Source organism: Sinohyriopsis cumingii, chromosome 8, assembly GCF_028554795.1.
Source record: "Sinohyriopsis cumingii isolate HCF-2022 chromosome 8, ASM2855479v2, whole genome shotgun sequence".
Taxonomy (NCBI): Eukaryota; Metazoa; Mollusca; class Bivalvia; order Unionida; family Unionidae; genus Sinohyriopsis; species Sinohyriopsis cumingii.
In genome coordinates, this window is record NC_142968.1 from 93,577,685 (window position 1) to 93,649,773 (window position 72,089).

Here is a 72,089-nt window from a genome sequence, read left to right on the forward strand (position 1 = left end):
CAGAGTCCTCTTGAGGCAACCTTGTCTCTCTATATAGACTCTTCTTATCCACAGGCTGCTGCTGGTCCTGTGGACAACGGTCCACTTGGATCGGACATACATGAGTATGTCCGTCCTGAACATCATTGTTGACACAAGGGTTGAAGATTCAACGTCGGTCCACATGTTGAGGCTCCTACAATAGGTGAATCAATGCACTGAACTGCGCTTATTTATAGGGACAGGTAGGATTGAAACGGATTGAGTTCATTCACCAATCCGAACACGCGTTACAGAATTCAGTCAGCCCGCATCCAATCCGAAGAGAGCAGTCTGTGACGTCACGTAGTCAATATAGATCTGTTAGCGCTTGTGTGCAGTCAATCTATGCGACAGTGATTCAACATGACGGAAACTCAGAAAACGATCCAATGGGGTGCACCAGCAGCGGAGACCGCCCAAGGGAACCCGGACTTACTTTCAGAAGAGGTGAATTGGGATTTTGTCGATTTTCTCTCCTCGCAAGAATTTGTTCCGGAACCTTCGTTACCTTCTTCATTACCGCAAGTGGAGAATTTTAGACAGAGACAGAAAGAAGAATTGGAGAAATTTATGCAACGACAAAAGGAAGCGGAACAGGCTTTTCTCTTACAGCAACAGCAACAAGAAGAAGAGGTAAGAAAAAAACAACAGCAAGAAGAAGTAGCAGCAAAGAAACAAGAGGGTGAAAATCAAATGGTCACGGTACTGTTGGATATTTTAGCGGAGTTAAGAAGTCTGAAACAAATGTATCAGACTTCTTTATCACGACCGAAGAGAATACGACCTTCCCGAGCTAAACACGTCAACCCTGTGACTAAGCCTACCGTACCACCCTTAGTGATTTCAACCCAATCATTATCATCATCATCAACATTACGCAGTCCAGAAGTAGGCCTTGGCCGTGGCAAAGGCATAAGACAGTTAAAGTTGATTGCTTAAACTCACCCCTACATCGTAAAAAAGGCCCTTTTCAGGGCCACCCACATATCTCGAAAAGAAATACAATTTCAATTTGCCAATAACTCAAAAAAAAATAACCCACCCATTTTACCCTGTGTATGAGTGCGTGAGTGTAGCTTCTTATTTTAAAATCATAACTCAAAGACTCTTACCTTATATCATTCATTTATTCTTTTCTCCATTTTTTACAAGCCAATTCACAATTCACAACACAACACTTTAATAAAAAGTTCATTGACTTCTTCTTTCTCCTTGTTTAGTCTCTCTGTTTTTTTAATTTCTTCACCGTCACACTCTTTTCCTCTTCTTCCTCCTCACTTTCTTCCCTTCTTCTTTTCTTCTCCTGTTTCTTTTTCTTCACCTGTCTGCTTTCTTCCTCTGAAGAATCCCTCTCTTCTTCTGAAGAATCCTTCTTTTCTTCTGACTCCTCTTGTTTCTTTTTTGGGCAATCTGGAGACCAATGTCCTTTTTCTTTACAATAATAACAGGTATCTTGACTTTTGTCTTTTTTAGCTCCTGTTTTTTGACGGTCTGGACACTCTGAAGACCAATGCCCTTTCTTCTGACAGATATAGCAAGTATCTTGACTTTTATCTCGAAAGGAAGGAGAGTAGTCCGTAGGCTGGTCTGAAGAGAATTTTCTAATGACCCCTCGCAAAGCTCTGACGAAACGTTCCATCTGGTTAGTCTCTTCCATCGTTGTGCTCGGCTTGAGAGTGAAATGAATAGTGAAAGGACAAGACACACACCCTTTTATATACGCTGGTCTGCTATGACTATAAAGTAGCTCATGGTGTTTCAACTTGAGTCATTTGACTTTTTGCTTTCAAGATGAAACGATCCCATTCATTCGAGAAGAAAGAAGAAAAAGAAAGTAAGAGGCAGAAACGTGATCTATCGCCTCGTACCAGGGCTGAAATCTTGGCACAAATTCATGCCAGTGATTTTGAAGAGGACATGAGTGAACCAGAATCAGAACCCTCTAAACCAAGTTCACCACCCTTAGTCAACCCTGAAAAATACTATTCCATTCGAGAGACGGAAAAGCGCTCCTCTAGAAAATTTAGAACCACGGCTTACAAATACACGGTGAAGTTTAAAGATTTCAAGTCCGAAGTACCGTTAGAGAAAGCAGAAGGGTTCATCACCGGAGTGTGGGATTCTCTGCTCACTGCACTCAAGCGACAATGTCAACCCAAAGAAGACGATCGCTTGAGACTTTCCATACAACACGACGGTTTGAAATCCCCTGTTTGGATCGAGTTTAGCACCCCTGCAGAATTGACCGCTTCCAAAGTCATGGACAAGATTCAACACGTGCAACAATCTAATGACCAGTTTGACATCACCGATGGAAAAGCCACATTGGACATGACCCACGTCTCTCCTCCTCAAGGAACCGGACGCAAAAAGATGTTATTGGTGAATGACCTTCGCAGCATTAAGCGTAGCCTTGTCCAAATTCACAATCCTCATGACCAGATGTGTTTAGCCCGTGCCATCGTGGTGGGACGAACCTATGCCAACAAGAACGACACGGTAGAATGGAAAAGAACCTGGAAAACTATTCAACGATCCGATCGAGCCAAACAACGAAGTGAAGCAGAACTCCTGTTACGACAAGCTGGCATGTCCAAAGACACACCCTGTGGCATACCTGAGATGCAAAAATTGCAAGATGCCCTAGCTCCACGATACACCTTGAAAGTGTACCCTCAAGAAGTGCGCGGGTCTTTGTTGTTTCGAGGGCAAGATTTTAAGGACGGAAAATACATTCACGTTTATCATCACGATGACCATTTCGATACCATTACCAGTATCACTGGATTCCTAGGATACGGTTATTATTGTGAGAAATGTGATTATGGTTATAACAATCGAGAGCAACACAAGCATTGTGGATCGAAATGCCCAGGATGTTTGGCCTCTCCACCCTGTCTGAGCGAAGAACCAGTGCCTTGTTCAACTTGTCTGCGCACGTTTGTCAGCCCTACCTGTTACCAACAACATTTGAAAACACGAGGTTCACAGAAGAAATGTGCTTGTCAACTCCTGAGATTGTGCTCTACGTGTGGACAAGGCATACTTACCAACAATGCCAAGGCACACGTATGTCGAGGAAAGAAAAAATGTCACATTTGTCACCACATCGTGGACTTGGAACACCAATGTTACGTGCAAAAATACCAACCCCCACCAGAGAAAGAGGACGGTCACAAGAAGAAAGGCAATTTCATCTTTTTCGATTTCGAATGCATGTAAGAGACTGGCATTCACATCCCTAATTTCTGCGTGGCTCATCGAGCGTGCGAGAAGTGTATTCAAGAACCTATCTTCAGTTATTGCCCTCACTGCAGCAAAATTCCTGGAGGGCGTGAAAAAATCTTTCGAGGACCGAACACGTTAGCCGATTTTGCCCAATGGGTCTTAGACCCCGTCGACAAGACATGGAGCCAAGAGGACATCGAACGTTACCGAGATTGTCATCGTCATGCCACAGTGATGGCTCACAATTTCTCCGGATACGATGGACAGTTTCTTTTGAGGTACTATACGGAACATGGCACCGAACGTCCTAAAGTCACTTTGAACGGAGCCAAAATCATTTTCATGCAAGTGGGACAAGTGCAGTTTAAAGATTCGATGAGTTACTTGGCCATGCCTTTGAGCCGAATGCCTAAAACGTTTGGAATGACAGAAATGGCTAAAGGGTACTTTCCACACTTTTTCAATACGGAAGCCAATCAACACGCCGTTCTACCCCATTTACCTGAGGCTCACTATTACGACCCCGACAACATGCGTACCGAACAACGAGAAGCTTTCTACGCTTGGTACCAGGCTCACGCCTCGGACCCTTTCGACTTTCAGGAAGAAATGCTAAAGTATTGTCGTTCCGACGTGGACATTTTACGGCGTTGCTGTGGAAAATTTCGAGAACTGTTCATGGAACACGGAGGGGTGGATCCTTTGAAAGAAGCTTGCACCATTGCCAAAGCGTGTTCCCTAGTGTATCGACAACGATTCATGCCTGAAAACACCGTGGCTGTCATCAGCCCTCAAACGACCCACTTTGTCAAACGTCAATACTCGGTCAAAGCCCTACGTTGGTTACATTACTTGTGCGACAAGGAAGACAAGTGGATTCAGCATGCCCGCAACGGAGGGGGCGAAAAGACCATCGGAACGTATTCGGTCGATGGCTGGGACTTAGAAAACCCCAAGATCGTGTACGAGTTTAACGGTTGCTTATTTCACGGATGTCCTGTTTGTTACCCTGACCGTGGCACTAAAAATCAGTTTTTGCAACGAACCATGGAAGACTTGTACCAGGACACTTGTCAGCGACGCCTAAAGTTAGAACAGCAAGGATACCAAGTGGTGGAAATGTGGGAACACGAGTACGATCACCGTATGAAAACCGATCCCGAGTTTAAACGCCTCGTGGAAAGTTACCAGTTCATGGACTCGCTGAACCCGAGGGATAGTTTGTACGGAGGAAGGACCAATGCCACCTGTTTGCTGTACCAAGCCGACGAAGAGAAAGGAGAAGAAATCAAATACTTGGACGTGTGTTCGCTGTATCCCTACGTGTGCAAATATTGTCGCTTTCCTGTAGGGCACCCGCAATTGTTCACGGAACACATCGACCTGGTCAACATTCGACAATACGAAGGCTTGATCAAGTGTAAAGTTTTGCCTCCCACGAACCTATACCATCCCGTCTTACCTCACCATTGTCAAGGCAAACTGATGTTTCCCTTGTGCCGTACTTGTGCCGAAACGTGCAACCAAGACCAGCCTTGTCATCACAGCCAGGAAGAACGGGCCTTGACGGGAACCTGGGTCAGCGTAGAATTGTTCAAAGCTCTGGACATGGGATACCAACTGTTAGAAGTGTACGAAATTTGCCACTTTCCCAAGACACAACAATACCACAAGGGTGACCCCACTCAGAAAGGCATTTTCGCAGACTACGTGGATGCCTTTTTGAAACTGAAGCAAGAAGCCAGTGGCTATCCTTCCTGGTGTCACACTCCCGAAGACCAAATACAATTCAAAGAGAAATACTACGAACAAGAAGGCATCACTTTAGACCACATCGAGAAAAACGAAGGCAGGCGATCGTTTGCCAAAGTGATGTTAAATTGCTTGTGGGGTAAAATGGCACAACGACCGTGTTTACCCAAGACGGAATATTTGACAGAACCTTCCCGCTACTTTCAGATGATTCACGACAAAACCAAATTCATGAAACACGTGGACGTCGTTCGCGAGGATTTGATCTTGGTCAATTACGAAGAAGATCTGGACTTTGTACAAGACGACCCTTTTGGAAATGTCATCATTGCGGCTTACGTGACAGCTCATGCTCGCTTAAAATTGTACGAAGCTTTAGAACTGTTTGAAGAACGCGTCCTGTACTTTGACACGGACAGTTGCATTTACATCCATCACCCGATTCAACAGCACCCTGACATCGAAGGAGACCGTTTAGGAGCCTGGACAGACGAGCATCCCGACGACAAGATTCTAAATTTCGTTAGTGGTGGTCCCAAAAATTACGGCTACGAATACCGGGACAAACAAGGAGAAGTGCACACGACGTGCAAAGTGAAAGGACTGACTCTGAATCATCGTACCAGTCGAGTGGTCAACTTTGGGGTATTGAAAGAAGCCTTGCAATCGGGAGAGGATGGAAACTTTAAAGTGACTACCTATCAACCGAACAAGATTGTACGTTTACCCACTCACCACATCGTCAGTCGACCCTTGGAAAAAGTCTATCAAATTGTATACCAGAAGCGAGTGCGACTTCCCAATCACTTTACGTTACCGTACGGTCACGTCGGTATTGGTCTGTATATAAAAAGGAACCCTAGGCAAGATCGATAGTTCATTGTGACTACCAAGACTGAGCGAACAAGATGAATACTTTGAAAGAGACATCGTTCCAGTTTGGGGATTGTAAAAAAGTTGTATCTTCCTCTAGTGTGACTAATACTGGATGGATAAGACCCAGGCATTGCGACGGAAAATGTCCGGAAGGAAACTGCGATTGTCCATGTGGTTACCATTGTAATTGCGTAACGGAGTTTGCAGACGAGTGCGATTGTGAGCCTTGCGATGGATACGATGCTGTACCTTGTGACCTGAGCGATGCCGTAAAGCATCATGGGAACTTTAGTGCCCCTACCCCTATCATGGAAAGTGATGATGTGCGTGTCAAACCTGTCGGATGCGAAAGTGATGCCGCTCGTCCTCTTGGACATTTTACTGGGTTTCGTTTTAAAGGGGAATGTTCACCTTCACGTCTACCCCCCTACGGATGTCATCCAGCCTTGAGCAAACTCCTACCCATGTCACTCAACCCTCATCGAAACGAACCTGTGAAAAACGAATATTCGTTTCCTGTGCGTTTGTCGGAATACTGCGACTTTGAAAATCGTCTTCAATCGTTCAAAGGAAAATGGCCAAAGTATCTGGGAGGACCGACCCCCGAAGAATTAGCCAGAGCCGGATTTTTCTACTTGGGCGAAGGAGATAAAGTCAGGTGCTTCAGTTGCAATGTGACACTTCACCACTGGGAACCGCAAGATTCGGCCTACGTAGAACATGCTCGATGGTCACCGAATTGTCATTACTTACCTTTAGTGGGACCGAGACATTGAAGTAACTTCTTACCATAATAATAATCTGTTCATGGATACTTTACAAGAGAACATTCGTGCTTTGCCTGTGGAGTTGAGAGAACGCATTTACCGAGAACTGGTCAAAATACAAGTGAAACGTAAAGAACAATTGCATCCGATACGTCACCGGTGTTTGAACCACTGGTACCTGAAGGCTATACAAGGATTGATTCAATTGAAAGTGTTCCATTGGACAGACATTGATCAACGACCTCCTGGTTATAAAAAGGAATGGTTTGGTATGGACGATTCTATCTACTACATTGTAAACGTACTGCATCGAATTCCAGAGGAAGAGTTAACGAATTACCAACATCTTGAACACAATGTCAACTTGGTGAAAGAGGAAACTTCTGAACGAATTGTCATGTGTAGATTAGTGACTCAACGATTTAAATTCGACACTGAAGTGAAACCATGTTTGTGCAAAGAGTACATTTCTTGTGTCAGACCAAAGAGGATTTAGTATGACCTATTCATGGATACTTTACAAGAGAACATTCGTGCTTTGCCTGTGGAGTTGAGAGAACGCATTTACCGAGAGCTGGTGAAAATACAAGTCAAACGTAAAGAACAATTGCATCCGTTACGTCACCAGATCTTTAACCACTGGTACCTGAATGGTATAAGAGAACTGATTCGTCAGAAACTGTTTCAGTGGTCAGACCTTGTTCAACACTTTGAGTTAGTGAATGATCGAAATGTTCATGATTTTGGTTACTTCGAGATTCACCTACAGCAATACATTGAGGAAGACAAGTTAAAGGATTATCAACATATTTTACGTGGAATCCACTTAGAGGAAGAGGAAACTTCTAAACGAACTCTGAAGTTTCGGTTACAGTATGCAAGATTTAGATTCCCTACTGGAGAACGAAGATATCTGGCTAGAAAGTACGTGTATTGTTTCCGAAACAAAGAGACTATAAAAACAGGCTGCCATGCCACGACTTATGTCACATGTCATCCAACAGATTCCGTGGAAGGAACTCAATGACCATATTCAAACCGTGGATCATTACCATCGATTATTACAAGAACTGTATCCATTCAATTTGGGACGACAAGTGGTGTGTGTCTTAGTGACTTGTTTTTTGGGATTTCGTTTACCAGCCGATTCTTTGTGGACTCTTTACGATCAGTACTTACCACCTCCATGGCCTTAAATGGTCACGAAAAACTCCTTTTGCTCAAAGCCTTGCGTTTTCATCTGGATACTTCTCGACCTCTACGGGAAAAAAAGATTCGTCAACTTTTAGCTACCCAAGACGTGTATGACGATGTGTGTGTAGCTTGTGACTTACATCCCCATTGGACAGATGTCCGTGCCTGGAAAGAATGGGATTTTGAGGCTTGGACCCAAGAAGTGGCCCAGTATGCACGAGAGTTGTTCAAGGAAAAAAGTTACTTTTCAACCCGTGTTAGTGACGGTGCCAGAAGAACCCGTCACCCAGGACAGGACTGTCGTGGACAGACCTGAAAGACCCTTTCGGGAGGACACTTGTGTGACCTTACCCCCTGTTGAACTGGTTAGAACATTACCCAAAAGATGTGATTGTTGTACAGACACTTGTGTTTATTCCACGTTCATCGTTATCATGTGCCTTTTATCCTTGTACTTAAGCCTTTGGCTTTTATGTATTTTTGTCTTTCGTATTCATGTTTGATAAAAAAACATTCAATAAACGTGTTCTGAAAAAGTATATAAACTCTTGTCTTGTTCGTTTTCGTGTCACAAGTGACATTTCTGACACCATGGCTACCTCTACTGTCTCTGCTCCCTCTTCCTCTACTGTCAAAGTCATCGACGAACACTTAGATCGTGCCAGTTGGGAGGCTTTGTATCTTCGCCATCCCTTTAACATGCTCATTGCTGGACCTAGTGGTTCAGGCAAAACCGAATTCGTCAAACGTTTGATCGAACATAAACATCATTTGATCGATCGGCCCCCTCAACGGATCGTGTGGTGTTACAAAGAGTGGCAATCAGCGTACAGCCTCTTGCGAGAAAGTCAAGGTGATTCCATCGTGTTTGTGGAAGGCATTCCTAAAGAAGACGACGGCATCGTCTCTGACTCCCGTCTAACCCATTTGGTCATTTTCGACGACATGTTAGGAGAAGACGAAGAAGAAATTAAATTGTGGTTCACGCGCAAAGGGCATCACCGTAATGCCAGTGTCGTTTACATCACCCAAAATTTGTTTCAACAAAGTAAAGCCCATCGCACCATCAGTCTCAATGCGCATTACGTGGTCTTGTTTAAAAGCCCTCGAGATAAATCGCAAGTGCAAGTCTTAGCCAAACAGTTAGGAACGCCTTGGCTGACTCAGGCGTACGACGATGCCACTCAAACGCCACACGCCTATTTACTCGTCGATTTGAAACCTACGACCCCCGAGGATTTGCGATTTCGTACCCACTTGTTTCACCACTGGTGCCAAGACGGAGGGCCTGTCCTGTACACGTCTCCGTCCTCGACTTCATTTCACTCCCCATCAAAAAATCTATAAAAACCTCAGACCCTTTTTCGTCGGTCTCACACAGTGTGAACATGACGTCCCTTCAGTCGCATCTTCCCGTCAAATTGATTCGTGCCTTGTATGGCATCAGTCGAGAAAAAAATCCACAAACACGAGCCCGTGTCTTAGAAGCTAGTCTCAAAGAAGTCTTACGATGGTTCACGGTGACGGCACGTCAATTACTCCAAGGAATCATTCAGATTCCTCATCAAACCCAACGCTTTTTCGATCGAAACAAAGTCGCTTTGGTCCAATTGGCCGATCCCCGCATCGACACTCAAACCAAAAAACAAATCATTTTGAAACCTGGAGGGAGCGGTACTCTAGGAGGGGTCATCATTCGCTCACTCTTAAGATGGGATCCTAATGCCCCCAAAGTTATCCCCAAGACAAAAGTCCAACGAAGCCCCAAGAAGAAAAAGAAAAAGACCAGGTCCCCAAGAAGAATAACTTCTCCAGTGGCAGGACCCTCCTCTTACCAGACACCACCCCGGAAAAAGAAAAGAAGCCCCCAGAAAAAGAAACAGAGAAAAAGTCCCCAGAAAAAGAAAAGTCCACAGAAGAAAACTAGTCGCAAGAGAGGCACTTCGGCCAGGACGCAACCTTACACTCGCAAACCACGACCTGCCACGGTAGTGACTGCGTCTCCGGCATCCTCACGTTCATCCACTTCTCCGTTGATGACACCCAGAACTGAAGAGTACTTGGAGACGTTGATCACACCAAGAACATCTCCGTTGATGACCCCCAAAAGAACTTCCCCAGTGGCAGGACCCTCCAATTTAGTGGCAGTGGCTGCTGCTCACAAAGTACCTTCTCCCAAAATCAAAGTCCAAGAAAGATCGGGCATGTTACAAAGTTAACTGGATTTGTCCAAGCAAGAACTGGCTCGATTTAGTCCGTTGCGTACCCCTGCACGACGTGTCATGCCTGTCCTCAAACTGATAAAACGTAAAGACAATCAGTGGCGACGCGTTCCAGTATAAAAAGAGCCTGTGACCAAGTCGGGGTATCAGTGAACTTGTAAAAAAGATGTCACCTCCAAGAAGCCACAAAAGAAAGAGACAAAGGCAGACGCGTCATCCGACAAAGCGCTTAGCCAAGCATCGACATTACCCTAAGAAAAGACACAGTCGTTCCAAGAAAAAGAGGCGTCAACAAAGGGGAGGATTCCTTGGCGATTTTGGGAAAAACATTGTCACCTTTATGACAAAGCGATAGTCCCAAAAAAAAGATAAAAGGGTGTGCGTTAAGTCATCGACGTTAGTGTCTGTTCGGTGAATGTCCCGGAACCCACAAGCAAAAAATGTCACCCTCCAGAAAACCCCAAGGAAAGAAAAGGAAAGGACTGCCACCACGTTTAGCTAAACATGGGGACCTGTTATCTGTCCTGTCCAAAGCTTCTTCACCCCTACGAAAAAAACTCATTCAAACGGCCTCCAAAGAGGTCATCGATACCGTGTGCGAATGTTGTTTGAACGTTTTGAAAGGCACGATCCCTTTGTCCAAACACCAGAAACAATGCTTAGGCAAACATCGTCACGTTCTTCGCCAAATGGTTCAAAAGAAAATTCCCATTCGTCAAAAAAAGAAGATGTTGGTCCAACGTGGAGGTATTTTACCTCTCTTGTTAGGCCCCATACTGAAAGGAGTCTTGGGAACCATGTTGGGAGGACTGATGGGAGCAAGATAAAAAGGCCTCGGAAGTTCCAAGATCTCAGAATCGACCCCTGACAACCCCATGGAAGGACGAAAACTAGCTTTAGTGCCTTACAAACGATGGATGGAATACCATCGGTGGCAAGAACAACGCACCCCGCATTTACCTCCCAATCCCCATTTGAGCGAGATGTCCCAGTTACAACACGAATTGCAATCCTTGATGGATCGCCAAGATTTGTCCGAAACAGAAAAATCGCAAAAGTACGGTCAACTCTTGCAAAGACTGCAACTCTTTCACCAGAAAGCTTTAGACGAAACAGCTTTACCCACTCTAAAAGATTTTAAGACCTTGATGAAAAGTTCAGCACCATCATCATCATTACCACCACTACCATCCCCATGGGTCACCAGAGATGCTACCCCACAAAGACCTGAGGAAGAAGAGATGCGCGAAGTGTTTCAAACACCGTCAGCAGCTCCCATTTCGAGTAAGATTGCAGCATCCTTGTTGACTCCGTCCCCCACACCCCAACGAGAAGAAATGAAAGCTTGGGTTAAAAAGATGATGTCCACGCCTCCTTCGACAGAAGTGAAAAAGAAAGAAGGGAAACCAGAAGCGAAAAAAGAAAAGAAAACCAAAGCCATTCCATTGCCACCTCCACCACCACCACTACCTTCTACTTCTACTCCCGTAGCCCATCGGACACGTAAATCCGTTCCCAAACCACCCTTTCGACCCACCCAAAGTAGCATCACCGAAGAGTGGGTGACTTATTAACACAGCAAAAAAAATGGAAAAAGTCTTAGCTAGCATTTACTACGATCCCTCGCATCCTGCAGGTTACGCAGGAGTTCAAAAATTGTATCGTGCTGCCAAAACGCGACTGAAAAGTCTCCGTTTACCTCAAGTGCAACGATGGTTACAAGAACAAGCTACCTACACTTTGCACAAACCCATTCGACGCAAGTTTGCCAGAAGTCGCACCCAAGTGGAAGGCATCGATCATCAATGGCAAGCCGATTTAGCCGATGTCTCTCATTTGGCCAGCTACAATCGTGGCTACAAATATTTGTTCTGTGTCATCGACGTCTTTTCCAAATTTGCTTGGGTCGTGCCCTTGACTTCCAAATCGAGCAGCGAGTTAGTGCGAGCCCTGCAACGGGTGTTGAAACAAAGCGGTCGTCACCCTCTTCGATGGCAAACGGACAAAGGCACCGAATTTCTGAACCAAGCTTTCCAAAAAGAATTAAAGAAACGTGACATTCATTTTTTTACCACCGAGAATCCCGAAACCAAAGCCAGCATCGTGGAACGTTTTCAACGCACTTTGAAAGAACGCATGTGGAAATATTTTACGCATCACCACACTCTGAAGTACATCGACATCTTACCGCATCTGGTGCAAGCGTACAACCAATCTTACCATCGAAGCATCGGACGTGCCCCGCAAGACGTGACTCCCGACAACGAAGTGCTGGTGTTCGAGCGTCTGTTCGGTACGTCCCCGACGAGGGCTGTCCCCAAGAAAAGTGGAGAGTTGACCGTAGGAGATTGGGTGCGCATTGGCAAAACCAAACGCACTTTCGACAAAGGTTACTTACCTAACTGGACGACCGAATTGTTTCGCGTCACTGGACGAGTGCATGGCCGTCATCCTGCCGTCTATAAATTGGAAGACATGAACGGAGAAGTGCTCAAAGGAACGTTTTATTTGCCCGAGTTACAACGTGTCACCAAAAAAGAAGACGACGTGTACGACATCGAAAGCATTCTCGAACGCAGAACCCGTAAAGTGGGCAAACGACGTGTCAAAGAAGTCAAAGTACGTTGGAAAGGATATCCACCCAGTTTCGATTCTTGGATCGACGCTTCGCAAGTCATCGACTATAAAAAGAAGTGACCATCATGCCCTTTCACACAGCAGACGCAGCTACGTCGACCACTCCTCCTTCACCTAGTTCTTCTGTGCAAGATTTACAAAAACAACCCTTGTGGGTGTGGTGTGGAGAACGTGTGCCTAAAACGCAAATCGTCTTTTTCTGCCAAATCTTCGTGGTGTATTGTGTCATCGGGGCAGCCATCGCCAATTTGAGTTTGCAACAAGGAGACAAACAATTGTGGACCATTTTATTGAGCAGTTGCATCGGTTACCTGCTTCCCAATCCCTCCCTGAAATTCTCCTCGAACGGGAACGTTGTGTCCAGTGCCAGTGCCAGTCACCACTCCAACAACCACAACCAGAACCCCATTTTGGGCGGAGACACACCTCTGACGTCCAGTAATATCCCCTCGGACAGCCACAGAACTCTGGAATTATGAGTCACCAAAACCAATTTTACTTAACTTTACCCAGTGACAGTTCCATGGAGGTGTTTCCCCACAACACGTTGTGCTGTTACACGGCCAAATTACCTCAAGCCATCCCCTTAGATCACGAAGCCCATTGGGAAGTGGCTTTAGTAGAAATGATTCACCCTACACAAATCCAAAACATCACCGAAAAACAAAACTTTTTTGAGGTGGAAATCCTGAACCAACAATTACAAGAAGCCATGACTGACATCGGGTTTTCAGGGATCACAAGACCAGCCAGCAAACCAACCTTCAGTATCTACACCGTGAAAATTCCAGCAGGGTTTTATTTTAGTGGTCAACATTTGGTGGACACTATTGTGGACAGGTTCGAGTTCGCCTTTGGCAAAGCCCTGAACAAAGCCAAAAAAAGTGTCACCCTGGAGTACCATAAAGTGGCTCGTCGCTTACTGATGAAATTTCCAGATACGGACACATTGTCCTTCAGGTTCAATGGTATTTTGTTTGAAATTTTGGGTGGACATTCAACAATGGTCACAAACAATTGGAGCCCCAAGATCAACAGTAATATGGATTTTTACAAAGCTTTTGGAAAACCGGTAGAACTGAACCAAGGAATGAATTTAATGTTCGTGTACTCCGATGTGGTGGAGTATAACGTGGTGGGACACACCTCTGTGCCATTACTGCGTGTCATTCCTTTCAAAGTGGATTCTACCACGAACGTTGACGAGGAAGGTGGAAACACTTACCACGTCCACCGCGAATTTGTCCATCCTCACTATTTGCCGGTCAGCAAGTCGTATTTGGACACGGTCAACATTACTATAAAAGGAGATTTGGGACAAAATATTCCATTCACCAAAGGAAAAGTCACGGTGAAACTCCATTTTCGAAAACGGTTCTCTCACGACTCGTAAGTCATGTATCCAGTGTACCGAGGGGTGGCTCAGCAGCGAGGACACGGTTTAGGAGACATGTTAAAATCGGCCTTTCGTTCGGTGGCCCCGGTGTTGAAACCGATGGTGACACGCGGATTGCACGCCTTGAAAGATGCGGCACTGACGCAAGGCAAAGAATTTCTCCAAAATGTCATCATCGACAAACAAAACCCTAAAGAAGCCTTCATGAGGGCAGGCAAAAATGTCTTGCTGCAAACGGGCAAAGACATTTTAGGCCGACGAGACACACCTATAAATGCCCTGCACGCTACCGAGTCAAGCATTCAGCAAGGACAAGGCAGAAAGAGACGAAGAAGAAAACACCCTTTCACCAGACTTCAAGCTAGAAAGGCCAAGAAAAGAAGAACCGTTCGAGACTTAGACGTTTTCGATTATTGAGAAAAGAGACAAAAAAAATGATGCACCGAGAATCTTGCGCTTGTTCCAAGACGGAACTGGATCTGTTTGCCATGCCCCCTACCATGATAACGATGCAAGAATCCCAATGGGTGGAATTTCACCCCGTCTCCTCATTGACAGCCTCAGCTCCCATCGAGTTTGAAATCAAAGGACAGCCCGAAGATTACATCGATCTGAATAGCAGTTACTTGTACTTGAAAGTCAAAGTTGTCGATGAGGACAATTCGACCCTAGATGGCGATGAGGTAATAGCTCCCGTCAACAATTTCATGCATTCCTTGTTTAGCGGAGTGGACTTGTACTTGAACAACAAACTGGTCAGCAGCAGCATGGATACTTACCCTTATCGAGCGTACCTGGAAAATCTCTTGACGTACGGAATAGATGCCAAGAACACTCATCTCAATGCCTGTGTGCTATGGGAAGCTGACGAAGCAGGCCAGTTTGAAGAATTCGAAATTATTACAAAGGATAAAGATAAACCATACAATGAGGGATTTACAGAACGAAGAAACAGAATCAAAGATGGACAGAGTTTAGAACTGATGGATCGTTTGCATTTGGACATGTGGTTACAAGAGAAATATTTGCTAAACGGGGTGAATGTCCGCCTGAGACTGAATCGTAGCAGTACCGCTTTCCATTTGATAGGTAAAACTGCTTGCAAAACTGTCATCGAGGAAGCCAGGCTCTACGTACGACGCGTAGAAGTGTTACCTAAAGTGGGTAACGACATCAGTCAGACGTTGAGCAGAACGACCGCTAAGTATCCCATCCGACGCGTGGAAGTGAAAACCTTCACCATTCCCAAGGGACAACGATCCATGATCGAAGATCATCTGTTTCAAGGACAGCTACCCAAACGTTTGATCGTTGGTATCGTCGAAAATACAGCCTTCAACGGAGATTTGGGTAAAAATCCTTTCCACTTTCAACACTTTGGCGTGTCCAAGATCGAAGTCAGTCGCGATGGCAAGACCTTGTGTACCCGACCTTTCGAACCTGACTTTGAGAAGAAGAATTACTTGAGATCGTACTTGTCCCTGTACGAAGCCACCGGCCAGTTAGGAACCAACACCAGTCACGGTATTACGTACGAGGATTACACAGGAGGCTATGCTTTGTGGGCTTTCGATTTCACTCCTGACCAAGGCAGCGACGAGGGACATTTCCACCCTATAAAATCTGGCCAGATTCGTGTGGAAATTCAATTTGCAAACCGAATCCCTGATGAAACGGTGAACGTCATTCTGTATGCAGAATTCGACAATACCATAGAAATCAACAGTTTGAGAGAAGTCATTCTAGATTACTAGAAACCATGGAAGACTGTTATCCCTCTTTACCTAGTGGAGAAACTTTGGACATGAAATGTGAGGAGACTGTGGAAGAAGTGATCATGATGAAGTCAAGATGGCCAGAACAAGAAGCCCATTTAGTCTCCTGTTTTGCCAAACACTTGGTCGACAAAATGACGGAATTGATCAAGAAAAATTGTTATGGATGTCAAAACGATCATCCCAGTCAAATTCAACACGATAAATGCCTGATGTTGAGTCAAGAAGAAAAATTGGACGAGTATCTGGACGAAGCTTGGAGTCTCATCTCGAACAAAGACGTGTTGCACCAGTGGTATAAAGACTTGCGTGAACATTCTTGTCCACCATTAACCACTCAAGAGATCCATCGTATCGAAGCTCTCCTGAATCAGAGTGAGGAAACAGAACGAATAACCGTTTATTCGTCAGACATTTTCAAGCAAAAAGTCAGGATCGAATTGACGACTTATTATTACCTGTGAAGAAGAAAAAAACACAAATCAATGGATACCTGGGAACTTTATTACCTTTTGAACCACAGTTCGTATACGGCTTCTTGGAATCCTGTCGTCTGTGCTAAAGATGAACTCCCTCATCGCAAACCTAAAGACCATCAAGCTTACGTGATCAACACGGACGACAGTCATCTCCCAGGAACCCACTGGGTAGCCGTCTACTTTCCTCAAGAAGGATGTGTGGAATATTTCGATTCGTACGGATTGCCCCCTTTGGAAGACGATATCATCGACTTTATGAGAAGAAATGCTCAAACCACCCGATTCAATAATGTGAAATTACAAGGCACAGATTCCTTGGTGTGTGGACAGTACTGTGTGTATTTTCTGCATCATCGCAGCCTGGGCTATTCCTTAGAACATTTAGTGACTCATTTTGATCCTCGTTCTTCTGCTAGAAACGATGTGAAAGTAGATCGATGGTTTTGTGACCATTATGCTTATCTTTTGTCTCAAGCTAGGAAACGTAGTGTCCATCAATGGCCTAATGATTTCCAACAGTGGAAATCACAATTTCATTCACAACGTTGTCAGCCTTGTTTAAAGTAGATTGTATTTGAAGAAAAAAATGTTTGTGATTTGAAAAAAATTGTTTGATGTTATAGTGTTGGATTAGTGTTAAAAATGTTAGAGTTGTTGTTTAGTGTTAAGTGATTTTTGAATAAAAAATGTTGTGTTTTGAAAAAATGCTTTTGTCTTTTGTTTAGCTATAAGAATGTTGAATTGATGCTCTTTCATTTCTTACTATCCCTCTCATGACAATCACTGAACGTTGCGAATCGAAAACCGTGTGGGGGATGTTTTCCTTCACGTCCGCGCTTTCACTATAAGAACCGGGGTTGTTTCCAGTCAAACCATCCATTGTCGACTCATCCTCCTACGAAGATGTGCTCCAAACTAGCTAAGCTCAACGAAGCCTACGTGAATTTGCATAGGGTCAGACACAGTCTGATACCGAAGCCAGAAGAAATAGAGAATGTGAGAATGTTAAAAATCACTGAAGACCTGATAGAAGAGCTCTTCAGAGAAGAAGTGAACAGGGAGAAAGAAGAATGGACAGAGAAGTACAGACTTCAAAAACAGCAGCAACAGCAACAACAACAGCAGCAGCAGCAACCTGAACCTGACAGAGGCTTTGTCGATTGCCGTATCGACACCAAAGAGTTCTTCTTCTCTTTCCGAAGAAGCAGACCTATTGCCAGAAAGTCTATAATCAGAGGACATCGCATTCTTAGAAACTAAAAAAGAATGCCATAGCAAAACAAAAAACAGCCCTTTTCAGGGCTACCCAATACTCTAGAAAAGAAATAACTATTAATTTGCCAATGTGTGTAGGTGGAGTAGTGTGTATATAAACACTAACTCTTTTATAAAAAATGTGAGGGTATGTGTTTGTGTGTTTGTGTGTTTGTGTTTGTAAGAGCTCACGTAACTTGGTATGGATAGTAGATTAAAATGATGTTAGTTTTTTGGCTGTTAGAGGTGTATATTTGGGGTTAGATTGGATTGCTTTGCGTATGTGGATAGTCTATTGAAGTGATTAATAAAAAATTTTAGAATAGTGAGTGAGTGTTTCTTTTAGGTCCGCGCGTTGTTGTTGATTTTGGTCACGATCTAGGTAAGATCCATTTTATGTTTTTTAGGGGATGTTTTCCATCACGTCCTCGCTTTCACTATAAATTGAAACTCGTTCGGCAGTCCAGCTACCCTTGTTGATTGATCAACACCAAAAAATGAACACGAGACTTGAGAAACTGTTGGAGCTTCATGTGCATCTGGAATATGCCAGGCGCATATTAAATGAACTGGCCGCGGAAGCCATTGTCGAGGAGGGAAGGATAAGAGAGGAGGAAAGAAGAAACAAAGAAGAGGAGGAGAGAAGATATAAAGAAGAAGAAGAAAGAAGATATAAAGAGGAAAGAAGAAACAAAGAAGAGGAGGAGGAAAAGGAGAGAAGAAATTTCAAAATCCCAGAGAGCGAAAATTGGGATTCTGAAGCGAAATATCCTGCCTCTGCTCTCTCCCCCCAAAAGGTAAAAAGTAACTGGGGGATAAGATGCGTATGTGGCGCCAGGCCTGGAAGGTGCCACCATTAACCACCTGTCCATGAAGTTCCAAACAAAACAGCCCTTTTCAGGGCTACCCAATACTCTAGAAAAGAAATAACGATCGATTTGCCAAAGTGTGTAGGTAGAGTAGTGTGAAAATAAACACTAACTCTTTTTTAAAAAATGTGAGGGTATGTGTTTGTGTGATTGTGTGTTTGTGTTTGTAAGAGCTCAGGTATGTTTGTGTGAATAGTAGATTATGGGTTTCTTAGCGTATGTGAAGAGTATAGTTGGGGTTATATTATATGAAATGAAAAAAGTGGGGATGTTTTCCTTCACGTCCGCACGTTGTTTGGTCATGATCTAGGTAAGATCAATTTTATGTTTTTAGGGGGATGTTTTCCATCACGTCCGCGCTTTTTGTATAAGAACCCACAGTATTCGTGGTTCAAACCATTCTGCAAAGAATAAAAAAAGAAGATGGCGTCAAACCAAATGGACAAGATGCAAACCTTGCAAGACGTTTTAGACAACTTAGGAATAATGGAACAGATGCTAATAAGACTGGTTGAAGACCATTATTCCTATAGTCCCCATCGTGTAAAGATGGAAATTAACAATTTAAGAAAAGCAAAGGACAAGATTAGTGGTGTAATGAAGGAAATAAAGGAGGAGAAGGAGGATGAAGAGGAAAAGATAAGAATAAGAACATGGAACGAAAAAATTGAAAAAGAAGAGGAAAATGAGAAGAGGAAGAAAGAAGAAGAGGAGGAAGAGAAGAAAGAAGAGAAGGAGAAAAAAAAGAAGAGAAAGAGTGTTGGAGATAAAATAAGAAGTTGGTGGAGGAAAAGAAGAAATTAGAAGAAGAAGAAAACCCAAAGGCCCTTTTCAGGGCCAGCCATATTTCTCGAAAAGAGATAGTCTTTCCATTGCCTACCCCTTTTTTTATTTTTTTAAAAAAAAAAAATCCCATGTTAATTTCCTTTGTCGCTATATGTTCCCACGATTTTTCTCCATGTTCAAATCCCCTTGTCGCTCAACAGTCCCACGATTTTTCTCCATGTTAATTTCCCTTGTCGCTATATGTTCCCACGATTTTTCTCCATGTTAAATTTCCCTTGTCGCTATATGTTCCCACGATTTTTCTCCATGTTAAATTTCCATTGTCGCTATATGTTCCCAAGGGGTCCTGTAATGCTAATTTTCATTGTCGCTATCCTATCCCACCTTACTACTCACGTGTGTCAGGGATTGATTAAGATAAATGCAATAAACTAACAACGAACAGTGCAAAACTAGTATCTAACTAGCCTGAGCGCTTTCGACTCTTAATGAGTCTTTTTCAAAGGCAAATACAAAACATAGACAAGACAAACAAATGAAACATAAAAACGGTTATGTTTGAAAACTTTACATGGCTGTTTTTACAGGAAATATACCTTTAAATTTATTATGTTTTAACTAGTTTATTTCAACTTGTTGTTGATGCATACATATTTCAGTAGCTGCTTGAATCTTTACACATTTTCTGTACTTGGATATAATCTGAATAGCTTTCACAACGTCGCATTTTTACGCCATATTAGGATGCGTGACAAGTGTCAAACATGGGATTAAAGGTTAACACATATAATTAAAATTTTAAAATTTTAAACAAATTTATAAAAAATAAATATAACTTGTTGTCAAAAACGTTCATACTTTGAGAATTATTTTGTTTCAAAAATTGAAAAGATGATATTCCTTACTGAGGCAAACTAACGAAGTACCGGGTCAGTGAAAAAGTAGCACGGTAAACATGTATACCTGTAATATCGCACGCAACTAGTACATTCATAGATGGCAATAAACTATTCTACCTGTGCGCATTATAACAGGGTAGATTTGATTTACAATGTCTCGGGATACATAACAGTGAGCTGCATTAAATAATCCCATCTCACACAGCAAGGACGTCCAAGGTATTGCGTTTAAACGAAGGTGACCAAGTTATCAGTGTTTAACGAATCTGGAGATAACGTATTTCTGAGAGAGAAACTAGGAAATGTGAATTTATCCCTCTAAATTATGTCCATGTGTTCTCTTTATTCAGTTTGCAGATACAGTACGCAGATATAGTTAGAGAGAAAACATGGGAAGCCTAAAACGACTGTGCTATATGAGTAAATTCTTCATTGTTGTGCAGTATATAAAATGCAACAAAAGAAATATGCAAATAATCGTCGTTCATGGTTCCGGGTTAAAGTTGGAGTCACGTTCTAACCATTTGATGCATTTGCTATCCTCGACTCTGGATAATAGTTTTATAACTCTGAGTTCACAAGAACCTTTGATTTAGATTACAAATGTGTTTCATTTTATATTCTCAAGTATAAATAAATTTAAAAAAATGAATAGTTAATAAATAAATAAATAAATAAACAAAATGTGCCTAGTTGCAATAATATTTTATTTTTTCGTTAGGAGCCACATCGAAATGGCGGATGATACTGTCAGGCAGTTCGAGGCATGGGATTGGGTGCTGTTCGCTCTAATCCTGGGAATATCAGCAGCAATTGGGATTTACTATGCTTTTATCGGGAGAAAGAATCAGACGACAGGAGAATTTCTTATGGGCAACCGAAATATGAAGTTAATCCCGGTAGCCGTGTCCATTTTGGTTTCCTTCATGTCCGCCATACTGATTCTAGGGACGCCAGCAGAGATGTACACTGAAGGAACACAGTACTTCATTTACCTTTTTGGAATGATTATTGCAGTTATTCTTGCTGCCCTTATCTTCGTCCCTCTCCTCTACCCGCTGAAGCTGACAAGCTCCTTTGAGGTATGTCTTGTAGCCGTTATTATTGTCCCTCTCCTGTCCACCGAGACAAAATGTCTTTGATGTAGTTCATGCCACCCGTATATTAGTCCATTTCCTCTACTTACTTTGTACGACTTTTGACGTAGGTTTTCATAGTAAAGCAGGAGTATTCAACGACAAGAAAAAAACTGACAATGGACCGACACACAGACACATACCACACACATATACAATCACTGTGGATTGGAACAGGAATTTGAAGTGAATGATAATTATTTGGCAACAATTTGGCAACAACTGCACTCAAATGTCGACATGTTTCGATATTAAATATTATTTATACTATATTGCGAAAGCTACATAAGTGACCAAATCGCACTTGCGCAAGCAGCCTCACAAAGTACATGATATGCGGACTGGACTGATCATAGGCTCATTAGACATTTTCTCATGCGATAGTTTATCGTCAGATGTTATTCGCGGTCAGAGGGTAAATTATGAATTATGTGTTTTGTTGTGTTCATGAGGTACATGCATCTTTCGGTCAACGAAATATAAGCCATACTTATGATTTAAACATGACAGATGGTTTTAATGAAGAAAGCACTACAAATGCTGAACGCTCGTAATAGCACGTCCAGCACGGAAAAAGCCTTGCTGTGTTTAATGTATTATAATGGATATATATAGTTATTTTATGATATATGTAAACATAAGATTTGTATAGTATACAGTAACAAAAATAATCCATAATATGGAAATAGTTGTGAAATTAGATGTGAAAACTTATTTCAAGAATCCACCCCTTAAAAGAAGAAGAAAAAAAAAACCAGAAAACAAAAAACAAACAAAACAACAAAAAAAGAAAATAAAAGAAAATCAAACGAAAATACGTTATGCTTATGGTATAAAATTAACATGCAGCTATGTAAATGGGTGTAGTTAGATAATTTTCAGAATTTCTACAATTAATTATATTTCAGTACCTGGAGAAGAGATTCAAATCGAAAGCCGCAAAGCTAACTGGTACTATTTTGATGATCATTCAACAGGTGATTATCACACCACCACCACCTCCCCCTCCCTCTCTCTCTCTGTCTCTGCACTGGTAAATCTCTAATAGTATACATTACGTGTACCGTAGCGTTTAAGCCTCACCTTTACAGTTATATATGTGTTGATTTTCATCATTTTCTGACACAGTAAGAAGTGCGTTCACAGTGGCGAATATTTGCCCCATATAAAAAGTTACGAACTTCTATCCTATTACAGAATTCGAAGTTTGCTGAACAAATAAACGAAATAAAAGATTCAGTCGAGTTTTTGACTTGATTCGATGGGTTATTGCCCACACCTACCCAACAGACACTGTCACATGATTAATACAAACTATTCAATTTGTATACAAAAGCCATATGGCATGTGAAAGTCTTTACCTACCCGTGGAATTATATTTGATACTGACTTAAGTGCTTAAATTTTTGACGCCAAATTTTCGTATAATATGAACGATATTTTCATTGTCATATGTGTCTAAGATAACAACTCAGAAAGATGTAGGGTTAATTCCAGTAGTAAAAATGTCATCATTATTGTTGGTGCCTCAACAAATGAGATGTATATTGGTGACATACATTAAATATTTTAGACCGTGGCGGTGGACTAATGGTTAGTTCGAACCATGGTCGAGTCATACCAGAGACTTCTAAAAATGGTACTAAGAGCTGCCTCGCTAAGCGCACAGTATTAAGAGGTTAGTGTTAGGACTGGTCGGCCTGGTGTCAGGATAATGTGACTGGGTGGGACATCATGATACATCTCTGCGGCATGATGCACCAATGCTAGACATAACTGCCTCATATGAGACATCGTAGCGATATGACTGAAAAATTGTTAAAGCTAGGTTAAAAATCCAAATCACACACACACACACACACACACACACACACACTAAATATTTTAATGATATTGAGACTGAGCGTAATTTTAGCTTGTTTCTCTTCTGAGTCTGGGTTCAATATTTGTGCTCATATTCATGCCTACGAAAGAGGATAGGGTTCATGTGAAGATAAATAGTGTCTACATGTAAATTATTTGACAGTCACGGGTAGGTCAACGAAAGTTAGGGATCAATATCCTACAGGACGATAAACACCATGACATTAGGATTGTTAACTGCATTCAAGATCGTTGTAGGCATTTTACTTTGTTCTAAATATTGGAGGAATTCGTTGAGAAACTGATCCGCAATTTGAATGCTCTCCTGAAAATTAATTGAGTTTGATAAGCTGTCTGTTGTTCATTTGAAAATATGTACATCAGATACAGCGATTTAGTGTTTAGACAGAAAATCAAATTTTCGCTGTCTTATCTCTGTTTGAAATATTTACTTCAGAAAACAATTTTAAAAAAACATATTTCAAAGGCGTATAAATTGGTTTGTCCAGGGTGGCCATTTTGTTTGCATACTGTGAATTAGCAGATTAATTTCTGTCCCGCCCAATGAAAATAAAATGCTCCACAAGGTGCAGTTCAGAAACAAAATTATATTCTTGACAAAACGGACCAAAATACACTCTGTATTGAGTTTTTCTTATGTACTAGGTTTACATGACGCCAGTAGCAAACAAGTGATCTTAATTTGTTATGTTCCGCCATGATTTTGAAAACGATACATCGTGTCAGTACTGTCCAAAGGACCCCTTCCTTCTGTACGTCACGCTTGATTAAGTTTTGCATCGAGTTCCGTTTCTCATTCACAGTGAGGAGTTATACTTCTATTTGAATGCCTCTCAGTGTGTACAAAAGTATGTCAATGAGACCTACATATAAAATCCCAGTGACTTTGAACAAGTTTTGCATTTAGATAAGTTTCTTACGTACTGCAGGGTCACGCAACTTTCATCCAATATTGGTCAGTGTGATTAATATCAGTATGATTAAAATTTAAATCGTCAATGCTTTTCCTTTTTATTAATTACTCTTATATTTTTGTCTTGCATGGTAATGCAGCATTGTGTGAGAATATATCTATACGTATGCATCTTAACCCTCTACGAAAATTATGTCAGCATCATCTAATTTTTACACTTATATACTTTTGATAAACTGTTTGTTTTTTAAGACATTTTGAGAGTTTTCCTGTTCTATGAGCATATTTCCACTTATTATTTTCATAACATCCATCTTTTGAATTTCTGTCATATATTCTTCGGTTATATCTTCAATCCTTTCTTTAATCTGATTTATTTCTTGGTCTTTGTCTATCTGTACATCTGTATACCTTTTCTTTTTACCCCTTTGTCTGTGCTCTCAATCTGTTCCAAAATGTATGTTGTAATTTGTGTTGTAATTCATGATTGCTTTCTTTATAGATCTTGTACATGGGTATTGCCTCGTTTGCTCCCTCGACAGCATTAGAAGCAGGTTCTCTCTCTCTCTCTCTCTCTCTCTCTCTCGCACACACACAATTTTTAATAACAGAATAACATCTGACACAGAGTGGAATAATATTAGTTGATATATGTTCGGTGTAAAGCCAGTCAAACTATATGAACATTGTCAGTATGAATCATTGTGTATGCGATAGGGAGGAATTCACTGAGCTGTTTCAATTGTAATAGTTAGATGCATACATCTAAAATATTACTATATATGTAAGCGAGATATATTCTGTGCTTATAATATATGTAAATGAGATATAATCTATACATATCAATTACGATAGGTTTAACGGAACATTCAAAAAGTTCTCAACTGATTGCATCAATCACTTTATCTAACTGAGCTTAACAAATTCAGAAACCATATTTAATTAAATTATTTTTGTGTTTTAATGATCACTATGTGTATTGGAATTTTCTACATTTTACCAGTGACTGGATTTCCCACGTGGGCGACCATAATAACAGTTGGTCTTGTATCTACGTTCTACACGTTTCTGGTAACTTCTGATATCCCATTTTATTTACCTACCCCCGCTATCTTAAAGCTTTTTTTATATATATCTAAATACATATTATATTTACTTACATGAAACGTTTAATATTACATTTTTTCAATTGATTTAGTTATGGATTCATTGATGTCGTATGCACTGCAATATCTAACAACGGATATAACCATATATCCACTCTGTTATTAAAACAATATTGTTATAAAATAAAATTGTCATAAAATAACATATCTCAGTCACCTGATAAAACTCTCTCTCTCTCTCTCTCTCTCTCTCTCTCTCTCTCTCTCTATATATATATATATATATATATATATATATATATATATATATATATATATATATATATATATATATATATATATACTGGTACGTTCATGATTGGCTGGTGATGAGAATGTATATCTAAACACTTGGGTGGGGGTAATTTAGAGGAAGGTTCGATATTTTTGCACACTAAAAATGTAGATGTATTTTTAAAAGAAACTAAAGATAGGTACATTTTATACGTCTCTTGAAGTCTATGGAATTCTATGACATTATATGACATTCGGTGTAACAGTCCTAGAGGAAAACTGTATTTCTATGAAATATGATTTGCAACTACACTGCCAGTAGATATTATCCGTTTCCTTGAGAGTTGTTACATTTACAGTTGAATAAACTTTTTCAATGCAAATGTAGACTTTTTAACGCAAATATTAATATATTGTGATATTTCGAGAATTTACACTAATTATTATGTACACGTTGTGTAATTTTCATAAACCATACCTGTTGATACATAATCAAATATCATTTGTGTCAAGGACTTTTAACTGTCATCGATCACTGAGCGAACAGTGACGATAAAAAATCCAAGTGACATGTACTCATTATTTATTGTACTTAAGGGACAAAGTTATAGGACTAAGATGTCTCTCTCAATTTCATGCTTGTATATTATTCTCTTCTGTGATGTTTGATCCAGTCTTATTTACACAAATCTTGAAGATGTGCAAACAACATACGTCCATATCGACACAGAAACAGGATAGCAGGCAGAGGAACTGAAAGAAATAGATGGATAGACAGCCAAACACATAAATAAATAGATATATAGACCTATAAACGCAGAGATGGATAGACAAATGTATAGACATACAGCCAAACACAGAGATGGATTTACTAAACATTCAGAAAAACAAATAGACAGATTTCGAGTATTTAATGTGAACTAGATTTTACAATCCTGAAAGGATGTATTCATAAACAAATACACAATGAAATAGAAAGAGAAACACAGAGAGAGATTGATACTTATAGAGACAAATAAACAAAGATAAATAGACAGGCATATAAACCCACAGATAAACACAGACACAAACAAATATATAGATTCTAAATGGTGAATCTGAACTATTTGTGCATGTTTTAAAATCAATGGTTTTATTTATATAATTTCCTCGAATTAATTTTTGAATATTTGCAAGTAAATACGTAAATTCTGTTTAAGATATACGACTTTGTGGTACAAAAATTTTATTGTAAAAGGACTGTAATGTTCATCTTAGAGATTTGCATATGTCATGTCCAACACAGAAACAAATTTCATCACATGAACCACTTATTCAAAGATAGGACTGTGTTTTTTTTAGATCTCTCTCTCTCTCTCTCTCTCTCTCTCTCTCTCTCTCTCTCTCTGGTTGTTGTCGAGGTCATGATGGGACTACGTGGTTTAAGATGTAAACATTTTTGTTTTATTTCTTCGAGTAAAATGATTGGTTTTCGTCATCGCTACACTGGGTGTATGTGATTTTTTAACAAGTAAATAATTTCGGCAAGGTTTTGGAACATGATCACGTGACTCCCCCCTTTGCGTTTTAGAATATGATATAACTTTGTTTCGGAGAGATATTCTAAGTAGCTATTCTTTTTTATACTGGAAGGTGTTGTGTCGTTTGGAGTTATTTCAAATTACTTGGATTCAAAAGGATTAATTCATTTTTTTATTGGAAAATACGTGTGCTCATTTGAAATTATTGAACAAGGATATTTTTTATAAAAATTTATTTAGATTTCAAAAACCGGAGTGATGTTTCTTGTTTCTACAAGGAACTGTTAACTTCAACACTACATGTTACAGCATACGTCATCGTCATCCATTTTGGATTCTTTCTCGGGACTCGAACTTGAAATCAGTAGAACATTTTGTTATTAGGACTTCTAAAATTGTATCTGTGGATAATTCTTGGATAATATTTGGATTTTATTCTATAAAACTGTAAGTTCATATTTTTTTATTTGTACAGAATTTTTCCAGAGAAATAAATTATTATATTTTTCAAAGCTTGCTGTTTGCACTCTTTCTTGTGTTACTGTTTATTCGAGCCTAAACACGTAACATACGAATATCTATATAAGAATATCTATCTATCTATATATATATATATATATATATATATATATATATATATATACATACACACACACACACACACACACACACACATATATATATATATATATATATATATATATATATATATATATATATATATATATATATATATATATATATATATATATATATATATATATTGATTGATTGGCCATATTACTTTTATCGCTCATTAGCGATAACACTTTTGGAACTGCTTTATCTACTTAGGAAGTATATCTGCCATTATGTATCGTATTCAATTTTATATTGTCATCATATTTAGACCTATTTTATCTCTCTGCTCATTCTTCATATGTACCGTCAGGATGAAACACGTTTTAAACCGTGTCAAGACTGCGGACTCTAGCATACATGTATGTAGGAAATAACAAGGTACTGTAATAAATGTCTAAAAGTAAACCAGAAACAAGAAGAAGAAAAACAAGCTTCAAGTATCAATTTTCATAATTAGTTTTCCCCATCAATTATGCAGATTTCAGTGGCTAACATAAATGAGCTGTATTCTATATTAAGTCTCATATATACATTTTGGTATGACTGTTATACTCAGTGTCAAACGGGACACATTTTGTAAGAGCTCTTGATTACATATAGTATTGCTGAATTAATGATATTAACTGTCATCTCAAACATAATCATGTCAGAAAAACGATAGAGAAATCAGGCTTTCATCAGTGTTGATTCCAAACCGAAATTACGTGGCAGGCGAAATTTGCGTGCATCGTCGGTTACCGAAAATACTACCAGCTTGCCAATACACACAGTTCACATCTAAATGCAGAAGTTAAGAAATATAGAGACGAAAAGTATTCTACGTAAACTCACAATCATTAAAATCTGATGTTTGACGATGTTACGCCATGAAGCCTGTTGGACCGTTATGTCATGATTATCATCAAGTAGCCCACCCCAGCGTTGTTCACTGTATCAATTCTCGTAAGAAACATGTAAACAAAAATAAAGACCCCTTCATTTTAGTATGAAAACACTTACTAAATTCACAGAATAAACATTCTGAAACATTACATGTACAATCTAAATTTGAATAAAAAGGCGCTGTCCTAAACCTACTTCTTTTACCTCGATATAGTATTGCATCTGTTATTAACAATAACTCTGACTGGAGAAAATAAACCATGCAAATCGAAAGTATTTGCCTAAAATATTTATAATGCAGGGAAACTGATTTTGCCTCATGCTCAGATTTCCTACATGGAACATCTTAAAGTTTAACATCTGTGAAACATATTTTTGGTTAAGACTTGAATATATGATGACACCAGAGCATCGTTTTGAAAAAAATGCATTTTTCTATGTATATTGAAATTATTTTGTGTGTTTGACTCATGTCGGTGAATGAGTATAAAATATTTGCTTACCTGACTACTGTCATGTTTGCTTTTAAGATATTTACGAATATTTCAGTTCAGGACCTAACCTCGATTACGACCTTAGAATGTTCTGAAAGTGAACTTGTTGACAATATTTTGGACTTCCATTAGTTTTTCAGAAACTGCTAATGCATCATAGTCATGTGGGGATGCATATAGAAGTATTTTTATAAACAAAATATTCATTCATATTTTAATATCAGTCTTTGGGAATCTATGACCAGAGTTTGAAGTTGTGTTCAATTATAATTTGATAGGAGTTATTTATTTAAATTATCCATTTGGAATTACAAAGTGCTAATTGACTTTTTGGAGAGAAAAAAAAAAACACTACTTTGCAATTATTGAGGACTCATTGAAAAACTTTTTTGTTATATCATTGTGATGCATTAAAACATTCAAGACTATTGAAATTCATTCGGATCATTCTATACTTGTGGACATGTGATAGAACATTTAGGATTATGTGCGATTCAATTCACAATAATGTTAGTTCCTCTTCAAATTTAAATTTGTAAGTTAGAGAATTAATTTATTTGTTGATTTTACTAAACGTGATGGTTTTGCTTTTTTCTGTAACATAATTTAAGGCCACAGATTTTAGTCGTAACAATTTAATATTGCACAATTACTTTGTTATAAACACACACACAAACACACACTTACACGCGCGCGCGCACGCGCGCACACAAACACAGAAATGCATCCTGATATAAAAACCTCTCCTTTTCAACAATGACGTAGTTTACATTAAACTGATGACGTCAATTAACTTAATTCAAAAAATATTTTGAAAGCATAAGAGCATCTTTGAGGATGATACTAAAGTGCTAAAAAGAGTAAGAAAGAAGATATTACTGATTATCTGTTGCATGAAAATATATTTCTATATATATACCGAAAGACGGACCTGTTGTATGGAACCATATTTCTGTGTATGTACCGACATAAGGACCTGTTGTATGGAACCATATTTCTGTGTATGTACCGACATAAGGACCTGTTGCACGGAACCCTATTTCTGTTTATGTACCGACATAAGGACCTGTTGTATGGAACCATATTTCTGTGTATGTACCGACACAAGGACCTGTTGTATGGAACCATATTTCTGTGTATGTACTGACATAAGGACCTGTTGTATGGAACCATATTTCTGTGTATGTACCGACATAAGGACCTGTTGTATGGAACCATATTTCTGTGTATGTACCAACAGAAGGACCAGTTGTATGAAAATATATTTCTATATATGCACCGACAGACGGATCTACTGAATTAAACTATATTTCTATTCTGTGTATGTACCGACAGGGGGATCCGTTGTATGAAAATATATTTCTATATATGTACCGACAGACGGATCTGTTGAATGAAACCATATTTCTATATATGTACCGACAGACGGACCTGTTGTATGGAACCATATTTCTATATATGTACCGACAGACGGACCTGTTGTATGGAACCATATTTCTATATATGTACCGACAGATGGACCTGTTGTCTAAAACTATATTTCTATATATGTACCGACAGACGGACCTGTTGTATAAAACTATATTTCTATATATGTACCGACACAATGACCTGTTAAATGATAACATATTTCCATATATTTAACAACACACTGACCAATAGACGCTTTCTATATAGTTTTGTCTTCATGTTAGCTGGCACATGTAAATTAAATGATTTTCATGTGCATGTAATTTTTGTACGTTTCCAATATATTTTAAATATGTGATGCATATACGTTTTCAGATGCGTGGTAATATATGTGCTTTACGTATCTGAGTTAAATATGTTCAAAATGAAGTATAAGATACATAAAATGTGTCAACTGTTATAATCCTCATATGCAAGTTTTGGCTATGATTTACCATATTAACTTTATTCATATATTTAGGGTGGGATGAAAGCTGTGGTCTGGACAGATTTCTTTCAGTCTCTAGTGATGATTGCTGGACTCCTCGCCATTGTCATACAGGTTTGATCACTTTGAATGCTTCGTAGTGTACATGGTCACACTGATTTTTGAACTAGTAATATATTTCTAAAAAGTACGTACCATTTTTAAGAGGGCTCGATATCTTAACGAAAACCTTAACGTTCTGTAGCACAATGTTATTATGGTTGATAATTTAGACGACCGCTATTCATTGCGTTCCATAGCACCCATCAGTACAGGAGCAGTCCAACATGGAAGCCTTAGTAAGCTGTTACGGTCTATTGCATCCATCAAAACAGGACTAGTCAAACATTGGAAGTCTTTGTGTAGCTGTTACTGTCTATCGCAACCAACAACGCAGGAGTAGTCCAACATCGGAAATCTTTGTACAGCTGTCATCGTGTCACTGTCTACTGCAGCCAGCAACACAGGAGTAGTCCGACATTGGAAATCTTTGTACAGCTGTCACTGTGTCACTGTCTAGAACAACTAACTACACAGTAGTCCAACATAGGACATCTTTGTACAGCTGTCACTGTGTCACTGTCTACTGCAACCAATACCACAGGAGTAGTCCAACATTGGAAATCTTTCTACAGCTGTCACTGTGTACCTGTCTACTGCAACCAACAACACAGGAGTAGTCCAACATCGGAAATCTTTGTACAGCTGTCATCGTGTCACTGTCTACTGCAGCCAACAACACAGGAGTAGTCCAACATTGGAAATCTTTGTACAGCTGTCACTGTGTCACTGTCTAGAGCAACTAACTACACAGTAATCCAACATAGTACATCTTTGTACGGCTGTCACTGTGTCACTGTCTACTGCAACCAATAACACAGGAGTAGTCCAACATTGGAAATCTTTGTACAGCTGTCACTGTGTCACTGTCTACTGCAACCAACAACGCAGGAGTAGTCCAACATTGGATATCTTTGTACAGCTATCACTGTCCACAGCACTACAGATATACATAATAATCAAATTTAACAACGTAAATACCGACTGAATCTGTATCTTATATATCGAGGTTATTTCAGAGATAAACCGACCGGAAATCACTAATGTCGCATCTGAAAAAGATTATTGACTTCGCATTCATCCCTATCACTGTCAATACAGTGACTAGTGTAATCCTTTAACATCAATCTTTTGTTTATTTTTTGGGAAAAATAAATATACTAACAAATAGTTAAGCATTCATTTCACCAAGTTTCTGACTTTTATTGAAGACATTTAGGACATTATTGAGAATAGAATTTAAGATAAATTATGAATATGGTTCGAATAATTCGTTTGGTTAACTTAACAGAAACAGGGTTTAACCTGTATGGTAAAACTGTGAAGTAGACAAGGTTACGTTTTGAATCTTTTCAGAGGTATGCTAAAAAAGAAGTCCGATGTAAAGGTCATCATTCTGAATTTCCCTCAAGTACATGCTTATTGTACTTGATCGAACGTTAAAGATTGTTATATCCCAACCTGTATCTCATCTGAATTCAAACAGTCTTTTTAGCAATGTACAATCTGCATATTGCCCTTGCTACAGTACTGAGACTACTCTTCTAAAAGTAGTTAATGACATTCTCTCTGCTTTGGATAGCGGAAAGATTACAGTCCTCACCCTCCCTGATTTAACTGCAACATTTGACACAATAGACCATGATAAATCACTTCACCATCCCCAGCATGTATTTGGCATTCATGATACAGCCTTACTGTGGTTCACGTCCTACTTGGTTAACAGGACATAAGTTGTGTCTGCAAATGGAATACACTCCAGCCCAGTTAATCTATGTTGTGGTATTCCACAGGACCTGTTCTCTTCATTCTATACACTCAGCCTATATCAAATGTCATGGATCTCATTTGGTTAAACTGTTGGTTGTTGAATCATTAATCGTCGTAGTCTATCTCAAATTGACTGAACCACTTGAAATCCTAGATTTTTAAATCTATTAGCAGCAACGTTTTTTGACTTGTGAGGACTATTCCACAAGCATTTTTGGTGCGCCTGTAAACAATCCATGGACAATATCATTAAAATGATTTACGTGATACGTCATGTGTGGCAGCTCCTCTACTCATCGATCGAGCCTGAGGCTTTATAACTAACACTGATTGAATCACTGAGTAGAATAACCTGAGTAGCGGCCTTAATTCTGACGATGCATAGAACAAAATCGTAACTGGCACCGTCTAGTCATGCATTTAAAGTTCGTTACTTTGAAGAAATCTCGTTAATATCTTTAAGCCAAACGAAAGACTGTACTTACGGATGACTGTGCAATACCAGCCGCATTCTCCTGATATTTAATGGAGATGGTACAGCTGGTTGTGGCCTAACGTGTTTGAATGAAATATTAGAGTATTTTTCTTTCATCAATATAATTCTCTTTCAGGAAATGATAATGACAATGTTCAAGGTGGCGCAACCGTCTGATAAAAAATGCTAATGAATTATTGATTGAAAATACTCAAAATGGCCGATATAAGAGTTTAGGCCAACTACGATAAATTCGCAAAGACGCCAATGCAATCTCGATCGTGTTAGCTTCCCTAGCCGCAATAGTATATAATTTTTAATTTTTAATTCTAGTCTCGTTGATCATATTGCAATCATTGAGGGAAAACTCGGAGTAATATTCGCAACGGCACGCAGTATTGATTTTGCTTAAAACAGAAAGTGATTCAGAATTCGTCGCTGATGTGTGAAATTTGTTCGTCGCTGAAATGACCGAATTCTTCAACAATTTTATGCACAAATGGAAGAACCATTTCACGGTCGGTTATGGTTTTGGTGAGCAGCCGCTGAGAAATCGATAACTTCTGGTACTTTGTTACCTGCGTGAACGCAGCCAACACATGTGTCCAATCTATCCGCAAGGTCATTTATGTCACAAAGTTTACCAAGACATCAAGACCTTCTCATTTCTTTGATTCTTGTATTTTCTTTGCCTCACATACTTTCTTTAGATGTTCTTACATTTGAGAAAGTTTTGCCGATAAAAGTGATATACCAGACTCAAAGCTCAGTCATGGGGCTGCTCCAGCATGGTTAGCCACAAAAGCGTTATGGCAAATTTACCTGCCAGTGCCAAGAAAGATTTTTCGTGGTAGATTTGATATGAAAACACCTAATGAAATTAATCAGATTTATCTTGTATTTCTTCCACATGATTCTGTCAAGGGACCCACCAAGGCTATTGCAAGATGATCCAGTAGAACATTTCTTAGATCTGTTACTGCACTGTAAACGTAATTTCGTGTGCAGAATTATGTTGGACATGTTAATATACATTGTGACCAGTCTCAGTTGAGTACTCCAGTTTAGATAATATTTGAAGCTTGTATAATCCATTTAGAAACAGGTGCTTGTGTCACATTTTTTTGGCTGCTCTATACATCAATTCAGTGCATTAAATATCAATATGACTCGGCAACACACAAGGCAGAACAATTTTCTCAGATTTTATGATCAAATCTTGAGATAAAACAGTGCTGTAACATTTAAGGTTTTGCAATTCTTTCAGTCAGCTTGCGAAATTGTCGCCAGTCCGCCCCACAGATGCCAACTGATTTACGGCGGACTGGGGCAAACCATATTAAGTCGGACAAGCTGGATTATGAGGTATATCGGGCAATTTTAATATACAAGTGGTATATTTTATAATGTTAAGATAAATAATAGAAACCAAGTGACAAATAAATAACGTGAATTATTTCGGGTGAGATGAGAAGATAAATAACTCGCACTGAGCCTATGTTCAATAGCCAATTGAGACTACAGTTCAAAACTCTTTTGCGTCATTTTGATATCTGATGACACACGGTACTTCCGATTAAATAAAGTGAACAGGCATAGGTGTGTGTTGCCTCGAAAGCACCATAGTCTCAAAGGACAGCCAAGGAAAACAGAAATATTCAAAAGGAAAAAGACAAATAAAACTAGAGAGATGTCTGAAAATATAGTTGGATTACATAATTCGTTTGGAATATAGAAAAAGGATACTGGTTAAGACCACTGCAGTGCTGTTAACTGTACAGCTGCAATCTGCTGCAGTGGAAGCATCTGATCCAGTTACAGCAATCCACTGTCGGAACTCATCCTTCCGCAGACCTAATATCATGGGAATCTGCACTATGAATACCAGAGCCTCATCTTTGAAGACTATGTCTTGTTCTGATATTGTCATTGATGACAAGTCAATGGATGATGATCCGTATTCTTCCTCTGACATTGATTAAGACCTTTCGTCAATGGTAAAAAAAATTGCTGATACCCAGCCTCCATATGAGTTGTGTACGGATCTGTATCAGCCTTCACAGTAATCATCATTGTCATGGTTAGTAAACAGTTACCATGTTAACAAGAATTTAATAAATTTAATAAATTTGACTAAATTATAATTTTAGCCTATATGGCATTTGTTCTTTATTTTTATATGATATTTATTATCCTATTTTGTGTTGTTCTTCATTTTCTTTATTTTCCGTGTTTTATTACAAACATGACTTAACTAAGCACATATTTTCATGTCTACCTGCATTTGCCATTGAGTCGTTGTCTTCTTATTTGATAAAATATAAGACCAGTTGGTTATGGACAGGACTAGCAACATTTGTTTGTAGGAGGAAGTTGCAATGTAGTTCAAAGTATGAGAGTAATTTTTGCTGTTAAATAAATTTGGACTTTATAAGTTAACCGGCTTGACATGGTGCCTTGGAGTGATGGCGGATGATGCTCTTGGTTGTATGCAGGAACGTATGACCACACTAGGTGGAACTGCCTTCACTGAATTTGCTTTAACAAAAAGAACAAGTGGAGTTGTCCTATTGCATTATGCACCTAGAATATTTGGTGTAATGATGTTTGTATAAATGTGTTTTGCAATATTGAACGTAAAGTATTTTCGAATATAGATAATTCAGCTTCAGTGGCAAAATTGAGTAGTCCAAATAATCATAATTATATCACCTATTTATATGCAGTTCCTATTATTAATTTGGACAGGGTGCCATTCGTGCCGGTGGACTTGAGAAGGTGTGGCAAGTCAACTATGATTGGGGCAGGATTCAATTCTTTGAGTGAGTGCGTCTTATTTATTTAACGCATTTGCGTATAAATGACCCCTATCCCGTTTGTCACTTTATAAATTACTAAATCTGTATAACATTGCCACGTTTCACACTTTTTTATGAAAACTTTTAATCCTTTAATATTTTCTTATCTAGTTCTACCTGTTCCGCCATAAAAGCAATGATTTTAGATCGAGTTGTCAGAGCGTGGTGACAGTATAAGATTAATTCGAATAATAGATTCTAGTCCTGGGGTCACTGTGATTCTCTGTTGTATTCTGCGCATAGGAAACTGTTAAAGAAATCAATTATCCATACGAAAAGTGGCCATTACATTGACAAAATGTATAAAAGTAGAAGCTAAGACTACAAGCTAAAATGGTTTAGCAGCCATTCGGAATCTGATTAACTGTTTGGCCTAATTACTTAAATGATACTGTGACTAACAGGTGAACTTGTTATATGATTAACCAACTACAAATGTCAATTTAGTGTTGATTTAGTAAATTAGGCTACGCCCAACAAAAGATCATCTTTTACATTTTTTGATACTTTCATAAGGGTTAGTCTAAATAATTACAAAGTTCTACCCACCTGACTTATTACAGTTTATTTTGTAGAAAATGCTAACTATTGTTTCTAACCACAAACGACTGAATTTCAAACTCAGTCTTTAATATGCAATTAAAATAAAAGAACTAAACATCAGCAGCAATGTTATATCGATCTGTGACGTATTTTCAGCTTCAATCCTGATCCAACACAAAGGCATTCCTTCTGGTCTCTCCTTGTGGGTTCATCGGTGGGATGGATGTCTACATACGGTGTTAACCAGGCCAGCGTACAGAGATATAGCGCCTTGTCCACACTACGTAAAGCTAAAAGGTGCCTTGATTATACACTGTATTACACAATACCCTTCTAAAACTTCATAATGCACCATTCAGATTATATTGAATTAAAGATTATTTAACATTAGCAATATATTACAAAACTTCTTTATTGCAATATTTATCTCATGGCGAGCTGGTCTTTGTCGTGAAGAGGGAGAAGTGATAATAAAATGTGTATAATTTTAACTTTTTATCGCTATCGTTCTCGAACCAGGTCCAGTTACCCACCATTTGTCAAAATTTAAAGAAATCTAAAATTAGATATAAAAATGGTCCCGAATGAACAGTCCGCGTGAAAATGAAAAAGAAATGTATCCCGAACACACATGGATTTCTATCGGTCAAGTTTGTGCCATTTTTCTATGTAGAGCTGGGTACCACGATAAATTTTGCTCCCTGGTATAACGTATTTTTTAACATATCACGATACGTATAGCACGGCATACCAGAATTGCATTAGGATCCAACAATTTAATTGTATGTGGAAGAAGTCTGGGATTTATTTTATTTTGTTTTCACATTTCCAGCTCTCAAAAAAAGCTGGGAAAATATATTGTTCTAGTTTAAAGCAAAATAACAACGTATTATGTCAATTATATTATTTTGCAATAAATTTTATTGAGATAACAGAAAATAAAAGTATCTCAGCTCAAAAGAAGCTCGCTGCTCACTCCCCCCTTCCCTCCAAAAAATGGAATGGTCATTACCTTACACGTACAGTTTGTTACGTATATGCTAACTCTTGTATACGTTGCCATCTAAAGAACCTACGAAAAGTAGGATGATTAAGTTTATACTATCGCCGACACCATGTAAAAGGCATTGTGCTGAGATGAGAGTGACAATAACTACCAAAGTACCGATAGAAGGAAAAAATACTGAGGGAGGTACCACCGGAAACGAACACAGATCGTCTGTCTTTCAGTCAATCTTGATTCAGCAAAAATAAATTACCTGGAACTCAATCAGGGTTGTATGAAGAAAGTAGCAAAGTCTGGATTCTGTGCTCCAAAAAATGCCACAACGGCGGATTTATGCCCCAATGCGTGGACATTGGGTAGAAAGATACCTCGGGTATCGGTGCGCAAAGGGATAGTTCGGTTCTACATCTGTTGGCAACACTTTGGCAATCGAGTGACACTAGCAGAGTCATTACCATGTGATTTGGACGACTGGGCCTTTAGCATTGAAAAGCAATGCGCATAAAACTCTCTTGATAGTCTGATTTAGTGATTGGTGGTCTCTAATCCTTTTCTCCGATTCAAACATTATTGTTTCTCTTCCGTCGGGTTCAGAAAAGAAAATCCATATTTCATCTCCTGTGTTTATCTCATTTAAATGTGTTTGGTCGCTCTATTCATATTTGGCGAGTAGCTGTTTGGCTTTATCAAACCAAAAGCTGTTTCTGAATATCAGTCAACAAATGCTGAGTTCATCTTGCAGAAATCATTCTGAGCTTCAGATGTTTCATCGGTATATTGAAAACAGCTGACGAATTAATGTCTGCTATAATAAAATAGAAATACCTTTCACTGTTCATTGAAGATCTCCATAATTTTACCCTTTACATCTGCCACTTCCCTCTCACCGACGGTCTTCTAGAAAGTGGTCATACTCCATCGATTCGTGGCAATCTTTAAAACGATTTGAACACCTCAAAATTGCGGGATACAACAAAATATTACATTCGTAAACTGTATTCAAGTCAGCTTTGATATTAGTCGGAGAAGTACGCTTAGTGAAACCGGACCTGATAGCAAGCTCTTTCCTCAGTAGTAGAATTATTTTCCTTTTCCTACATTTTGCGTCACTGCCTATGCCTATGTTATGTCACACTCTCTCTCTCTCTCACACACACTATATATATATATATATATATATATATATATATATATATATATATATATATATATATATATATATATATATATATATATATTAGGCGTAATGCACGTGCAGTTGCAGAACATTTTATACAATTTGTTTTCTTCGATCCGCGTTAGATTTATCGACAGGTTCAGTGAAACAAAATTGTGATAGTAAAGTATTCGAAACTTTTCAAATACCCCCTGTATTCTTGTTCTGTTAGTTCCTGTACTTCTTGTTAGCTCCATTGTGAAGAAATATTTTCTGTTTTTATTTAACCTTCTTCTACCGAGAACAGGTACTTGATATGATCAACGTTACATGGTGCTACAAAGTCAGGTCTGGTTAGTGATAAACATGTTTTACATCAATAAACGGAGGCCTTCTTCCCCCTGTTTTAGTACTCTCAGGATATATAAGTATACAATACTGCATGCAGCTTTAAAGAGTGCGCTAAAACGAACATGTTTTCATCATACAGTGCAGTTTTGCTGAACATCATTGGCTTCATAATCTTAGTGACTGTGACGTGTCTGGCTGGAATTGTCATGTTTGCTTACTACGTCAATAAAGGTTGCGATCCATGGAAAGGTGGAATCGTGGCTAATCCAAATCAGGTGAGGGGATTTGTAGTGATGCAAATTTTTCTGATCTCTCTCTCTCTCTCTCTCTCTCTCTCTCTCTCTCTCTCTCTCTCTGCCGAAATTCGAGCAGGAAGATGTATATCAATCAAAAAGTATATAAAAACTCGAAGTGCTGTAGCTCCTAAAGTTTGATCCAAAACAATAGCTGCTATATATCCAACCTCTTTGGATTCTAAACTTACTCTTAGGAACAGACGAATGCTTCTTTACAAATTATTTATTTATTTGTTTCTTTATTTTGGTGTGTGGTGGTGGTGGTAAATTTATGCCTGGAGTTCGCCATTACATATTTAGTGTCAAAACTTAACTTCTTAAACTCTTGAGACCTGATCGTCTTAAATTTGTCAAATTTAAGATACACCAAACAGATATCTTAAGTCTAGAATTGACGTTGAACCCCAATAGGCCTATATTTATTATAGCCACACAATAATGAATTGGATTAGCATTTTAAATAAGGGGGCAATAATAATAAATCTCCCATTTAATTTTGAGTTATTCTCTTCATCTTTCAACAGTTGATACCTCATTTTGTAATGGAGGTTCTCGGATACCCAGGATTGCCGGGTCTTTTTATCTCATGTCTCTTCAGTGGAGCTTTGAGGTTAGTACTATGTCATAATCACAATCTACTTACACATGCGCAGACATAGAAATGGCAGTCACCTTCCTTTTCTCATGACATTGAGACGAAGACACTCGCTTTTCTTCGATGTGATTTTGAATTAGTTACTTTATATCAAAATACACCCCGTTAAAATTTCAAAAGAATGGACAATATAGAATCAAATGTACAATGGAAAACGAATTTAGTGCTTGAAAAATATTTTTTTCAAATGCATTTTTATAATGAGGCTATTCCCATACAAATTTGTGTAAGCATCACTAATCAGTTTTATTTCTTGTTGAATTCCGTTCCAGAATAACGCCTTTGAGAATTTATTCTTTTGCCTTTCTGAAATGATTTGTTGATAGCAATCGTTAAAACTTTGCTTGAAACATGAAGAGAAAATTATATTATATACACAATGGTTTGAAGCTGACGTGAATTGATCTCATATTGGTCATTTTTGAAGAAACAAATATTGTTTCGAGTGAACGTAGGGAATTGTTGGTTCAAGTATTAGAAAGTGCTGAATACTTTCCCCTCATTTTGCAATAACTTTATCGATAATTTCTCGGAATACTTTCGAGAACTCCATCTTTCCTTCTTTTTTAAACTTTCAGTACAATGTCGTCATGTCTTAATGCACTGTCAGCTGTAACATGGGAAGACATATTAAAGCCGTTCGTTGGGAATAAATCGGAAAACTACAAAACATGGGTAACGAGGATATTAGGTGAACCCCTATAATTTCATTATTTTTTTTTTCGCTTTATTTATTTATAAATTTGTTTATTTATTTATTTATTTATTTATTTATTTATTTATTTATTTATCTATCTATTTATTTATTACATTAATGCCTTGTATATTTAACGTCGATTATCAAAACAAGATCCTTATCCCTTACAGTTCTTGTATACACGCAAATAATGCGATTAGATCACCTTGAGGCTTCTCAAAAGAAAATCCACCTCGTATGTATTTAAACAGAATGATATGGTGTCAGTTGTTCACCGAACGATATTAACAACACTACTGCCTGCACTAACCGTTTGTTCCCTGTGTCTGTCTCTCATTTTGAAGGGTTCATTTCTGATATTTTAGCAAGTTCTTGACGGAAACATCAATAATATTACTAAGACAGCGTTAAATCTGCTTGCTTAGTCAATAAAACTGTCTATTCATCTGGCAAATCATTTTAAAAGCAAAGTTAAATCGAGAAAAACACTTTCTGTGAGTATTTTGCAGACTTCAACTTGTAATAGTTACGGCATTATCAGATCTTAAAGGGAGGTAACCCACTATGAGGAGTAGGTGATACCTTGTTAAAGGGACATGATTACTGTTGACAATTCACTCAAATTAAGTGACCGATCGATATATATATATATATATATATATATATATATATATATATATATATATATATATATATATATATATATATATATATATATATATATATATATATTAGCACAACAGGATTCAGACACAGAGCTATCTCCATGAGTTTAGAAAATAAAGTTTTCTAATAAACATTGTTATGTATGTTTGATTGAATTTATATTTGATTTAATTTAATTGTTTGTAAGTTTAAAAATCTTTTTTAAAAAAAACAATTAATTACATGTCAAAGTAATGTAATTTTACTTACTAGGAATTCGATATTTTCAAGAGATTAGTTTGACCCGACTGCTAGTCGTAAACACCGAACTTTGTATCATTTGCTGACCTAGTTATTGGCCTTGATTGAGAATCAAGTAAACAAATTCCTTTTTTAAAACTCCTTTTAATGAGTGAATGATAATAGTCACATCGAGGCTGTACTGGAATATGTGACCGTATACGTGTAGATACATTTTAACACATTCTGAAATCTGATCACGTGACCCTCATCCGGGAATCTGTTTTGCGCCTCAAGTTACTGTATAACCTTTGTTTATAGAGAAATTAGTCATCCGGGCTTCTAAACACAGGGACATAAAGGTTTTCCTTTTGTTGTGACTGTTTGGAGTTATATTTTAATTTTTATTCAAATTATTTGGATTCTAAAAGATTAATTCTTTATCCTGGAAATATTTAAGTGCTCATACAGAATTCTTGGACAAAGACTTTTCTTTAAATTTTATTCGGAAATTCAGACACCGGAATATTGTTTGTGAATCAGCAAAGAACTGTAGACACATCCGTAATATAAAGGTTACAGCATGCATCATCGCCTTCCATTTTAGATGTTTCGTCGGTACTCTAACTTGAATTTATTAGAACATTTCATTACTAGGACTTCTGGTATTTAGTTCGTCGATTATTTTGGAGTTATATTTGGATTTGATTCTTTAAACCTTAGTTTCTTATTTTTCATTTCTACATTATTTTTCCAGTGAAATAAATTTATTTGTTAAATTTTTCAAAGCTTGTCGTTTTGACTCCTGCTTTTGTGATTGTTTATTAGAGCCTAAACAAGTAACGTAGGAACAAAATCATGTAAAGTGAAAATTATGACAGTTTCCACATAGCGTATATTACTTCAATTAATGATTGTACCCAGATAATGCATGACTTTACATGCCGTCATTTGACAAATAATGTACTTGTGTAAGCAATGGCGGCTTCTAAAAAAATTCAGATGTGCTTTCTGATCAGCGACGAAGAAGGCTCTGCGTGTTCCTATTCATAAATAACCATTTAATCACCCAAAAACTCTCAATTATCCAAAATATTCTTATCTTTCCTGATGAATTCGGCTGATCGATTTTTTGCTCGAATGATGTATTTACTTATCTTTCGCGTGTGAAAAAATGCGAATGTCGTGCACTAGCAAAAATATATAAATTGCAGATTACATTGATTAGAGGTTTCAAAACACTTGGAAAAGACTTAATGGCGACTGACTGATTTAGTTGCTAAGTTGCAAAATTGCATTGGGAGACCATGATAAATATAAAGTCATGTCCACAAATCCAATGCTTACAATACTGTCCCAACAACATACGATCGCCGTGAATCCAGTGTCACTCTGACGAGAATTCTACGCGTGAGGCTGTCGGTCTAACCAATCAGAGCGGTCTTCACAATCAGTATGCTTTACCCTTCCCGAGGAAATCAGTAATATACTCAGCACATTTTCAGGCCTGAAAAAATCAGTAATAACAGTATACTCAACACCTTTTTAGGCCTGAAGAAATCAGTAATAACAGTATACTGGCCTCGAGTTTCATGTCTTGTTGTATAAGCAAATGAAGTTACAATGATATGTTTATGTGCACAGAAAACGAGTTGTCGAAGTTGAAGGTCTTACAAGTCAGACATGTCTTAGGAAATACCCGTTTTATAAGTGTTTTACATGTCAGAAATATCTCAGGAAATACCAGTTTTACAAGTGTTTTACATGTCAGAAATATCTCAGGAAATACCAGTTTTATAAGTGTTTTACATGTCAGAAATATCTCAGGAAATACCAGTTTTATAAGTGTTTTACATGTCAGAAATATCTCAGGAAATACCAGTTTTATAAGTGTTTTACATGTCAGAAATATCTCAGGAAATACCAGTTTTATAAGTGTTTTACATCTACATGTATGAAAGGGTTTCTTTCTAGATTTTATTTTTGCTCCAAGTTTCTATATTTGCAGCTTTAGAGCCTTAACTTTCTTTGGCGCCATGCAGTCACTAGTGTGCTGGCATGCCGTTGGAAGGGCTTATCTTCCAGAGTTTTCTTGCGTTCGAAGTATATATTTTCCAAGGCTTTCCTTTGTCCATTTAAGTTCTTCCTATTTATATTTCTAGAACTGTACCTTTAATTTGCGAATAATACATCTTTATAGACTGCGTATGTCACCCAATACATGATGTCCTCGCAATGACTTAAATAACTAGATCGTGCCTCAGATTACCCTTAATGAAATATTTGATTTCAGTCATTCTAGTATGTCATTTTCTTAGAAGATAGATCCCTTTTTATATCGTGCAGTTACGTCGAATTATTCTGTATGTTTTGCTTTGGTTTATTTCCTTTGTATATATTTTTTGATGCGGGTAGCGGCTACTGTGACACAAGAAACTAATAGTGAATTTTACCCTTGTCGAAAGATTTACAAGTTTGTAAATATAAAGCGTATGTATGTATGTATGTATGTATGTATGTATGTATGTATGTCTAAGAACAGTTAAAAATGTCTACATTACGATCCGTCTTACCTTAGTCTTTCAGCTGGGATTGATTGTAATGCTAACTTAAGTTATCCCAGTATTATGTGTATATACATTGGGGTTAAAAGATACCTATCTAGAGTAAAGACTTCAAGAGTTAAAGTACAGTATAGTGTTGGTATTTGCCAAAAACAAGTTGACGAATATAACAATATGGATCATGTCTGCCTCTGATTTATTATGAATCTTACATTGGATGAAATTAAGGATTAAAAAAAAATAAACAAAAGCAGGATATCTAACGCCTTACAGTTCACATTTCAAATACAATATACATTTTCAAAAAGTCAACAGATCGTGAAAATTTACTTTAAAATAGCGCAGGGTTTGACTCTGAGCAGCGAAATCATTACTGTATTTTGGAACAAAATCATTTGCGTGACGTCCTTTATGGTAAGTTTTGAATGGATAGCCATAAAAATGGACTATTCCAATGAAAACACTTCTCCCGGAAAAATATATATCTGCTACACTACCTGGTGTAAATAAACATTGAGGGTAAAATAGGACGACAGTCAAGTAATATGCAAGACTTTCAAATAAACGTTCTGCTCAATCCCACTTTTTAGGCCAGAAGAAATCTTAAAATTTAGCATATCGCATGTGATCGGTGACGTGCCTTCTTATTTACAATGGAAAGTCTTGATGTATATTTTTCCAGTTCTGGTGTACGGCGCGGCTGGTGTGGGCTTCGCTTTCATGGCACAGACACTTGGAGGGACGGTTTTACAGGTAAAATGTTATATGTTTACCATAAATATGTATTGAACTCCCCCACAAAAAGAACAGTAATGATTAAAACAACTATAAAGATGGTAAAGATAACAACGATGTCAAATACGACTATGTAGATCGCGACTGCAATGATTGTTATAATAATAGTACTACTACTACTACTACTACTAATAATAATAATAATAATAATTATTATTATTATTATTATTATTATTATTATTATTATTATTATTATTAAAATGGAAAGACAAATATTAAAAGGCAATTCCTGGTCTTGTGATTCCTAAACATCGGGTCTCTTGGATATAAACTACACAAGTTTCATTCACCGTTTGTTCCAAACCGATTGCAAATTTGAACTTTAGACTTTTGTATTTGTAGAAAAGATACAGATCAAAACATTCTAGAACTTTCACAAATAATACAGTTTGCTTTTAGACCCATGGTAAACGATCTTTTTTTTTTAAAATAAAAAAGCACTAACTTATATGTCATGTTTCTTTATACATGCAAAGGCTGTAAATAAAAACGAAACAAAATGCAAAACACGCACACAAAGGCTATACTATCAGCAATGTATTTTGATCTTAATTCTTTAATCCAAGGATTCGAATGGATTCTGTTGTATTATTGTCAAGTGTGTAAGGAAATTCATGAAAAAAGGATCTCTAAATCTTTTGTAAAGAAAACGTTTTAGTGAACAACGGGAACATGTAATTAGTTACTTACAATTTATTGCTGCTGATATTTGTAAACACAATCATTCTAGGCTTCGATCAGCTTCACCGGGGCAGCATCAGGACCTGTGCTTGGAATCTTTCTACTTGCCGGCCTTTTTCCATGGGCTAACTGGATCGTAAGTCCATGCTTGACGAATAACTTTAAAATGCAAATATCAGTTCTGTTTCCAATATTCGAAAGTGCCCGGTTTACTCAACGTCTTTCGGCGTTCCTTGTTATGACCATCATCACTACCAATTTCAGAATAATTTGAACGAAAGGTAAAATCTTAGAAGATATTTTACAGCGTTTTCTTTCAATGCTGGCTACACAATAACACAAGACATTAACAACACAAACGTCTATAAATCTGTCTCTTGCCTTTTATGAGTTTGTTAAATTAGCTTCCCAGTATGAAGAATAACGTTATCCTCTTCAGGGTTGTGTATCAGGGGGACTTATAGGCCTAGCCTTGCCACTGTGGATTAGTTTTGGAGCTTACAGCTTGCCAGCTGTAAAGACACACCTTCTCTTTCCGACTCAGAACTGCACATCGACAGCAAGTACCGTGGGGGCTACAGTAGCAAACACAACAGCAGCTGCCTATCAACTGTAAGTGTAGCGTTAAAGTAGTCTTGATCTATAGCCGACCACAATATTGTCGCATATTTGTTAAAAATTTCTTATTTCGCACTTATTGTCATTTGTTCTAATTTTGATTAATTGTTGAAGATTAAGCTTCCTCTTCGAACCTTTAAAACTATGTATGTTTTACAAATGAATCAATTATAAAAGGTAAACTTGTTTATGACATGGTCCGTAAAAATCTATCAAGATATCAAATTTTAAATCTTGACATAATAAAAGCATTAAATGCCTCCCTATCGCAAAGATGGATTTGTTTTACTTACAGACACAATTTCAGCGGATCACATATGGTAGTGATATTTTCCTCGTTCAATTCTCTCTCTCTTTCTCTCTCTCTCTCTCTCTCTCTCTCTCTCGATATCATGCTAATAGAATTATTTGACTTTCAGTAGCAAAAGTGACAGGCCTTAAATTCGACAGCTTTCGCTTAATGTTTTTCATTTATTTTACATACAGGTCCGCTCTTGAACGTCTTTATACCGTTTCCTACCTCTGGTACCCTTCAATTGGTGTGGCTACTGCAGTTGTTGTTGGTTTGATTGTTAGTTTCGCAACAGGTTTGTAATATATTATCAAGTAATCTGAAAAACTAGCCAGCATCACATTAGCAGTACGTTAAATGTGATCCAGATTCTATAATAATTCAGCGAAGTGTAGATTAATGTGCTGATATTCATAGGAAAGACTTGAATAAGTAAAACATATTTTAATGAAATGCGATAGGTAAGTCATTATAATTGATTTTGGAATGACTCCATATCAGTTTGGCACATTCAGATTCGAGGTCAAGGTTGCCTGTAACATTGATTTCAGTAGAAACAGTTTTCTACGAATATAATACCCTTGCACTAGAAAACACCATCAGAAAGAAGAAAACATTCAGTTTCCGCGAGATCAATAAGATAACAAATTCAGCACCAAAATTCAAGAAACATGCATGCCGTCATTGTGTGATAAGGTGTTATCACAAGAAGTCAAGATACGTGCATGAGTGATGTATCATTATTAGATTACATCCAACTTCTTAACATCAGTAAACACTCAACATAAAACCTTGAAGTTTCATGATATTCCATAGTGTCACACTTGCAGTCTTTTCATACTTTCCATGGTGTCACACCACGCATGTTTCTCAAAATTATTGCACACAACTTAGGATACATTCCAAATGAGGCTCAGCACATGAAAACGTACTTAATGGTTAGAGCATGTATACCAGATAACAGAAGATAAGAGATTGAACTTTACATTCTAGTAAAGGATTTTATTTATATACCGTAGTAATTGAACATGTGTCTCATGTACATGATTTATGGACTAGTTCAAGGTCTTGCACTATGTACATCAGGAATAAAGAAGATACGAAGATACGTCAACCGAAGAGCAAACAAAGTAGAATATTCATATTTTCAATTAGAAAAAGAAGCCAGTCATTGAAACAGTTCAGAATGAATTATTTCTTTCGAAGTAGGTAAGATTATAAAGTCACGACGATTCTCGTCTCAAAGTGTATGTATAGGTTCTAGCTGAAGGAACACATTGCATAAGGACTCTACATCTTTATATAAAAAAAATTCTAAGCTGTCTAGTGATATTTAGACAGGTCCATGTTGCCTTAAAGAACTGTAGCAACAACACAAGTTGAAGTGGGTAACAATGTCATAAACGAAACAATATTGCCAAAGTTTCATTCAACGATTTATAAGATTAAATAGTCAAAATAAATCTGGTAGTTTATAATTATTTAAAGACTTATGAAAATACTAAAATATAAAGCCTTGAGAAAATTTTGCATCCTTGTTTTCAGGGATAGACTTGTCCTATAGCATTGACAGTGAAGTTAAAGGTATCTCATGTGGCGTTGGACAACCGCACTTTTCAAAATGCCTTTTAATGTATTGACTTATGACTCCAGGAATTGTCTGGAAAATTTGGCTGAAATCTTAAATTAATACGATGAGAACATATATTATATAAAAGACAGAGTTACATGGTTGATGACTTTCTTTTACAGGGCCAATGAGCATCGATGATGTAGATCCGAAGTACTTAATACCACTTTTTGACCGAATCTTCTGTTGTCTTCCTGGAAGATTTAGAAGAACCCTGCGTTGTAATATAGAATTCGAGAATCCTGAGGTAATATTCACATGATAAACATAACTGAATGTTTCCTGCCCATTGATATTGTTTTTGTTACATTATTGATAATTATATTCTTTGAAATAACTGTCAGTCGTCTGTAGGTTCACTTTCGTATTGCAACGGTATTGGATATAGTGATTTAATTATTTTTTTTTAATGATTTCAAGTAGTAGATTTTTCACAACAATAACAATATTCAAGTAGCCAGTGTTTCCATAAAAAATAAACAGATTTCAAATAGACCGTATTTCCATAAAAGCAGTCGAATTGTTATCCGTACAGTTTGTTTTAGAAAACTTTATGTCATTATGTTGACCTTCATCTGTATCTGTCTGTAATCAATTCACCTTAGTAACCATTCGGGGAAATTCACTACACTTTGTGGGTGTGTTAACTTAGATTAACAAATTTGTGGGGTGTTATCTTTAACGCCAACCCATACAGTACCTGGAAAGGGCTCAAGCCTCAGATTTGCATACAATTACAAATAAGTTTAACCAGACTCTAAGTATGCAGTGATCTACATGACAAATGTTGCAGTATGATCCCTGTGTCACTGTTTGCGGGTAGGGGTGGTTATGGGATAGAAGGTAGAATATGCAATAGCAAGAATGGGACAGACAACTCAAGGAAGTATCTGAGACAACGATACGCAGTAGTAAATCAAGGGGATCTATATAATATCATTGAATAATTCTGTTAAAATCTCGACATATAAGCGAACTAATATATATATGATCATTGAAAGATCCTGTATTACATTTGTAAATGTATGGATAGATATTACATCAAGTTTGCGAATACTGAACTTTTCCTAACTGAACGAAAAAAGATTTCAAGAAAAGATCTTCTTATGTTCTTTTTTTAACACCATTTTGACTTTCTTCAGGACATTAAAGCTGACGAGAAGGAAGACCAGATAATCATGTCTAGTAGCGTCCAACAGGAAAAACAGAAGGTCTATGAAAATGAAGCATACGATGAAATTCCTCCGCCACCATACACACCTGCCAAAAACGGTGAACTTATCTCAATGACAGAAACGAATTCCATCAACTGCGTACAGCAAAACACTCCAAATGAATGCATCCACGGTATCAGACTGTAAAATGCTACCATGATATTGGACATCAACATTTAAATTTAAAATATTCAGGAGCTTACATAAATCGCTTTTTGCTTGCGAATTTATTTTAATGACAATAGTGTCATGAAATAGTCATATTATATCATGTGATCAAAGGAAAAGACAGACATATACGGTTCAAAATTTGTAAACAATGCGTGGATTTCCTGACAAAATCATAGTAACTAAGTAATTCAGTACACAAATCATCTTCAGTTGTAAGACTTGCACGCTGTCATTGTCAATAATTAATCTTAAATGGTGCCTATTATACCCACATTTCAAGTATTAACTGTATGCATTTGAATACGAGTAGAGGCAGTTTGAAGACCATAAGCATCTCCATCATAATGCTAGTTGGCACGTTTTCTCAACACGTTACCTATCATGCCTCTACGGCAACCCAGTTTATTCGTCTAGCGTTGCTACGTGTGACGTCTTTACTTATTATACCGATCAAACAACCCCAATCAAATATGCTACAGTGGCAGTATTAGAAGTTTTCTGTTGTCATAATTTTCCATGTATACGACGCGTACTGTTCATTTCTGTAGCAGAGTCTGTTTTGATATTTGATACAGGATTCCATCCTCTATATTCTGCAGAATGTGAAGTTAACACGGCAGACTCCTTCCTTAAGTTTATTATTCGGTCAAATCCGAGGCTTCTTCTGAACCAAAATATAGTCATGTGTGAGTATGAGGTCAGAGCTCGAATGACTTACACAGTCTTGTGAGTGTATGAGATCAGATTTCGAACGACGTTTACAGTTCTATGTCAATATAAGGTCAGGACTCGAACGATTTTCATAGTCTTGTGTCAATATGAGGTCAGGGCTCGAACGAATTTCATAGTTCTTTGTCACTATGAAGTCAGGACTCAAGCGTTCATCCTTATGTTAGTACAGATGACGAAGATTATGTTGTTGTTGTTTGGTAGACAAATCTTAGACAGCTTTACAATGTGGATCAGTCTCTTACTTCGTGCCATTACAACGATGAAATAATTTGAACATTACAGAACCTTATAGAAGACGACTTTATTTAGCATGATCACTTATGTTTGTAGTGTTGAAAAGCACAAAAGCTATTCAACCCTAGTAAAACACAAGCGAACAGACATCACTTCTATTATGTATCATTCTTTAATAATCTAACCCCGCAGGCAATAATAAATACACGCAGGTGCATACGTGTTTTGTTTTGAACGAGTTTGTTAATGCGTAGGGATAAGTCGAGGCCGGCAGGCGGACATTTGTTCATCAGCCATGTCAAACGAGTTACCGCCCCACCACCCCAAACTCAGTATGAAATTTTTTAATTGTCACCTGTCCCCTTTATACGCTTTCTAAATATTTGTAACTTTTAATGTCTGAATGAAATTCAAAACGAATGGAGATTTATATAAATACAATTCAATGAGCCTGACAAACAATTTCTAAGACCGAACGTTACAGAAGAAACCTAAGTAGTTCGACTGAACAGCTGTGTCGAATGCCAGATCAAGCATGTACGATTAACTGGGCATGTAATAGAATTGGAATATTAAATGGGCATGTAATAGAATTGGAATATTAAATGGGCATGTAATAGAATTGGAATATTAAATGGGCATGTAATAGAATTGGAATATTAAATGGGTATGTAATAGAGTTGGAATATTAAATGGGCATGTACTATAATTGGAATATTAAATGGGTATGTAATAGAATTGGAATATTAAATGGGCATGTAATAGAATTGGAATATTAAATGGGTATGTAATAGAATTTGAATATTTAATGGGTATTTAATATAATTGGAATATTAAATGGGCATGTAATAGAATTGGAATATTAAATGGGTATGAAATAGAATTGGAACCTAATCCTAAAGACTTTTAACAATAGGAAAATTTTAAAAAATGTCTTAAGCTAAATTTGAATATTTGGTAATTCTACCTTTATGCTAAGTAAAGTAATTACACAAATTGAAATTTACAGACTTGGAGACTGAACTCAAACTTTTTCTGAAGATATTGCTTAATAAGGGAGCCATATATACCTGACAGTTCGATGCATGTGACTTGTAAGATATAAACCAATAAAACGTTATGGTGACCGTCCTATAACAAACGTTGTAGTCGAGTGAATAACATGGCTTCAACTGTCTTTTCTTTCCACAAATTTTCCTTTCCAATTATCTATCGACGAATATGGCTAGACGTTTAAGCTAATAGCTCTTTTAAAAAACACATTTCTTTTGTTAATGGATTAACTGATCACTTATCCCTGAATTGCATTATTGACCATTTACATGTCACCAGACATAAATAACAACGGATTTTGAAGGATTTGTTGTCTCGTATAATAGAGAGTCAAGATAAATATTTTTTAAAGAATTCTATTAAAAACACAATTGAGAGGGTTGCTCTAGGTTAGATTTGAATATGCATAAATTCATAATGCATCTATTTAAGTCATTTCCTCTTTAGACCAGCAAGGATACACAATGATTGATCTATGAAAAAGCAAAATCTCTCTTGATGGAATTTGATATTAATTACATATTTCATGACTTCACATTTTCAACTATGCATTTGCTAGGTTTTTCTGTCTTACCTGAATGAGATTTTCAGAAGGTTCATGTTGGTCCAGACATAATAAACATATAGTTGTGGTTAGGCATAATAAATAAACTAATAACGGATGAAATGTCGTGGTTAGGCATAATAAATAAACTAATAACGGATGAAATGTCGTGGTTAGGCGTAATACATAAACTAATAACGGAAGAAATGTCGTGGTTAGGCATAATACATAAACTAATAATGGATGAAATTTCGTGGTTAGGCATAATAAATAAACTAATAATAGATTAAATATTGCTGTATAATGATGATTATCCTTTATATCCTACAAGCCCATTACCCTGTGTTTCATTCATTTTCAATATAGAGCGCATGTTGACGATTGATTGATTGATTGATTGATTGCACATCAATACATGATAAGTTATGTCGCCCTGTACAGTTTAGTGAGAAGCTAAGAGGTAATAAGGGAGAAAGAGGTAATAACGGTATTTAAATCAACCACAACGAGTTATTCTGATTGCGTGTGCATTGCATTTACTGCGATTCAGATCATGTGTATGCATCTTTAAACAAGGATTTTGCAACACACTGATCCATCTACTTGGAGCGGGTTTTGACGCTTTAGAAGTCACATTTACCATTAAATTAAAATAAGCGTTCTGATGGAGGCGGGTGGGGCGGATGGGGATAATGCCTCAGGCGCTAGAGGTCTTTTGGCGAATAAACAGCTGATACATTTTTTTTTTCAAAAATGACCAAAATTATGTTTGCTAATTTGTTACTCTTGAATCCGGACCTTTCAGCAACTTACACAACGCACCCCGAATAACAAGAATTTGCAAACTCATTTATGCTGCCATCGTGTGCTTCATGAACAAACTGCTACTCTATCCATCTGCTACTTTTCCAACACCCCTTTAATCCTCATTCGTATCTCAGTAGCATGAGGTGTGTCTCTGAAAATTGATTTCAATGACGTCATGAGCAGTTCGCAGTGTTATTAGATTGAAAAACATATCGTCGTTAAGTTACTGCGTTGACATACCTATATTTTGGTACAAAAACAGTCCATAACTAGATCTATTTTGTTAAAATGGATGGTTTCTGTACCTGTAACAGTAATATGTTGAGGTGAAATTAATGATCCTAATCTGGAAATGCCAGACATGCAGAAAATGGTTTATCTTGTGTGAATGATCAAATTTGGATGCCAGAAAAAGTCTCCAAGTGGCATTAAATTGCAAGAAATTCGTCGGCGGCTTGGGCTCCACTCTGGCTCCGCTGGAGGAGCTCACAGCGCTTTCCCTACGCACCCACCCCAAAGAGATAAACACACACTTATTCCATAACACATACAAATTTAGCATTTAGAGTCTATCTTTTCATCATACACACAAGTGTACCAGTCATTGTCTATTTGTTCAAGATAGATACATAAAAAGAGAGGTGGTAAGGTTTACATGTTTTCATGCACACTCAGGGGGTAAGGCTATAATATACATTAACAGAAACAAACATGTATGTTCACACACACAGCTGCAATCACACATAGGAAGGGTACGGTCAATTGTTTCCTACATATACATATATACAATCATACATACAAAGGGAGGAGATATGTTTTTGTTTCCGTAAGTAGGCAAGTTTGTTTTCATAAGTAGTCATGTTTGTTTAGTCAGGTTTGTTCAAGCTCAAAAAGCTGTCATAAAACTTTCGAACAAGGAGAATTCTGATACGTTAAGATAAGCTACTGCAACTGATTGTTGGATGGCTGTAATAGTGGAGGCACGCTTATCCCTATCTCGATACTATCTTAATCTTTGTTAAAAAATACAACAAAAAAAATGTACTTTTGTTTAGCAATTTAAAAAACTCAACACTTTTTCCGTATACACTAACACACGACGATGAAATTTATATTTTGCTTTGAAAAAATATACTAAAAATGTTTGCGCAGACGACATCATATTAATAAATTTCAGTATGTTGAATCTCCGTCTGGTCCAAAAGTGTCATCCTTCATGTTAATTTTCCCTAGGTCACCAAAATGTTCCATAATTAATATAAATTATCCCTAGCTCCCACAATGTCCAGTTCGTATCAAATTATTCTTAGGTCCCCAAAATATCCTATCCGTAATGTTAAATTCCCATAAACTCTGCAACGTCAGATATGTTTTCTTAAAGTCCCACAGATTCATAACATCCAACACGTCATGCTAAATTTTCATAGACTCCATACCCGAACAAAAAAAAATGCAATCTTAAATTCACATAGATCCGATATCGGCCAAAACATAATATTACATTTGTATAGACCCATGCCGTTCCATATGTAATGTTAAAGTCCCGTAGACAGCATAACAATACCAACCGTAATGATAAATTCCCCATTTCTTCCACAGTGACACAACCGTATTGATAAATTTCCATTTACCAACTATAGTGACCCCATTTCCCACATAGCTATCTCCATATCCACGTTTAGGATCTTTGTAAATGTGCTTCAAATCAATTTGAGCAATGTTATTCCTTTATATATCTTTTTCAAGTCCATGACAATGTTTTGAAAATTAAATGTCATACAGTCTGCCATAATGACAAAGACTCAACAGTATGTCAGTTTTTCAGTCTTGCGTACCGGACATTTATCTCGTGAATTATATTCAGATCGCCGAAGTTCCTCCAAAAGATATTTGTCTGTGCTGCTTCTCAAGTATAGGCGTCTTCACAAGTATAGGCGTCTTATCAAGTATAGGCATAGCTGACTTCCTTTTCCATTTACTCCCAATTATCAATATTTCGTTCTAATTCATCCTTACCTGACTTCCTTTTCCAATTACTACCCCAATTAGCAATATTTCGTTATAATTCATCCTTACCTGCGTCAGCAATATTTACACAAATGCTTTAAAAGGTTAAAAGTAATAACGGTTAAATTAAGAGTATTTACGTGTTTTCGTTTCGGTGGCATTTTGTCTTTTCTTTTGGGGAAGGAGTGCGCCTTTGTGAAAATACAAATTATTTTGAACTATTTTCACGTAAATGGTATAAATTCGAATTTTGTTTATATATTTTAAAGAAAGTTACGTTTGCGGCCAATAATTTTCGTCCTATTTTTAAGAATTTTCGCTTTCTATTTTCGTCTGATCTAACAATCTTAAATTCAACAATCTTATACACAACAATAGCCTTCATAGATGTTTCTCTTTCACAATGTTTCACATTAAATCAAGGAACACTATCTTTTCTGCAAATACTTAAACTGCCATTGGACCAAGGAACACTCTTTTCTACATAAACCAAAGAACACTATCTTTTGTACAAATACTTAAACTTCCATTGAACCAAGGAACACTATCTTTTCCACAAATACTTAAACTTCCAGCAAGTAAATGTAACGATTTTTAAAGGCAGATATTTGCACGTTGGGGTTAAGGAAGGTACACTTGTTTCCACTATAGAAAACCATGAACACTATACAATTTGGATTTGTCAAAACTTATGAAGATATTGACTCTCAGCAATAATTTACAACTTTATCTCCATGGTCTTCTAGACAGCAGCAAGAAAGTGAAATGTTTTGGCATTACCTTTACAAAACATGTATACAGTTTTGGACGAGATCAACCTACAGGTGTGATCCAGTACAATCCGGACTGAATATTGATCGATGTGATTTCGCAGTGAAAGCTTCATATGTTGATAACAAATTCGTACTACTCTAAATCGTAACTATAAGACTCGACGTGCTGAATGTTGCTCGATGTGATTTCGCAGTGAAAGATACATATGTTGATAATAAATTCGTACTACTCTAAATCGTGACGATTAGACTCGACGTGCTCTTGTATTAACCCGGTTTATTACTTGGCCAACATTGTAAAAGTCTAAAGCGATCGATAAATTTCGTCTGGAAGTTCCTTCATGACAGTTAAGGTGCAGATCATTCAATAATCATGATTGAATTAGACTTCAGTTAAAGGGGCCCCGAGTGGCCGAGTGGTCTAAACAGCTCTCCGTTACGGATCACTGCCATCTCACCTCTGTCTACGTGGGTTCGAGTCTCGGATTCGGCCAATGTGGGTATGTGAGAAAGCTTGCTAATAGCTTCTCGAGAGTCGGTGGTTCTTTCCTGGGATTTCCCGGGTTCTTCCTCCACCAATAATACTGGCCGCCATGTATAGCCTATCGTGTACTGAAAAATGGCGTTAAACCCTACAACAACAACGACTTCAGTTAAACTAAATTTTAAAACAAACACTTTACCTTTAATTTAATATAAGTAAATACTTGACCTATATGACATTTACTATAAGACATTCAATTTAGATTTTTTTATATACTTTTTATTATTCTAATAGCTCTTATGATTCTGTCTGTCTTGATAAATAAAAAACTTCCTTCTTTAGGTCTAAAACGGTTTAGATAAATGGCAGGCAAAACATAAGGTAGATAACGTGAACTCAACCAATTACACCTACGATAAATGGCAAGCGAAATATAAGGTACTTGATAAGAAATGCTCAATTACTTAAATAATCTTATAAAATTCAAAGAATGTAAATATAATTTTAGATTACAACATTTCACCACAATACCAGTGATACATACCACGTGGCAGGAAAAGCTATATAACACTCGTTTCCTGAAAGATGAATTACTGATATGAAATTTCTGCATGTACATTACTAATAAATTGTCATATTTCCTATCTAAATATTCATGCATGCATTCTGGGATGTATACTATACCAGTACGTGGTTTTACTTAATATTTGAGAAAAAGTAATGGGTACGTTTTGTATATACTTGTCATTATTTGTCTTCATTAACAGTTGTTACCGTCGGCATTTTAATGTGTTTATCTGTATGATTTTAGTGTAGATGTGTACAACCTGTGTACCTATTTACCTGTGTGCCTGTTCATCGTTACTGTGCCGTAATTGTTTTATGTCGCGTCGGTAAAACAGGTGTTATAGAGCTAGCGTTTATTGTTTATTTTATGTCGAGTCGGTAAAACGTATGTTCTAGAGGTAGCGTTTTTTTATTTATGTTAGACAAAATAGCAACGTTAATTAATGTTTCTTGAGTTTTGTACTTTAAATCGTATGACTTATTACTGGTTTGCATCGATAGATCGAGAGAGAGACAGACAGACAGACAGAGAGACAGAGACAGCGAGATTTATTCAGATACTATCTATATCCATGAAGTTTTTTTAAATATGGTGAAATGGTACTAGACGGTCAATAGATAATCATTTGTACTTTCCAAGTTAACCTCTGTCCTCGTAATCACCTAATCGATTGAGAACTCTCGTGGTTTTATACAAGTCAAGCAGCTGATTCCAAAGAGTGTGTCAAACTCTATAGTCATAAACTAAGCAACAGAAAGAAGCAAAACCAACAAGTTTTGTAAAACTTAACAAATAATTTAATTATCAAAGTTATAAATAAAAATGTGCGAGCAATTTACAGTCGTATGAGGTGAATCCCAAATAATCCTGTTACATTTCTAGAAAAGTCCAAAAGAATGAAAAGTTAAATTTCAAAACCAGGGATGTACTGGTGCGCCAAGAATCGTGACGTTGTCATGATGGCTTCTTCCAGAACTCCACTGAATACTTTCAGAACAGTAATGTAGTCTTTAAAATGAACGCTTACTATTCAAACTGAACAGTCCAAGCAAACGTTTCTCTTCTTGAATAATATTTGATTACAACACAAGACACGACTGAAGGCTTACAACAGTTACACAATACATACGAATGACACCAAAACAAGTGTTAATCTGATTTCTCAGTTGACTCCTTATATGTACCTTCTGTTACGTCGATATACAAAATATACACCATGTGATAGATGTTACAACTCACTTTATTTCGAAATTGCCTTAATCATTTTTCCATTCAACGGGAAGTTCTTTTACATCCGTCCATACCACATCAGCCAAGGAGAAATTAACCCAACGTCGTCAACAAGTCTAAGTATTAAGACTATCATTAGTAATTGTCAGCACATATGTAAGCATCTATTTATAGATACTATGAAAAATTACGCTCTTGTTATTTCTAAAACAGACCATAGTCACGAAGACAGAATCTAAATAAGTATAATGGGGATATAGTATAATTTACAGACATGAATAAAATTTTAATTAAAAAACACTGAGAAAAAATTGTGTACCAGAAATAATAATATCAATTCCCGTCATTAGAATAAGAAAGATTTATGCAATAAAGCTTTCTTTTCTATAGTAATAAAACACAAACATTATAATAATAACGAAATCACACAAACAAATGTATAATGAATCCACAAATTGTATACAAAATAATGCAATAGAAAACTCCTATAGACGTGAAAGTACATCAGGAATTACATTTTCTGTTACCTTGATGCGCCGAATATCAATTGTATATTCTTGTTCTAGCAAACTCGATCTGATCAATCTCTAATTTTTATTTTCCATTTTGTTGATGGAAGTAACGAGCTTATAGTTACTTATTAGAATAATCAGAGAAGGAGCAGAATTAATAGACATTTCAAAGTATTTTGTCTGGAAAGCAAGAGTGATTCGGGGCCCCGAGTGGCCAAGTGGTCTCAAGCGCTCACCGTTCCGGATCACTGCCATCTCACCTCTGTCTGTGTGGGTTCGAGTCCAAGGCTCGGCTAGCGTGGGTACGTCGGGAAGCCTGCCAGTAGCTTCTCGTGGGTCGGTGGTTCTTCCCTGGGTTTTCCAGGGTTCTTCCTCCACCAGTTATATTGGCCGCATGTATAGCCTATATTGTGCTGAAAAATGGCGTTAAACCCTAGAACAACAACAACAAGAGTAATTCGTTCTTTTCCAAGGAGTCTAATCGTTCATGTATAAGATTTAAAATAAAGGTTTCCACATAGGATGATATTTTAAAACCTTGTTGATTTCACTAAAGTTTTCATAAATAATACCTGGAACTTAGAAAATTCCGATACATGGTGAATACAAATTTCAAGTTTTATAAAATATTTTAAAGACACATGGTCTTAAAATAAGTAATAGAAGAGAGTGAGAACAAATAAGTTTTGTAAAATTCAACAACTAATTTGTTTCCCTAGAATATAAAGTAAAATAAATACTTATATGGAATTTCACTATAAATCCAAATCTCTATTTCCAAGAATGCTTATTTCAACACTATATTTCCCGAGGTGAAAAACTTTAATTATATAATTTGAGTAAAGAAATTCCAGCCTAAATTAAATATGTGACACAACAATATTACAACTGATTTTGCTCAAATCTTATAACAATTTCTAGATAAACAAGATTATATAGTCCTCTACTTGACCTCATGTCACAATTAGCATTTTCAACAAAAAAATATTAATCAACGGAAAATTTCATTCTGGAAGGTTCCAAATGTTTACAAAATGAAATCTTAGTTATAATTAGAAATATTGTTACTAACAATACGACAAAAAACATGGCAGCACAATATCCTTGACTGAAAGCAAGATAAATACGTTTACTTCTCTTAAAAATAACTCTGATATTAAACCCATACCCATAGAGAAAATAATATATATGTATAAGTGAATACCTACGTGGCAATCATTTCTGGTATCAAAGCAATATAACCTTATCATATTCTTTAAAGTCTGATGAACGCCACCTGGTTTTCAGGGTGATACGCAGATGACTTGAACTGCTGAATAACTAATTCGAACATAACTTGTCAGAAAATCCCTGCAATAAAATTAAAACCTTGACCAGACTGGACGGATTGAAAGGCCCAAAATCATAAAGAACAAAACTGGTTTTCACTGTTGTAGTCTTAATATACCGTGAAAGAATTGTCTCTGGCAACCTTGTCGGCGCACATATTATGGTTAAAATGTATTGATTGCCTGACTTAGTCTTAGGTAAGGGACATACGCAGCCTATCATTATTCTACTAAATGGTTCATCAAATGCAGGAATAGGTTGCAAATGAGCTTTAGGTATATTCTGGTTAGGTTTTCCTATTATTTGATGAGTATGACAAGATCTACTGTAGTCAGCACCATCACTTACAATTTTCGAACAATACAAATTATAGCCTGTGATATGTTTTATTGACTCCTAAACGACCAGCCAATAGAGTTTCTTAGATTAAACTAAGAATGTCCGGTCTATACGACTCAGGAATAGCAATATGATAGCTTGAGGACAACTCGTCAGGTGGTCTACATTTTCTCATAATTTCCACATTTTACAGAAAATAGACATTTGGTGCGTTTGCAGAATCGGCTTTGCTAATAACCCTCCAAAAGATGAGATATCAGGATCTTGTCCTTATTTGATGAGAAGTGATTGTCGTATGTCACCCTTATTAGAAATAAGAGAACGACTAGCTAAAAGAGGATTACTATCTTCAATAACCTTTTGACTGATGAGTAACAGGAGAAAAATTGACCTCTTGAAAAGCCTGATCAATACGTGTTTCAGCCAATTGAATAGTTTGCTGATCAACCTCGTTCTCAGGATCTCTTTTCGCCATAGATGTAGTAACTGCTTAAGCTGGGAATTAATCGGAGAACCCATAATCAATAGGATTAAGGTTTTGATCCAAACAAAGCTTGTCAGTTCCAAGTGGATTAACCACGACCTTATGTCCAGCCAAGTAATTGCCTAGCAATAAATGAACACATTCAACGGGCATAGTACTAATAGCCAGTGCCACTAAACTAAGTATGATGTTAAATTAACATTCTGAAGACGAATTTGAATAAAACCGCACCCTACTCCCTGAACAAGAACACTTTCAAAAGAAGAAGATTTCTCAAACAAAAGCAAAGTACCTAACAATAAAAGACTCTGACAGGCTCCTGTATCCCTTAATATTTTAATAAGGATAATATTGGCCAAATAAACAATTAATGATACAGAACATTTCGACATGAATGATTCATAATTCTACATAATAGAATCAGACTGGGGTTTGTTTGACCCCAAATGTATTGTTTAAAATATATGACAATGTCCTTGAGCTCAGAGAAACAAGAACATTTGAAACTTCTCTGTCTTTATTATGTTTCTTATTGCTTAACTTAAAGCAGCCAGGCGTAACGTGCCTTAGTTTCTAACAATACGTCCATGTGGAATGAAATATGAATTTATGATGTCTTACCTGAAATTGGATTTTTATTAGTTGTACCTGATTTAAAGTTATAAGTACTTGCTTAAGACTGAATTGATTGTTACTAACCATCTGCTGAAATGAAAACCTATTGACAAAATAAAATGTGAGTCAGGTAATATTCGTTACTCTACGACTAACGTTTTTTAAGGTATCTGTCTTAACGTTCATCAGGGTATGTGTTGACGATACAATGAATACTCCTTGTTTAACTCTTCGACTAATACGAGCTGTTTAGGTTTGTCATGATTATAAATCATTTTAGATGCACACAATTTGTCAAAATGTTGTTCGTTTTCTCTAGCAAACTCGACATTGGTTTCGTTATTTTCTTTTTGCAATATCTGAAACCTCTGTCGACATGCCTTAAGTGCCGACTCGTAACCCTTTATTACACATTCCTTGACCAAATCATAATCAGCACATGTTTTTGCTTGCAGCAAAATATTATCTCCAGTGAATTTCCTATTTTAAATTTGTGGCAATTTTTTTGAAATACGAAAACTATTGATTCACATTGTTTTCGTAAAAGGGAGGGACCAAGCTAATACTTTTAAAAGGGAGGGAACAAGCTAATATTTTAAAAGGGAGGAACCAAGTTAATACTTTAACAGGGAGGAACCAAGCTAATACTTTAAAACGGAGGGACCAAGCTAATATTTTAAAAAGGGAGGGAACAAGCTAATCATTTTTAAAGGGAGGAAACAAGCTAATACTTTTAAAAGGGAGGGAACAAGCTAATACTTTAAAAGGGAGGGACCAAGCTAATACTTTTAAAATGGAGGGACCAAGCTAATACTTTAAAAGGGAGGGACCAAGCTAATACTTGAAAAGGGGGGGACCAAGCTAATACTTTAAGAAGGAGGGACCAAGCTAATATTTTAAAAGGGAGGGACCAAGCTAATACATTAAAAGGGAGGGACCAAGCTAATATTTTAAAAGGGAGGGACCAAGCTAATGCTTTAAAAGGGAGGGACGAAGCTAATACTTTAAAAGGGAGGGACCAAGCTAATACTTTAAAAAGGAGGGACCAAGCTAATACTTTAAAAAGGAGGGACCAAGCTAATATTTTAAAAGGAGGGACCAACCTAATACTTTAAAAGGGAGTGACCAATCTAATACTTTAAAAGGGAGTGACCAACCTAATACTTTAAAAGTGAGGGACCAATCTCATACTTTAAAAGGGAGGGACCGAGCTAATACTTTTAAAATGGAGGGACCAAGCTAATACTTTAAAAGGGAGGGACCAAGCTAATACTTTAAAAGGGGGGGGGGACCAAGCTAATACTTTAAATGGGAGTGACCAAGCTAATACTTTAAAAGGCAGGGACCAACCTTATACTTTTAAAAGGGAGTGACCAACCTAATACTTTAAAAGGGAGGGACGAAGCTAATACTTTAAAAGGGAGAGACCAAACTAATATTTTAAAAGGAGTGACCAAGCTAATACTTTAAAAGGGAGGGACCAAGCTAATACTTTAAAAGGGAGTGACCAAGCTAATACTTTAAAAGGGAGGGACCAAGCTAATACTTTAAAAGGGAGGGACCAAGCTAATACTTTAAAAGGAGGGACCAAGCTAAGACTTTAAAATGGAGGGACCAAGCTAATACTTTGAAAGGGAGGGACCAAGTTAATATTTTAAAAGGGAGGGACCAAGCTAATACTTTAAAAGGGAGGGACCAAGCTAATACTTTTGGAAATATGGGATGCTTTATGCATGCGATTTCTAATTTTTTTAATCTAAGTTAAAATTCCTTTTCTTCCCTTTCTTTTTGTATTTGCAAATTCTTTTGAATCTATCTTTCTTCCTTGTTAACATGCAATTTCATTTGCATCTTTATTTGTTGGGGTTTTTATGTTCTTTTATGAGATTCTCTCTTTGCATCTGCATTTGCATTATGTTATTAGATTTGCATTTCTCTTTATTCTTTTTGAATTTGTCTCCCTTTCCTGTTTCTGAAGCCCTATACCTTTCTTAACTCTTTTCTAAAACATATTGAACCTAAATATTGTTATGTCTTTTTTTATATCAAAGATGGCCTTGTATCTGAAAAAAATCATATTAGTTGGCAAGCTGGAGCTTAATTGCTTTAATTGCTTAATCAATTTAATCACTTTTCAAGAACTCTACACGATCTTGGCTAGGATATAAAATACAATTTTCTATCAGAAACAAAACCAAAAAGTTTTGTAACCTTAACAAATAATATAATTATCAAAGTTATAAGTGAAAATGTGAAAGTCCAAAAGAATGAAAAGTTCAGTGTAAATTTCAAGACCGGAAATGTACTGGTGGGCCAAGAATCATGACGTCGTCATCATGACTTTATCCAGAGCTCCTTTGAATACTTCACAGTCAAAACAATTTGTTCTCCTCTCGAATAACATCTATGCACAACATAAAACACGTCTCCTTATACACACATTCTATTAGGACTATATTCACAACATAACGGAACAAAGACGCGAAAGCGAAATCTAACTAAAGTTAGTCGGCAGTTACTACAATGTACAGCCAGGAATAACAATTACAAAAATTAAATAAAATTTTGTAACAATAGTTACAAAACTATAGATCTAACCAACACGTGTTACTATGTTAATTTGGAACATAACAGCATTGAGATATTCTGCTTTCTGTTGCGTTCTATATAATGATGTTAGAATAAAATATATGATAATGCAGTAACTCAATTAATACTTTTGATTTTTTTCTGTAGTTCCTAAGCTATGCTTTACAGAGTGAATTACAGTTTAAGACTGGACACTCACTTGGTACAATTTTTCAGCATCATACTAATGAAATAGAAACTCCTTATGTCTCAAAATGGCTTCATGCTTCTTCACCCTGATAGGCATGCATTAATCATCAATCGCCTCTGATGGAGAGGCGTGTCTTTGACATATCATATTTGAAAGAGAGGTACATCATTTATTTAAGGACATTATACTGTGATCGTGTTATTTCTATTTCATAAGAATTTTTCTATTCATTTATTAGTCTTCAAGATCCTTTTTATTATATATACGCAATCGTGTTTGTCGCATCACATATATATCGTTTTCATACAATATGGCAATTTTATTTTATTCCATCACGTTTTCAAGTCTGTAAACGATGGATGACATGCCATTACTTGCAGTTTATTCACCGTCTTCAAAATATGAGGTTTTCCTGTAATTTGTAAGTTTGTTTTAGGCGATAGACAAAATTATAGCCACAAATGGTCAAGGTCTCTCACATCCACAAAACTACATGGCATAATTGATTCTGGTATCTGACGTCTACGCTACGTTTAATGTTCCCGTAATGAAGGTGAACAGTGTAAACGTTTTGTGAAAGAAATGAGTAGTCATTTGATGCACGTAAGTACTTATAAAAGTGGAATAATTACGGTAAAAAAAGAATTGAACTAAAAAATGAAAACAAAAGATATTCCTTCACCTACAGCCCACTGCAGAACAATTCCATTTAATTACACAGATAATCGTTTATATAAGGACGTGTACCAATACTTATTAATCGACCAGAATATAAGTTTCAATGTGTGTAGTGGGGAGAGGAAAGGGTGGGATCAGATGAGATTATGATAAAGGTAGATGACTAAAAGTCATAAAACAGAACTAGACGTATTCTCCTATAATTTTAAGAATATATTCAAAATTAGATTTTAGTAAAGGAATGAAAATAGTTAATTTTACATAAACATTCTACTGCTTGTGAAAAACGGGTGGTTGTAGTAGTTATGTCCTCAAACACAATTTTTTGGTATAATTTATTTTGCAATTTAAGTAAAGCGCTCAACTAAAATATTCTTGTACTTGAACACTAACTTGAAATTGTAATGAACTCATACAAGTACAGCTATGGATTATATTATTGCGATACATGAAAAGACTGCTAGCACATTGTTACACTACATGCCACTGGTACATTAGAATATTCGAGACTACAGGCCATCAACACATTCAGTAATGGAATTTATTTAGAATACCCCTGCAATTCAGTTGGAACTTTATATATTTGGATTTTTGAGAAGTCTTTTAGGGCTATTTGGGATTTCGTTCATAATAGTGTAAGTTATTTTTAAGTTTTCACTTTGTATTCTAGGAAAATAAAATATTTGTTGAGTTTTACAAGACTTGATGTTGCTCCCTCTTATCTGTTACTCAGTTTAAGACCATAGAGTCGTAACATGAATAACGTGTTTAGTTTAATTGTCAATATATTTGTCACTGCAAATTGCATATATAAAACAAACAATTCTCCGTCTTACATTTCTTCGTAGGCAACATGCTCAAGAACTAACCCATGCATGCGCTATTTATCCCGCTTCACATGGTCTTAAAAAGTCTCGAGAAGGAGCAAGCACAGCAGCTTGACAGCCCCCCAAAAGGCCTATTCTATTTTATCCAACATTAAGCAGAAATTAGAAATGACCACATTATGTATGGTTGTTCTTATTCCACGTGCATTTACAACTTGTCAGATATGGGATTTGGTCCTGTACATCTTGCCAGAAGGACAAATATATGATTTGGTCCTGTACATCTTGCCAGAAGGACAAATATATGATTTGGTCCTGTACATCTTGCCAGAAGGACAAATATATGATTTGGTCCTGTACATCTTGCCAGAAGAACGCTTCAGCAGACAGCAAATAAAGAGCCATAACAAATAGTAGTAAGAGTATAAAATATGCGCCGATGTGTGCGGACGTAACTGTATGCACATAATTTCACATTTATTTAATAGGCGATATTATTCCCTAAATACAGACAGTACAGGTTGTATACGACCTTGCCCTGCGCGTTATGTGGACATCTTGTTGTTAAAATAGTTAAGTATTCTTAATGCTTAAAAATGTGTTCAAAATGCTTATTAATATATATTTAATCTACTCGGCTCGACGCAATGATGATGTAGATCTGAGCCGGTTTGCCAGCAAAGCTGATTTAACCTAATTTACCAGCCCGGTTGATCAAGGCGAGTTTGTTAATTTTGAATATCGGATTGGAAGACTCCCAACATCGAATGTAAATATTCAAGATGTTAATGTGAACCCGCAGAGAGCTGTAGCAAAATGACTTGCTAAGATCACAGAGAACTAGGGAATCGGATATGTCGGCTACTTCTGTCAAGGACAGCGTCGATACTGCCAGTGTAAAGATGAAACAATACCTTGATGGGAAGATAGCACAGGTGTCCTCAACATTACATGTAGTAACCAAAGGAGTCGAATTCAAGGAATATCAATTAGCAAAACTGGCATCGACTTTAGCAAATGATCGACCTTTCTTCGAATATCCTGAAAATAGATTTGATAGGCCTGAACGTAAGATCTGATAGGTACGCGAGTTCGGATCATACTAGTTTATCATAACCGGAACTAAAGTTGGGTGGGCTAGTATGTCAGCGCTGGTAAACAATCAGCAACGTCCTGGCTTTGTTGCCAATTAATAAAACGGGTAATGTTGCAGATTTGTTTACGTATACGATATCAACATCATTCAGATGGAAATAATCAATTTTTATTCGGAAGCATACTTAACCGTCTTTATGGATAAGATTAAATTTATCACTGCATATAAGTGATGTGTTCTGATTAGGCCAGCTTGGAGTTCCAACATAAGCTGGTTTAAACGCCAAACAAAATGATGCACCGCCGCCAGGCGTTAAATCAGGCAAAGACTGTTTCAACAACGACGAAGTTATATTCACGCAAAATACACCCAGGTTACATTTCGCAGGGAATAAGTTAAACCAACATTGATTCAAGCCATGAAGAGAAAGATCTTCTTCTGTTACGTGTTTAAGCTCAAATAAATAGTAATAAATTAACGATTGAAAACAACAAGCTTTGAAAAATGTAGCAAATAATTTACTTTCCTGGAAAATTACTGTAAAAATGAAAAAAATAAGAACTTACGGTTCTAAAAATCAAATACAAAAATAATCCAAGAACAATCCATGAATTAAATTGCAAAAGTTCTAGTAATGAAATGTTCTAATTAATTCAAGTTCGAGTCCGGACGAAAACTGCAAGGTGGAAGGCAATTACGTATACTGTATCCTTTGTGGTGTTGTAAGGTCTACAGTTCATGTTATCCACAAACAATAATCCGATGTTTGAATTATTAAAATGTCTTTGGCCACGAATTCTGTACGAGCACCCATATATTTCCAGGAATAAAAATTATCCTTTAGAATCCAAATAATTCGAATAAAACTTAATTCTAACTCCAACTGACACAACGGTCCAGTGTAAAGTAAAAGCCCAGACTGAAAAAATCTCTGTAAACAATGTTTATACAGTAACTCGAAAAGCAAAACAAATTCCCGGGTGAGGGTCAACTTTCCAGAACCTACGAGAAGTATTTACGTATAAAAGAACGTAGTCCCAATATGACCTTGACCAAAACCAATAATTTTACTCTGAGAATATGATTTTTTTAAAAAGTTGTTTACATGTCTCGTGATTTCTGAAATCATGGTTGGGAACTAGGTCAGTTTTAGATGTTTACAACTGAGGTGTCAAGGTCGAACTATTTCATGGGAAAGTATCGAGTTCTTAGTAAACAAAACAACATTATTTTGACATGTAATGAAATTAAAAATGAAAAGATTTTAAACTTACAACAATTAAATTAAATCAAACAGAAATTAAAACAAATATACATAATAATCTCGACGGTTATATAATAAGGACGCGCTTCTCCACCTAACAGTTTATGGACTGAAACGATCGTTAGAGGCAAAACATAGTGACGTATCGGTGTGTTTCAAAATTATTTAATATTTGTTACGCTTGCTAAAGCTCCATAGCTCTGTGAAAATTTATTAGCGATGGCGGGTAATTGATTCTATTCATCATGTATTTGCTTAGTGTCTTGTCAGATCACTTGTGAACTAGAATGTTTAAGTGCGAAGTGAATACTGTAAATGTATCGTCCTTTCTCGAATGTAATGTGACGAGATGCCCACCCACGGAATATATATTACCTTACCTTAGGGTATCGTGATATCTGTCGTACATGTACAATTCGTCATTAAACCTCAAAACGAGGCAATAGTTGTTTCATTATACTGAAAACAACAAGAAATTACCTTAGTGTAAAAAGGCTGAGTGTAAGTATTTTATTCTGAGTATTGAAATACCCTTTTAAACTAATTGCTATTAACCACTCCGGTGGCCTGAGTGGTTAGAGCGTACGCGGGATCGAACACCGGCCGAGTCATACCAAAGACATATAAATGTGTTACTTAGTGTTATGATTGGACGGTCTGGTGTCAGGATAAAGTGACTGGGTGGGACATGATGCTATATGTCTGTGGCATGAAGCCATAGTGTTATAGATCACTAACAGCTACACCTTAGACATAACAGCAATATAACTAATTTTGTTTTAAAGCTAATCAAAATAAAAATCACACACACACACACACTGACACACACACACACACATAAACACACACACACACACACACACACACACACACACACACACACACATTCACACTGTGTTATCTGAGCAACAACCCATGGTAATATATCAGTATACTTCTTCCTGGGAAATTATATATATATATATGTACGCTGTATCAATGATACACCACGAAATGTATACATTTTTCCTTTTGTTGAAACATTTATATATCTCTTTGTATATTATTGATACAGCGTACATACTATACATATATTTTAGTTATATCACACGCAAATACACATATTTGCCGTTTGAACGGAGTTGACATTGTCTACAGGCAACTGTATATCGACCAATTGAATTAACTACTAGAGTGAATGAACTCATCACATCCCTGCCGAGTGTGTCCGCTACAAAATGTAGTTGCCTGTATTTGTATGTGATATATATATAAATATAAATATATATATATATATATATATATATATATATATATATATATATATATATATATATATATATATATATATATATATATATATATATATATATATATATATATGAACCTTGACCTACACTAGAGTCTACCGTAAACAAGGCAAAAGGAAAACAAAACAACGAAAGAAAATCAGTGGTTGATGCAGTTGTAGTTACAGAAGACAAGCTATACAAAACTGTCTTACAATAACAAAAAAATGACTTAAATATTTTGAAAGCAAATGATGATTTGAAATATATAGAAGGTACTTTTCATCCCGTTAACCATGATATTCTGTTGAATGACGACCAATAAAGCGTATTAAACAATAAATCAGACATTTGAACGAATTGTTATAATATGACAAATACAATTTTACATTTACTGTAATTGATGAACCTATTAGCGTTTTCTTCTACAGAAGACTAAAAAACAGAATGTGAAGAACACGTGCGATGACCTAGGTAAACAAACACGATGCGATTGAAAATGCAATGCACTCTTGAGAAATTAAAACTCCAATGTACGCTAATTATTTGTTGCGAATAAATCCCATATTCTTGGTTATGATAAAGTACATAAAGCAAAAAAAGTCATATGTGCACTGGAAATGAAAACAAAAATCTACAACATAAAGATGACGAATCCTTTCAAAATCTTTAGTAACGCATACTATCACAGTTCCGTTATACATTATTGCCTCTTCTATCCATTCTCAATTGTCTCTGAGTTAGCATGACGTTCCTAATTAGCGCTTCGCGATGAATCGTATTAGAAATAGCACTGTGTAAACTCTGTATTGCTGCAAGCGTAGCTCTGTCCCTCTCAACGGGTGTTTTCCAGGCATTTTGAAGATTCTTATTTAGTTGGTGGGAATCGCTTAATCTTTTCAGAAGGGAAAGCCTTTGATAGAATTCTTGTACTTGAGGTGAAGCGAGTGCCATCATTGACTGCACCTCCATTCTGATGCCATGGGGTTGGTGCCTGCCCAGCGCCTCTCCTTTAACTGAATTCGCCATATGAATTTGATTTAATGGAGATACGTGTGCGTTATTGTTCGAAATCCCTGGTAGCAGTTGATTTCTACCCATGGGCTGTCCTTGCCGGCCAGAATTTGGCATTGTGTTGGTTGACTGAGTCTTGTTTAGAATTGATGTTTGCATATGTGAGTGATTGGCCTTGCTGTCTGGTCTAGTAGTAGTTGATATTCTTTGCTCCGGAAGTAAAGTTACATGCGCCTTGGTGAAGTCTTCACTTTTATTTATAGTTATATCATTTTGTGGTATGATTAGACGAGAATCAGTCTGTCGCGAATCAATGGTGGCTTTATGATGCAGCACAATGTTGTTGCTAAGTTGTTCTAGAGCTCCACCCCCTATCATGTCTGGTGCTGTATTATTAGGTGCAATACCATTAAATTCTTGGTTCATGATTTGAATATTCTCTACATCCTGTTTCTGATCAGCAATGCTAGGAGTCTGATTAGAGATTGGTAAACTACCGATGCTTTTAAAGTGGGTATTAACAATAGTACCATGACTGCTAATGCTAATATCAGCACAGTTTATGAATGTCTCTTGCATGCCGCAGCCTAGACAGCTCTTTCCATCTGGATTGTTTCCCCATCTGTTACCTGAAATAATAGACTTTTCGTTATTATTGACACAACAAAATTGCCCCCCCCCCCCCGTTTTTTAAGGAAACATGCCTGCATTAAAAATGACCACTTGTTTCAGAAAAGTTCGATTGACTAGATTACTACTTAATCCATCTTTAGTATATCTTTCCTATGCATTTGTTTTGATAATTCCTTCATAAGTATAAGGAAGCAATGAACAGCGGCAAGTCTCGTCACATACATATGCATAGTGCACCTCCAGACCATAACATAAAAAGAAACAGAAATGGAGGAGTGGGAAGAAACATAAAGATGTCAGTTTTTTTTTTTTGTTTTTTTTTTTTTTGTTTTTTTTTTGTGGCGACTAGAGTTGTTTGCTTAAATTTCCTAAACTCACTAATATGTGATCTTCATTCTTGGGTCCAACCATTAGAAAAAAGGGATAATATTTTTCTGTGACATTCTCATTTGTCCTACTTAAGTGTGAGTCAAGGACAGATTCATATAAACTTTAAGGATTTGTTAGCTTTTTCTTGTATTTTCAAAAGTCTTTTACAAATCCTCATCAAACTTGGCCTGAATAATTATGAAGTTGCAGAACGCTCACTTTTCCCTATAGCCATAAAGTAAAGATCATAGTTACTGAAAAATTGACCTTCGGGTCAAGATCACAATGATAAAATAAAATTTTAATTTCTACCGGAATATTACTTCACCTACCGGTTTTGTAAGTCCATTGCAGTACACATCTTTCACAGCGTACGTCAGGAGGAATGGACACCTTTAAAGGATGGACGACTTCTTCACCAGGTGGATAGAACTTCATGGGATCCCCTTGTTGTATCCCTTCCTCTATTACCAATGGATATCTGTCGAGACATTCTTGAGTTACCTCAGCTTCATCATTTGGACACAATTTGAACTCAAAATACCCACGATGATGCGCAGTGATCTCGACCTTGACGTCTATGCTAGTAGTGCCTTCTGGGTATGACCTTGCTATGATTCCGAGGTCATATTTTCCACCGCGTTCATTTTCGTGTGGACCCTGGAGAGGATCACCACAAACTCCACAGCGTCCATTATTATTTACAAATTTCTGTAAAATGACAGTATATATTCATTACTATTTATTGTTATTTTTGACTGCACGTTTATGTACAAACAACTAGTACTTGCTATTCTTGAGTTTGACTTGGTG

The 72,089-nt window shown here is 37.0% G+C and overlaps 2 protein-coding genes across 3 annotated transcripts in view; one reads left to right on the forward strand and one right to left on the reverse strand.

Moving 5' to 3' along the window:
* Positions 1-20,322: 20,322 nt before the first annotated feature.
* Positions 20,323-50,820, forward strand: LOC149794156 (sodium-coupled monocarboxylate transporter 1-like). 2 transcript variants are annotated; one of them, XM_089968248.1, is made up of 17 exons: positions 20,323-20,393; positions 20,877-21,237; positions 22,200-22,268; positions 24,591-24,642; positions 25,092-25,159; positions 30,915-30,995; positions 35,974-36,047; positions 36,783-36,923; positions 39,279-39,414; positions 39,960-40,045; positions 40,669-40,781; positions 44,919-44,989; positions 45,762-45,848; positions 46,152-46,324; positions 46,817-46,917; positions 48,375-48,499; positions 49,395-50,820. In XM_089968248.1, the coding sequence occupies exons 2-17, from the start codon at positions 20,890-20,892 to the stop codon at positions 49,611-49,613; spliced, it is 1,944 nt and encodes a 647-aa protein (XP_089824374.1). In that variant the 5' UTR covers positions 20,323-20,393; positions 20,877-20,889; the 3' UTR covers positions 49,614-50,820. The 2 variants fall into 2 exon arrangements, with proteins under 2 accessions (XP_089824374.1, XP_089824375.1); XM_089968249.1 differs by having other exon boundaries at positions 20,349-20,374.
* Positions 50,821-69,415: 18,595 nt separating this feature from the next.
* The window catches only part of LOC149794157 (uncharacterized), a 6,603-nt gene continuing 3,929 nt past the window's right edge, over positions 69,416-72,089 (reverse strand). The window contains exons 2-3 of the mRNA XM_089968250.1: positions 71,609-71,987; positions 69,416-70,903 (exon numbers count right to left, since the gene is read on the reverse strand). Of these exons, the coding sequence (XP_089824376.1) occupies positions 69,957-70,903; positions 71,609-71,987 (1,326 nt within the window). The 3' untranslated portion in view covers positions 69,416-69,956. The remainder of the gene's footprint in view (positions 70,904-71,608; positions 71,988-72,089) is intronic.

Excerpts from the sequence above, each read along its gene's own strand:
- LOC149794156 (XM_089968248.1), top strand. The coding sequence starts at position 20,890 with ATGGCGGATGATACTGTCAGGCAGTTCGAGGCATGGGATTGGGTGCTG. Across the intron at positions 36,924-39,278 it reads ACACTACGTAAAGCTAAAAG|TGCAGTTTTGCTGAACATCA; the intron begins GTGCCTTGATTA and ends TTCATCATACAG. Across the intron at positions 40,046-40,668 it reads CTCTTCAGTGGAGCTTTGAG|TACAATGTCGTCATGTCTTA; the intron begins GTTAGTACTATG and ends TTAAACTTTCAG.